Genomic DNA, 53272 nt, shown 5'->3' with positions numbered 1-53272 from the left:
GCCAGGGCTTCCCTCAATAGCGGGACCACAGTACGTGCTTTGCTCAGTCAGTGTGGGAGGGACCAGGTCCCGAGGAGGAGATGACGCTGTGCCGAGGAAGTGAAGGGAGAGGGCGTGACACTTCTCCGCGCTGCTCACTTCCTGGTCTCTCCCCCTCCCAGTAGGAATAGGGGGCAGCACGGGTAGCCACTGACGCCTCCTGCTGCAGTAGCAGCCCCGGGGCGTCGCACGCTTGGCGTCCCGGGCTCGCGAGGCGAATGGAACGTTGCGTTGGGCGACGGAACGTTGACCCGGGTGGCTGCGAGGTTCTGAGCTCGCGCTTGCTGAGCGGGGGTGGCGGCGGCAGCGGGCGGGCTGGACCAGCAGCAGCTGCGGGGACCAGCGGCGGCGGCTCCTTGTGCGGGTAGGTTGAGCCCCGCGGCTCGCGGTGGGTAGCGGGGCAGCGGGCGGACCTGCAGCGGCCGCACACACCTAGCCAGGGGCCGGCAGCAGCCGCACCCCCTCTGCAGGGAGATGCGGGCGGGCGACAGGCGGGTCAGGAAGCTCGAGGTGGAGCTTGGTATTGTCTCGTGCAAGGGTGAGCAGTGTGCTCCTGCAAGGTGAAGCCGGTGTCCCCAAGGGCAGGTGTGGCTCGTGCCGTGCAATGCCTGAGCTCCAGTGGGAACCCTGTCCGCTTGGCTTGGGAGATGTAGCTGCAAGGGGGTGGGGGGCTGAAGAAGTGAGTCAATGCACAGGCTGCTGGGGAGTGACAAATCTTGGGGAGCATATGGCTAAGGAGGATGCAAAACAAACAAGGTCTCCCCCAACTGCTCCATGCACATCGGGGGTCCCTTTCCACCCGTAATGATAGTCTTTTTGGCGTATGTTCAGGGCATATAAAGAACTCCCACAGGCGGCCAGGAGCCTATTTCCACACTCTTCGGGGTCCTCAAACGTCTACTGAAGTCCTTGGAAATGTGGGGAAGTTGGGGTGTGTTCAAACAGCGCAGGATCAGGCCCCAACATATCATTTACTAGAGCTGTTTCTGCCAAGGGAACATACATTTGGCATTTGGGTTCTGCACCAGTCTGATATTTTCACATTGGCACTGTTTAAAAGGTAAATCCCATGCAGCAGCCCTGGAAGATGTCTCTTTTTAAATAGACTTTTAACTATTTTTTAAAAGTTTATTTTACTTCATTTAGGCCTTCAGCATCCCAGCACTGTTTGTGTTACTGAACAATGCTATTCAAAACATTATATAAACACATCCTTTAATGAGGTGCCATGGGATTTAAATTCTGCAGCCTCCACAGTTGGACAGTGTCCTGGCAACCTAGAATTGAATTAAAATAAAGAAGTTTGAATGCTGGTGAGATCTTTAACAAGTATTTGAACAGTTAAACATGTGCACTCATCTGAAAAGTGCTTTGTACATCATTTGATGTTTAATTGGAGCTTATAACAATATACTACTGTATAAAAGCTATGATCTCCAGTTTTATGTTTAAGCCATTCTAAAACTATGATGCTATAAGACAGTGGCTCTCAACCTTTCCAGACTACTGTACCCCTTTTAGAGTGACCAGATGTCCCGATTTTATAGGGACAGTCCCAATTTTGGTTTTTTTTCCCTTATATAGGCTCCTATTACCTACCACCCCTGTCCCGATTTTTCACATTTGCTGTCTGGTCACCCTAACCCCTTTCAGGAGGTTTGTCTTGCGTACCCCAAGTTTCACCTCACTTAAAAACTACTTGCTTACAAAATCAGACATAAAAATACAAAAGTGTCATGGCACGCTATTACTGAAAAATTGCTTAATTTCTCATGTTTACAGTATAATTATAAAATAAATCAATTGGAATATAAATATTGTACTTACATTTCAGTGTAACGTATATAGAGTAGTATAAATAAGCCATTGTATGAAATTTTAGTTTGTACTCACTTCACTAATGCTTTTTATGTAGCCTGTTGTAAAACTAGGTAAATATTTAGGTGAGTTGATGTACCCTTTGGAAGACCTCTGTGTAGCCCCAGGAGTATTTGTACCCCTGGTTGAGAGCCACTGCTATAAGGGGTCTGATAAATTAAAAAGGATAACAGATTTTTTTGTATGTTAATGAAAAGTAATTCCTATTGATTTATTTTTAATACTTTTAAATATTTCTAGAGCTCTTTCAACATTATTATAGAATAATTTTTCCATAAATATATAAATTCAGTATTGTTCACTAGAACTCTTCAGCGTTTGAGAAAACCTAGGAATAGAAATCACAAATACTCATCTTTCACCTGCAGTCGCTTTGAATCTGTTCCCAGAGTGCAGATCAGAATTCTGTTAGATTTTTCTTGGCTCCCAATCCAAATAAGAGCAAGTATCTTTTCAGACACACAAATGAGACTACTGTGCTGGACTTTCAAGGTGATGAAGATGCAGATAAGCCAGGGAGAGAGAGGCTTTCACTCAAATTATGATGGCATATTGTTCCATTATGAGGGTAACATAGAAAGTGTGTTGATATTTTACAGCAAATGACTGCCGTCTACAACAGGGGTGGGAAAACTTTTTGGCCCGAGGGCCACATCGGGGTTGCGCAACTGTATGGAGGGCCGGGTAGGGAAGGCTGTGCTTCCCCAAACAGCCTGGCCCCCGCCCCCATCCGCCCCCTCCCACTTCCCGCCCCCTGACTGCCCCCCTCAGAACCCCCAACCCATCCAACCCCCCTGCTCCCTGTCCCCTGACTGCCCCAATCCCTATCCATACCCCTGCCCCCTGACAGCCCCCCAGGACTCCCACCCCCTATCCAACCTCCCTCTGCTCCTCGTCACCTGACCACCCCCTCCCAGGACCCTCCGCCCCAACTGCCCCCCGGGATCCCACCCCTTATCCAATCCTCCTTGCTCCCTGTCCCCGAGTGCCATCCCAACGCCTATCCACACACCCCACACCCTGACAGCCCCCCCGGGACTCCCACTCCCAACCCTCTCTGTTCCCCATCCCCTGACTGCCCCCCCAGAACCTCCGCCCCATCCAACTGCCCCCTGCTCCCTGACTGCCCCCCAGGACCCCTGCTCCCTTACCCCCCCCCCCCACTCCCTGCCCCCTTACCAGCAGCAGGAGCTCACAGCCGCGACACTCAGCCAGAGCCAGTTGCACTCCCCATGCTGCCCAGCGGGAGCGGTGGGCCAGAGCGCGGCCCACGTGGTGGCGTGGCTGCGGGGAAGGGGGGATAGCAGGGGAGGGGCCGGGCAGGACGGTCCCGCGGGCCATAGTTTGCCCACGTCTGGTCTACAACAAGACAATAGGATCTTGAGGCAGTTTCAGTGAAAGTTGTTTTTCAGTGTTTAATGAAAGCAACAAAAAAGGCTTATTTAAAATAAGATAATGACTGTCAAGGTTGAAACTTCTATGTAAAAGTGAAGCTACATGTTTGTTTCTGTCATTGCCTTTAAAAGTGCATTAAAGAGCCAGTCATACAAACACTAGTGCTGTTTGACTGTAGAATGTACTACCACGAGTAGTTCTCATTTCATCTATGGGACTGATCTAATAAGAAGCATTGCATTTGGACAAAATGTTCACAGAAATTTAGAGACAGGGACCCCAGAAGTTTGATGCAATTGCAGATCTTTTTTGTCATAAAATAAACTTGATTTTTCTAAACAAATCAAAGGTTTTCAGCATATTAATTCTTACTAGAAATATTTTGCATCATTTTTCATAATAAAGGTTCTATTTCAATTCTTAGTTTTTATTTAAATGCTGCAGTTATAGATAAACTACACATACCTATTTAAAAACTTGCTTAATAAGAGAAGTCCCTCACAGAGAAGTTTTCATGACAATATCTGTTTTATTAATCCAGCTGTAGGAATAGGGTTTAAGAGGGCAAATGCTTTTCACCAGATATAATAGTGCAGTGAATACAGAATTATTATGCTGCTCTCTCTTGGGTAGGAAGTTGTCAATTTCTCCCCTTTCCTATGGACTGTTCTCTTTACTCTGATTAGGTTAAGAGAAGAAACTGTGACTACAAATCTTAATAGGTTTCTGTACGAGAGATGTGGGAACTTGTCTTGTGATGACATTCTTGTTCCCTTGTTTGCATTTTTAATGACTAGTTTTTCTTATCTTAGGGCAGGTCTACGCTTAAAACGTTGCATTGGTGTAGCTGTGCCGCTGTAGCGCTTAAGTGAAGACACTCCTATGCCGATCAGCGTAGTTAATCCACCTCTCCGAGAGGCAATAGCTATGTCGATGGTAGAAGCTCTCCCGTTGACATAGCGCTGCCTACACAGGAGGTTAAGATCGGTATAACTACATGCTCATTGTCAGGGTGTAGTTATACCGACATAGGTCTGTAGTGTACACTTGGCCTTAGTGTAACAAGAATCTTAGTATAATATCTCGGAATGCTACTTTCCTGCCCTTAGTTGTGAAAGAGGTATAATAATACTAGATCACATCTTACCTGAAAAATGTGCTCTACAAGCTGACCAGGTAAAGTAGTCCAGATGTGACTAACAGTAGCTAGTGGATCCTCTTTGTTCTATGCTCTAGATCAGGCTAATCTCAAATTTAAGGTCATTTTAGAGAAGATTAGAAATTAAAACTATCCTAATTGTAGTTGAATATATTCCAGGGTGCATGAACTCAAGGAACAGAAGGTTGCTTGCAGTCTCATTGATATTGCAGTGCAGTAAGTTTTATCAGCGACCCCTTATATATCATCCACTAGGTCAGTGGTTCTCAACTAGGGGTACGCAGAGGTCTTCCAGGGGGTACTCAACTCATCTAGATATTTGCCTAGTTTTACAACATGCTACATAAAAATCACTAGCGAAGTCAGTACAAACTAAAATTTCATACTGACAATGACTTGTTTATACTGTTCTATATACTATACACTGAAATGTAAGTACAATGTTTATATTCCAGTTGGTTTATTGTATAATTATATGGTAGAAATGAGAATAAGCAATTTTTCAGTACTACTGTGCTGTGTCACTTTTGTATTTTTGTCTGATTTTGTAAGTAAGTAGTTTTTAAGTGAGGTGAAAGTTGGGGCTACACAAGACAGATTGGACTCCTGAAAGGGGTGCAGTTGTCTGGAAAGGTTGAGAACCACTGCAGTAGATAACTAGTCAGAATACTTGCTACCACAGGCTTTGGGATAGCCGAAGTCTCTAGAAAATCCTTAGCATATAGCTGTTTTGAGGAGTAGACTAGAGACACAAAAGATTGTGTTAATGCTCCATTCAGATGAATGGAGGAGTGTTGAATGGGGTGCTGTGGGGCACTTGTCAGTATTTTCATCAGTGACTGGGATGATGATGATATGCAGAGTATGATAGTCAGTCTTGCAGATAGTGCTAAGCTGAGGGGATGAGGTTTAAATGCAGTACAGTCTTCAGAAATAAAACAAATGGGCTGAAATCAGTACACTGAGATTCTGTAAAGGTAAGATAAAGAAGTGCACATAAAGAAGAGATATTCAAATGCGCAAATATAGAATGAAGAAATAATGGGAAGGTAGTAGTACAGTGCCAGAGAGAGGAAGATCAAGGTGTTATAATGTGTGATAAATCAAGAGAGCTAGCGATGTGACGCTTTTGCAAAAAAACCCACCCCGGCTGTGATAGTCATGTTGCTAAAGTGCAATATAACATGCAGAGTAACTACCCTGGTGTACTCCATATTGGTTAAACCTCACTTGGAGTACTGTGTTCACATTTGGGCACTATACTTTAAAGGATGATATTCAGAGGATAGCAACAAAAATTATTAAGCTATACAAATATGTAAAGGAACATTAAAATTAGCACAGGGATTAATTATTCTTGGGAGTTAGTCTCAGCAAACAAATACTAGGCTTAAACTGCAGTAAAGAAATTCTAGGTTAGAGATGATGTTTTAAAATTAATTTGGGTTAATCTGTAGAATTTACCTTACAACTTCAAGGATATCAGATTTTTCTATGCTTTCTAGTGGGAAAGTAGATTCTCACAGTCCAACTTGATATAATGAAACAGGCCCCCCTGCTGTGAAATAATAATTTTCACAGCAGCTTCATTCTTTGAATAGAATTGAAATAGTGAAAGGGTATTTCTAAAAACTGTTTAGAGATTATTTTTTTTAAATGTGCATGATGTGTCATGCTGTATCTATTTTAGGTACTTATATGGCTCCCATGACTTTAGTATATGAGTGTCTTTAATACATCCCGGTGAGGTAAATTTTATTCCCATTTTACAGATGGGGAAATTGAGGCCTGGAGACACTAAGTGACTTTTCCAACGTCACACAGGAAGTTTGTGGCAGACTAGGGAATTGAGCCCAGGTCTTCCAAGTCCCAGGTTAGAGCCCTAACTGCTGTATCATTTTCTCTCTGTTCCAGTCTTTTAACTGAGGCTACATCTACACTACGGGGGGGGTCGATTTAAGATACGCAAATTCAGCTACGCGAATAGCGTAGCTGAATTCGATGTATCCGATCCGACTTACCCTGTTGTGAGGACGGCGGCAAAATCGACTGCCGCGGCTCCCAGTCGACGGCGCTTACTCCCACCTCCGCTGGTGGAGTAAGCGCGTCGATTCGGGGATCGATTGTCGCGTCCTGACGAGACGCGATAAGTCGATCCCCAAGAGATCGATTTCTACCCGCCGATTCAGGCGGGTAGTGTAGACCTAGCCTCAGAGTGCCCTTTCTGCCTTAACACACCTTGTCTTGGACACTATTGGAAATTATAGTTGTAAGTTCCAGCTTCTTATTTACGATCAACACTAAACATTTACTACTGTGGTTCTCCGGGTAACACGCTCCTTACAGCAGTATGTTTCCCAAAATGGAGACTGAAAACCTTATTCATCACATAAGCAGGCTTTTTCATGATGACTGTACCTTTGGCGCTGCAGCGGAGTGGAGGATATTGTGAATTACACTGGTGTGAGGTCTGGAATTTGCTAGTTTAAGTCCTGGGCCAGCATCAAAATAGCAAAGCTGGTCTAAAAGACCAGTGATATTTATCCTGTCCAACATCTTGTAAAGCTTTATAGTTAGTAGCAGAAAGCATGATGTCCCCGTTCACTGTTTTGGTCATCAGCTCCTTTGTGTTTATATTTCCAGGATTTATACCTCTCTCTTTATGCAGCTTGAGTAGCTGATGTTTCTTTAGCCCTTTCTAAGCCCACAAGATCTTAAGAAACAAGAAAACTTCTGCCCTCCTTGTTCCGGTGGCAGTTAAAATGCGGTGTGTGTAGGATTTCTTTTTCTTAAATGCTACTGAACGTTCTGAAACTGCCGTAGATCTGTTCAGGTGCTTAATCAAATGCCTATTGACGTCAATGAGCTTTGGATCAGGCCCTTAGTTTTTTTTTATGTCCAGTCTCCTGCTACTAGACATGGTTCACCCTGATCCAATGCACCCTTACATTAGACAGGTAGCCCAGCACTGACTTCACCTTTCTTTGTTAGCTTCTTCCTGAACAAAGCAAGGTGGAAATGCCCTTAACAGACGGTGATGTGGTTAGTGCTTTAAACAATGCCAAATGCCATATATTGATTCTTTCTGCAAAATAACTTCTAATGCAAGGTAAACTCATACAGAAATTATATATATTTCAAACAAAAATTGTTACCATGTGCTCTGAGAAATAGTGTACCACAAACAAAGCTCTTTGTTACTTAGGACAGAAAATATTCATATCTCTATGTTTGAGAAACCACGGGCCTCATTCTCCTTTCACTTACGCTGATGTAACTCCATTGACTAATGGAGTTACTGCTTATTTACATTGTGTAAATGAGAGGAGAATCGGGCTCTGTGTCTCTTAAACAACCATATCTCCTCATTGCCTATTAGATACAGCCCTATCTGCTGCTGTCAGAACAGAGTCTCCAGACCTGATTTTCAGCCTCACAGACAAACCAGGCCTGCCTTTGAAGCTGGCTGATTTCTACCTCCCCCTACTCCTCAGGGAAAAGTTCCCTTTACATATTCATATCCTTGCTCAACTGCTTCCTTCAGAAATATACAACTCCAATTAAACCTCCACCCAAAACCAGACACTTCAAATCAAAGAAATGAAACTCTGGCCTCTGATGTATTGGCTAAGAAGAGTTGATTTTTCATAAAGCTGTTAGCTATAGCCCCATATAAACATAAACATAAACATAACCACATGAACACAGTTTTGTGAACCATGGGTATGACCCAGTGATGTTATATTGACTCCAAGAGCTGTAGCAGCTGTAAGAAGAATATCATGTGACTCGTGATAAAATCATGGGAGTTTGCAGCACGGTTGTTTGAACCTTGATAGGTACCTAAGCTAAATTAGTGTTCCTTAACATGGTTATAATGTTTTTCTGCCCAGAAAAATTGTTTTTATGACAGAATTTTTAAGAAAACCTCAAACTGTTGTCCTACCGTCGGTGCAGCTCCGCTAGTGCTAACAATGAAAGGAATGCTAGTGTAGCCAGAACAACTTTTTCCTATGTGTCATCTGATCTTGCTTCCAGCAAGTTGAAATCAAAGTGTTAAAAATACCTATGTCCAGTCTGTACTACTGCTTCCATGTTGCTGGCACTAGAGAAGCACCTAGGGGCTAGACCAAATGTGGCTGAACTGCTAAAAATTCTCAGTGTAAACTAGGGCAATGAGTTCCCCTCCTGTTGATCAACTAGAGCGCTTTAGTCTTAACAGAAGCAACTAGAAAACATTAAAGTTTTCTGTCTCTTTATAATTATCCAACAGATCCCTTGGTAGAATTCATTTGGGCAAATTTTGGCAGGCACATCTTAGATACGGAGAAGATTTATATTGCATAAAACTGGTGCAGCAAGATCACCCTTTCACAGTTACAGGTACGCAAATAAACCTCCTTACCAGTTTCTATCACAGTAGAGACCCTTATTTGAAAAGATTCATTTAGTTTTCATAGGTATAATCACTGAAGCTTTCAGTTGAAATGGTAAATTCAGATTCCTAAATAGTTATTGTTTCCAGTATATTTAAAAACATATATTTTTGCTCTTTTGTGACATTTTTATTGAGACTAAGTTATTTAAAGCCGTATACTTCCTGTCTAGAATACCTTTAGCTGCTGGGGATGTGAGATAAATGATAATGCATTTAATCCCTTTGGTTACTGAAAAAGTATTACTTCAGTACCACATCTGGCAGTTCTTTAAATAGTGTCAGTGAATTGGTATAGCTTCTATGAAACTCGCACAACCACAGTGTCTCTTAAATATTTTTAATTTAAAAAAAACGGAAGTGAAAGGAAATGATACAATTATACCTGAGATCATGTTTATATTTTTAAGTATAACCTAGATTTGCAAATCTTTCAAGAAGTCAGATTCTTTTTCTGTCTCTGTCTCTCTCTGGGTTATGTTATGCATGAGGTCAGATTAGGTGACCATAAATTCCAAGGCAAGATGGGAACGTTCTGATTCTCTAATTTCAGAAAGTGTATATGTACTTCAGAAAGCTAAATGTTGGCAGATTTCAAGTAGTGGCAGTGGTAATATTATCTAGCAATTAAGGCCCTGACCTTGCAGAATTTACTCACGTGTTTAACATTATTACCATGAGTAGTCCCACTGAAATCAATGGGATTAATACTTGGTAGTAAAATTAAGCATGGACCTATTTTGCAGAGTCAGGGTTTAAGGGAGTTCACAGCTATTCATAGGATCAGACCAAGTCAATGAGAACCCTTTCAGTTAAAATGCACATCCTGTGTAATGCAGGTTGATATTGGGATCCAGCATTGAGTTTTCAGATCAGCAGATGCATTAATTTCTCACCTAGACAATAAATGAAGTTTCTCTGACAACATGATTTGTTAAGTCCTAAATATTTCTGTATTTCTGACTACTTTTTCTTTAACACCCATCTCGAGTATCTGAGATGCTGGACAGGTTTTAACAATTAAACTGAAAACTAGGCACAGCATACATTCTGTCTCTAGAAACTCAGCAATTTGACTTTTGATGAACACACAGTCCCTCTCTCCTCTATATCAGGATGGAAAAATGCACTCTTCCATTATTTTTTTTGTTTTTTTGCAGTACCTTCCAAATAGACGAGTAATCCTAATATTTAGAAGTAGATGCAGAAAGTTAACCACTTGTAGAGGACTATTAAATGCAAGGTAGAAGGGACTGTTAAAATCTCTTTGCTGAAAGGTGGATTTTTATATTGAAGGATGGCAATGGCTCTTTAGGAGCACTTATGGTTTGTGTACATATGTATTTTGGCATCATGTAAAACTTTTTTGACTTGTCTCTGGATTTAAAAACACACCTGGCATGTTAGACTTTGAAAAGCAGCTACTGTACACATGCAATAACTTTTTGAAAATATTAAGTCATTAAACCAAATTGATTGCTCTCTTGCCAAGATTTTCTTATCTCAATTTTTAGCTAATATTAAAAAAAAAAAAAAAACTTGAGTCAATAAAACTATTCTCTTATTTTTTTAAAAATCACTGACTTTAAAATCTTAAAATTAGGGCTGTCAAGCAATTAAAAAAAATTAATCGCAATTAATCGCACTGTTAACCAGTAATAGAATACCATTTATTTAAATATTTATGGATGTTTTCTACATTTTCAAATATATTGATTTCAATTTCAATACAGAACATAAAGTGTACAGTGCTCACTTTATATTTATTTTTGATTACAACTATTTGCACTGTAAAAAAAACACACACAAAAGAAATAGTATTTTTCAGTTCACCTAATACAAGTACACCTCTACCCCGATATAACGCTGTTCTTGGGAGCCAAAAAATCTTACCACGTTATAGGTGAAACCGCGTTATAACGAACTTGCTTTGATCCGCCGGAGCACGCAGCCCCGCCCCCCCGGAGCGCTGCTTTACTGCGTTATATCCGAATTCGTGTTATATCGGGTCGTGTTATATCGGGGTAGAGGTGTACTGTAGTGCAATCTCTTTATCATGAAAGTTGAACTTACAAATGTAGGATTATGTACAAAAAACTGCATTCAAAAATAAAACAATGTAAAATTTTAGAGTCTGCAAGTGCACCCAGTCCTACTTCTTGTTCAGCCAATCGCTCAGACAAACAAGTTTGTTTACATTTACTGGGAGATAATGCTGCCTGCTTCTTGTTTACAATGTCACCTGAAAGTGAGAACAGGCATTCTCGTGGCACTATTATAGCCGACGTCACAAGATATTTAAGTGCCAGATGTGCTAAAGATTCATATATCCCTTCATGCTTCAACCACCATTCCAGGGGACGTGTGTCCAAGCTGATGACTGGTTCTGCTCGATAACAATTCACAGCAGTGTGGACCGATACATGTTCATTTTCATTATCTGAGTCAGATGCCACCAGCAGAAGGTTGATTTTCTTTTTTGGTGGTTTGGGTTCTGCAGTTTCCGCATCGGAGTGTTGCTCTTTTAAGACTTTTGAAAGCATGCTCCACACCTCATCCCTCTCAGATTTTGGAAGGCACTTCAGATTCTTAAGCCTTGAGTCCAGTCCTGTGGCTATCTTTAGAAATCTCACATTGGTACCTTCTTTGCATTTTGTGAAATCTGCAGTGTGTGGGTTTTTAAAATGAACATGTGCTGGGTCATCATCCGAGATGGCTATAACATGAAATATATGGCAGAATGTGGGTAAAACAGAGCAGGGGACATACAATTTTCCCCCAAGGAGTTCAGTCACAAATTTAATTAATGCATTATTTTTTTAACGAGCGTCATCAGCATGGAAGCATGTCCTCTGGAGTGGTGGCCAAAGCATGAAGGGGCAAAGGAATGTTTAGCATATCTAGCACATAAATACTTTACAAATCCAGCTACAAAAATGCCATGCAAATATGCCTGTTCTCACTTTCTGGTGACATTGTAAATAAGAAGAGGGCAGCATTATCTCCTGTAAATGTAAACAAACTTGTTTGTCTTAGCAATTGGCTAAACAACAAGTAGGACTGGGTGAACTTGTAGGCTCTGAAGTTTTACATTGTTTTGGTTTTGAGTACAGTTATGTAACAAACAAACAAAATCCACATTTGTAAATTGCACTTTCACGACAGAGATTGCACTACAGTACTTGTATGAGGTGAATTGAAAGATCCTATTTCTATTGTTTATCATTTTTACAGTGCAAATATTTGTAATAAAAAATAATATACACTGATTTAAATTACAACACAGAATACAATGTATATGAAAATGTAGAAGAGCATCCAAAATATTTAATAAATTTCAATTGGTATTCTATTGTTTAACAGTGCAATTAAAACTGCGATTAATCGTAATTAATTTTTTTTGAGTTAACTGCGATTAATCGACAACCCTACTTAAAATATATATTTCCAGACTAAGATATTGACTTTTAATGGGAAACTGTAATATAGATCCTTTTTAAAAGGGCGATAAAATCCTAGAAATAGTGGTTTATAATGGAAGCCAGATAAACGTGCTGTAGTTCAGAATCTACCAGATACCTTAGCAGTTGTTTTGATATTGTTTTATCTGCACTAGAATACATGTTCTTTATGGGGGAAAAAGGACTCCATTCTATTGGGGAATTTATTCCTACTCAAGGGTTTGTTAGTGACAATCATCCTCACCAGATGGTCGATGTTGTCAATATGCACCAAACATAGTAATCATGTATACAACGGACCTCGCTAAATTTTGGCAAAAGTGACCCATTTCAACAAAGTGTGAGAAAAATCATTTTCTTCTGAATGTTAGAAATCTCCCAATGTAGCTTTCTGTAGGAAGATTTTTCCAGTTTGATATTGAAGAAGAAGGTATAAATACAGAAAAGAAAAGATTCGGAAATTGTAACAAATGGTCTAGGGAAAAAATTGCCTACCACATAGGATGTATTTGTGTTGCTATGGCTGAATGTAGTTTGCTTGTTAATACCATGTGTTCAGTTACACGTAATTTATAGGGTAACGTATATGATCATCAGTCTTTTGGATGAGATGTGAAACTGGGGAGCTGTTCTCTTGTGGTAATTAAAAATCTCATGCATTTTTATGTAAGTGTTGTTAAAGCTGTTAACATTGGAACATGGTCAGATTTCAGTTTGAGTAAGAAAGTTCTACAGAGTTAAATTCCCCTGCTGTTTCAGTTGGATATGATCCTCACTTCCTATTTTATTATTATTAATCATGTTCATTATGGTAGTGCATAAAGACCAACTGCATTGGGCCCCATTGTGCTAGGTACTGTACAGACACGGAGTACTGTAGTAGACAGCCCCTGCCCTGAAGAGCTTACAATCTAAACAGACAAGACAGGCACCGCGTGAAGGAAATGGGTGTTAACATGAAAGCAGAGTGAACAATGTGATGGTAGCTAACATCTTTTGGGGAAATGTTTAATTTTTTTTTTTTTGGTGGGTTTAGTTAGGAGGGGATAACATAAATGGAAAGGAAAAAGGGGAGAGGGGACATCAAGGGGGTGAAGGGGATAAGAGGGGCAGGTGGTGGAGTAAAGCTTAAGGTGAAGAGACAGTGAAGGAGAGGGCTGGAGCAAACAGCCAATCAACACAGGGCAGAGAAAGAAAGTCCCGTCAGAACTATACAAAGTTCTCTGAATGCCCAAACATTTGGCTGCTGCTCCAGCTGGAGTCTCTGGCTGCTTTTTCTCTGCAGGTTTTCCCCAAGACCTGGTGTGGAGGGGAGGCACCACCTGGGCAGTAGTTTCCTCAGAGTGTGGCGGAATCTCACAGTTGTGCATCTGAGGGGATGCCGGGGGAGGAGCGGCCCTGGCTGGCCCATTTAACCCACTTCTCTCCCAGTGCTGCAGTCCCTGGTTTGGCTGCTTCTGCAGCTGCTCCTACCAGCTCCTACCTAACTGCTGTGCTGTGTTTTGTTAAATAGTTGAAGCATTTCTCCCCAGCAGTGGATGCATTGCAGTGGTGGGTTAAGGGATTCCTATGTATAATTTATAAGTCTTCTGATAAAGTTTGAAAAGCCCTTGGGCTCCTTCTGGACAAGAAGTTCTCTATAAACGTTAGATTATCTCTAAAACACAGTTTTATATTTATTGACTTTCTTTTTGGTTTTCAGCTCTCTTTCTGCAGCCTGGAATCTTCTACATGCTTCTCATACCGTTATGTAGAAGGAGCTTTCTGAGTTTCATTTGTAAAGCAGAAGACGACTATTTTTGATTCTTTTTCACATGCAAGTATGGACATTATAATCTATGATGATTACTCCAATCCACCGCTTCAGAGATATTGAGAGGAAACCTGAATACCTCCAGCCAGACAAGTGTGTTCCACCTCCTAGCCATAGTTCCTTGGGAACAATGTGGTTTATTCGAGATGGCTGTGGTATTGCATGTGCTGTTGTTACCTGGATGCTTGTCTTCTATGCAGACTTTGTAGTCCTTCTTGTTATGTTAGTTCCATCAAGAGACTATATTTATAGTGTGATCAATGGGATATTGTTCAACATGTTGGCTTTCCTGGCTTTGGCTTCACATTTTCGAGCTATGCTATCAGATCCGGTAAGTATACTGTTACGTTTTTCTTGCCTGCCAGATATAGGGTAACTTGGGCCCTTGGTGAATAGCAGATTTAAATAACTTGTCTGTGTCATCGTGATCAGTAAGCTTGGTGTTGTGGTATGCTAATATATCATTCTGTTGTGTCAGATTAACTCACCAAATGTAAAGGACCGAATCTCAGATTCTCTTGAGCCTGGTATGAACAGCTTCCTATTAGTGTGAAAAGGGGAAGAGAGAGAGAGACTACCACCCTTTTACTCACCAGTACTAGATATAATGTTTGTGGCTTGTCATGACCTGACAAGCCGGAAAGCTAGAAAAACTTGTTTCAATTGTCTGTCTCATCAAATGTCACTACAGCGGAATGGGGTAGGGAAAAAATTACGATGACTTCTGTAATAAAAATGTTATGATTCTTTTTCATATTAATGATTTAGCTGAAATTATTGGATTATACCTACTAATTTGTTTGTCTGTTTTAGCATTAAATCCCCCTAATAATATCAGCCCATATCTCTGTGGCTTCAAAAATGTATCAGACTCTTCGTAACTGGAAGGCTAAACATTCTAAGGTTAGATTTGAAACACAAGATGGATAGTGCAGTATCCAGGGACTTTGCCCTGGTCAGAAACGCAGTCCTACCCTCCTTTCTCCTCGCATCTCTGAACTTTTGGGAAGGGGATTTTTATCAGAGTGCTATCCCTAAATCTTCTTTGATGGCCCTGTCTTTCATATCTGTCTAGTAGATTAAATTTAAAATTATTGTTCTTCTAGCTGACGGAAAGGAGAGTAAGTTTTGTCTCTTCTGCCTTCAGAGTCTAGTGGCTGGTGTTGGGAATGTTGAAAGGGTCTCTGCCACACTGATCCCTCCCCCAAGCTCCATTTTGTGGATAAAACCCCCCACCATGAAAACTCGAATGGCTGTATTTATTGCTTAGCTTGCATCTTATTCAGGAACATCAGCAGGGAACTGACCTAGTTCTGGGCAGTTTCACTGTTGCTTACTGCAAAGTTGACTCTTGGTCACTTCATAATGCTGTTGCTTAGCAAAACTATGAGCGGGAGTGGAGGTGCTCAAGGTTTCTGTCGTCAGACTCAGGAATACAGCACTGCAGCAATTTACATACAGTTCATATTTTGAAGGATTTCTTTTTTTATTGTAAATTATTTGAAAGACAGTAGTGCCCCTAAGAACCAACAGGCAATGGGGTCCAATTGTGCTAGGCACTGTATAGACATAGAGTAAGAGACAGTTCTTGCCACAGAGAGTTTCCAATCTAAATAGAACAGGCAGACAAAGGGTAGGAGAAAAGGACATAATGCAGAAGTAGAGTGATAAGTAAATGTCATGTTAGTTCCACATTTATTTATATATGGTGGCTGGCGGAGGGGCTAATGGTTGTTGAGGTTTTTTGTCAATTCTTTGGTTGGGTTTTGTTATGAGCGCATCAGCTAAACAGAAAGACAAAAGAAGGGGCATAGAAGGGATATGATGAGGACAGGATAGGTGCAGCGAGGCAGAGGTGAGGAAACTGTGAAGCAGGGGGGCTAGAGCAAAGAGCCAATCACTACAGGGAAGAGCATGTCCAGTGTCAAAAATGTAGTTGAAAGCATTGTTGCTATAAAAACTCTTCCACCAAAAGTCAATTGTAATGTTACTTTCCTAACACAAGATTTATTTTAATGTAGGCTCCTGTTTATATATGTACCTCCACACTAGCAGTCATTCATGTGGTATGTTTCAGGCTTTTTTTAATTAAAATTTTTGCAGTGAAATTGTTAATATTAAGGTTAGAGATCTTTAATTTCTTGTCTTTTGAGAGTTAAGGTTCCTTCAGCAACATTAACTCAGCAATATTAAAGATGCATATTTAAGGGGAGAATTCAAAAACTGCACCATCATAGTGAATGCAAGAATGTTACCTAGTCTTATTTTTTTTCTGGGCCTTTTTTTTTTAAAGTGGTATTTGTATACTTAACATCTCTCTAAAAGTTCTCATTTAAAAAACCCTAAACAAATTGGACGTTTATGAACACATGCAAAATATATTTGTCCGCAACATTTAATGTAAGCAAAAACATTTCAGTTGTGTAACTTTTATGAGGACACATGCATATGTCCAGTTTGCTGTGACACAAGGTCAGATGATACGTCCAAGTAAACAGATAAGGATTACACCCTGCTTATTATTTATGTACTATACTATGGCCTTACAATAGTGTCCTTTCTGTATCTTTCTCTTGGTCAATCAAATTCTGAAATATTGTGGTTGATGTTAGGGAAACTTGCACCTCTCTTCCCTTCCAAGAGCTTGAACTGGGTCTCTTGATGTTATTGGCGAACACTGTGGGTACTGAAATCTTTGTTTTCATTTCCAGGGTGCTGTGCCCAAAGGTAACGCCACAAAAGAATTCATTGAGAGCTTACAGCTGAAGCCAGGACAGGTTGTTTATAAGTGTCCAAAATGCTGTAGCATCAAACCAGACAGAGCACATCACTGCAGGTACAGTCACTTGTGTGTTGTGGTTTTAATGATGTGATGCTGTGGTTCAGGATTAAAAGAAAGCACTTATGTGGTGGACCAGTGTACTGTTGTAGGATATAAAAAGCAACAGAGAGTCCTGTGGCACCTTAAAGACTAACAGATGTATTGGAGCATAAGCTTTCGTGGGTGAATGCACACTTCGTCAGATACATGTTGTAGGATGGGATTTCCAAGGGGGCTTAAAGGATTTATCCACCTAACTCCCATTGAACCCTAATTTGAGTTGGGTGCCTAACTCTCTTAAGCTCCTCTGAAAATCCCAGTGCTCAACGAAGACCATACAATGTAGCATGTCCCAGAATGCTTTGATATTGTGCCTTGTGACATTATGATGCTTTCTGATTGTGAGGCGCTTTCTGATTGTGAGGCACTTTGCTTGGGGTCAGCTCCTTGACCCTACTGGCAACACAAGCACTCCCCTCCAGGTCTTGTGCTCTCTTTACAGGTTAGCAATAGGGACACACCAATCCCTGAGTCCTGCGAGAATCCCCTTTAGTGTCCAGCCCCTGTTTCATTGGACACTCCCAGAATTACCAGGCCTGCTGTCCCAAAGGAACAGCACACCACAGCTTACTAATTCTTACTAATACTTAGAACATAGCTCCACTTCACACACAGCCAGAGTCAGGGGTGGGCCACGAGGGCGACTGCCCAGAGTGCCATGGTGGGAGGGGAAAGAGGGGTGCTGTGAGGCAGTGCAGAGGTGTGTGCTGCCAGCTGGCAGGGGAGCGCTGCAAACTCGCAGAGGTGACGCATGGGGGGTGTCCAGATTTCTCCCGGCAGCGGAATGTGGGGCGGGGGTGTGAGCGGTGATGCACAGATACTACTCGTCCCCTCCTCCCAACATTCCTCCGCACCCCCTTAGGAGGCTATGATCAGAGGAGTGAGGAGCAATGCCGGGACTCCCTGCATCCAGGTCACTTTCCCCACCTGGACTGTGCTGTGAGGCGAGCATCAGAAGCTGATACTCTCCTGCCCTCCCCTTACACAGCCCAAGTAAGTTCATAGAGGAGTTAGGTAAGTTCATGGAGGATAGGTCCATCAGTGGCTATTAGCTAAGATGGTCATGGATGCAACCCTATGCTCTGGGTGTCCCTAAAACTCTGGTGGGCGATGGTGGAAGGGTCCCTCGATAAATTGCCCTGTTCTGTTAACTTCTTCTGAAGCATCTAGCAACAGTCAGATTTTAAGCTGTCATAGGATAAGAGGAAAGGTCCTCTCGTGGATCGGTAACTGGTTAAAAGATAGGAAACAAAGGATAGGAATAAATGGTCAGTTCTCAGAATGGAAAGAGGTAAATAGTGGTGCCTCCCCAGGGGTCTGTACTGGGACCAGTCCTATTCAACATATTCATAAATGATCTGGATAAAGGGGTAAACAGTGAGGTGGCAAAATTTGCAGATGATACAAAACTACTCAAGGTAGTTAAGTCCCAGGCAGACTGCGAAGAGCTACAAAAGGATCTCTCAAAACTGGGTGATTGGGCAACAAAATGGCAGATGAAATTCAGTGTTGTTAAATGCAAAATAATGCACATTGGAAAACATAATCCCAACTATACATATAAAAGGATGGGGTCTAAATTAGCTGTTACCACTCAAGCAAGAGATCTTGGAGTCATTTTGGATGGTTCTCTGAAAACATCCACTCAATGTGCAGCGGCAGTCAAAAAAGCTAACAGAATGTTGGGATCATTAAGAAGGGATAGATAATAAGACAGAAAATATCATGTTGCCTCTGTATAAATCCATGGTATGCCCACATCTTGAAAACTGCATGCAGATGTGGTCGCCCCATCTCAAAAAAGGTAGATTGGAATTGGAAAAGGTTCAGAAAAGGGCAACAAAAATTATTAGGGGTATGGAATGGCTTCCGTATGAGGAAAGATTAATAAGACTGGGACTTTTCAGCTTGGAAAAGAGTCGACTAAGGGGGGATATGATAGAGGTCTATAAAATCATGACTGGTGTGGAGAAAGTAAATAAGGAAGTGTTATTTACTCCTTCTCATAACACAAGAACTAGGGGTCGCCAAATGAAATTAATAGGCAGCAGGTTTAAAACAAACAAAAGGAAGTATTTCTTCACACACGCACAGTCAACCTGTGGAAATCATTGCCAGGGGATTTTGTGAAGGCAAGAGGATCCCTCTAACCCTTATGTACTCCCATCTGGTACAAAGAGATCTCTGGGTCACAGTCACATTTGAACCAGAATTATTCACCAGTGGTTAAAAGCGATTGAAAATGACATGTGAGTCATGCACATTACTTTCTTTGTCATTGTTTATTTGTGGACCAAATTTCTTCAAGCATGTCAGTCACTTGTCCATGACAAGTGTGAAATTTTAAAAGGCATAAAAATATCTTAACTATTTTTAAATCACTTTTTCACAGTTATGAAATATATTATTATTTAAAAGAAAGTATTTTTTCTGGGAGAGTGGTGTATAAATACAGGGAAGGCTGTTGCACACAGCTCAACGGTGAGCACATTAAAGTTATAGTTGCAGTTATAAGCAGCAAGACTGCAGAAGGTTGATATAGCTCTGATTGTATTAAATCTTACTTTGCTAGTCTGTCACTGGGTCCTCTGTTGTCAAGATAATCAGTGATATACGGTATGGGTAAGTGGGAATGAAACAGGAAGAGAAATGGGTAAAAGAGTGAACTGAGAAAAGTCCATAAAAAGTGGTATGTCTCAAAGTACTAGTGTCTTCATTCACAGACCTGATGGCATTTGTGACTTTGGCTTTAATTAGCCCTTTTTATTACTACTAAATTAATTTAAAACTTGCTTTAAATACAGGTAATTTAATTTCAGATTTAGAATCATTTCCATATTTTGATTTACAAAGGACAAACCAAAATTATGGAACCTAAATTATAACTGTGGTGGAGAGTTGGGGCTCCCCCCCCCCTTACTTTGTTTCAGTAAGTAGTTAAAGGATCTGTATGAGCTTCATCATTCCCCTTCCCCCCAGTGTATTCCTAGAGGATTTCCCTGAAAGGACTGCAGTTACTTTCACTCTGGGGGGTTATGCTGCCTTGTGCCGCCATCTGTCTCTTTAGATTTGGGGGAGCTATAGCTACCACCACCAACAACCCTTTTCTGCTAACTAGGGATGTAAAATGTTAACCAGGGGTTAACGGTTAAGGTGGGTTAACCGGTAAGACTAATGCTTACTGGTTAACTGGTTAACATTTTACATCGCTAGTTCTCAGGCCATCTCCAATGCCCATTGAAGTCCATGGGAATCTTTTAAAATAAATAAATATTTCCCTGTTGTTCTGTGTGTGGGTGTCTCACAGCAGGATCATACGCATGCACAGCAGAGGGTGTTGGTTGCCATGTGCTTGAGAGTTCCTGCTGTTCACATGCTTGTATGAGGCAGTTGCACGCAACTAACTGCTCCTTCTGGCCGTGAGCTTCTGGCCCTGCTCCTGGGAAGGAAGGAGGGTGATCCCTACTAACCTTTTGGCCCTGTCTCTGCCATCTAGCCTGAAGCGTCTGAGGGTGGAGGGTCTTTGCTGCTTCCCACTCCCTGCCTTACCCTAGTCTCAGCTCTTGGAAGTTACTTCAGCCCCAGCTCTCACCCTGTCCCCCCATTGGCTCCTGCAGGTGATGTCATAGCTCCAGCCCCTTGCTGCCTCCCATCCCTACTCCTTAGGACTCCTGTGTGGGCTACTGTCTCTCTCCCCTCTTGGCCTGGCTGCTCCACATCATCCCTCCGGAGGGGACTCTTTCCCTCGCCTCTCAACCCAGTGTCTCATGGCTTCCCCCCGAGTGCTGCAGAGAGTAGGTGGTAAATACCTGCTTCCCAGCTAGTCATCTTGTCTATCTCCAAGATCTTGTGGAGCAGCCTGGGGAAAGGGCACCCGTTCCTCCTGTGGTATGCCCTCTGGCTCATAAACGGATCCAAGGGGTAATGAAGAGGACGACTTGCTCCCTCACTATGCCTCCCGGTACTCCCTAGCTGTGTGAATGAGTGTAGGGAAAGAAAGAGGCTTCCCTTACTCTCCTTGTGCTCTCTTGCACCCACATGGGAGTTCATTGATGAAGGTACTGCTGGGCATGCCCTGCTCCCTACCTCTTTCTGATAGTGCTCTCTTGCCCTCTGTAGAGGTTTGGGGAGTAAAAAATAGTCTTCCTTGGGCCTATAGCCAGCGGTCCAGGGAAGAGGAGAGCCTCTCTAGCCCTGCACTTATACACAGAACAGGCTCTACTGCTGTGTCATTCTTGCAGAGATGGGAAGAATGTGCATGTGAGCTACCAGCAGAATAGTGCATGAGACAGGACATGAAACTGACAAACAATAAGACAGTAAAACTGATTATACCCAAAGGTGCACATGCACACATCTAATAAACTGACGGAAAAACTAATTTTGTCTATCTTAGTCACCATAGGTGGTGTGTGTCATCAAAAGGACAATTTTAAAGCAACTAATTTTATTTTTAAGTTAGGGTGCCCTTTTAAATACACATATTTTTAAATCACAATAACTTTAAGCTACTTCCTGCAATACAAAGCTTCTTGTGTTAGTGATGACTAATCTGGGGGCAAATATTGACCTGAGTAACTTTGTCTGCTTGAGGAGAAAAAATCTTAGGGCCCAATCCTGCAAAGCCTGCTGGTCCTGAGCCTGCACAGTCTGACATCCAAGATCAAGATCTTAGTTGCTTATTTGCATCTTGGGAATTTTATTTCTTGCCTTTGGGGACTGCTTCCTTCCAAGATCTGTAATAAATACGTGACTATTTCAAAATAGGGATGTTAATATTTATTAACTTTTTTGTTGTTGTTTTATTGTCAGTGCATTCTTGTAATTAGTTTCTTTAAGCGTTTGAGTTTTTTCTTTAAGGTCAAAACAGTTTAACTTTATAATAAGAAAAATATAATAAGCAAAACCCTCCATTTCTCTGTTTAAATCCTGTGAGGGTTGTTGTGAAACCACATATTCCTGATTTTCAAATTCGGTTTTCATACTTTTTTGTGCATTTTAGCACCAGGGGACTGGCTTTCTTCACTGCTGTATCATATGATAGAAGAGCAAAAAGGCTTTTATGATGTTAGTTGGAGATTTAAAATGCCAGTGAAGCAGCAGTGACTAGTAAACGAAGAGAAACTAACATTACAATGAATTAATCGTCTTTGATTGTTTGACTCCTAAGCACAGTATGCATTTGCAGCTTTTATTTTTTAGAATTTGTAATTAGAATTGTTACTTTAGTGCTTCTGCCCACTTTTGCTGAGTGCTTAAAATCTAATTTTTTAATTGTGGTGATGGTGTCTCCGGGACTCCCACTGGTAAATTAATCCAGTGCATGATGGACTTCATTGTCAGGTATTTTTCTGAAAAAATAATTAGAATTTTCCATTTTTTTTTAATAAAGCTCCTGTCAGAGTAAATTTAATAAATAGGAACAATTTCAGTAATTTGCTACAAAGGTTATTCTGAGAAGTTTATCCATTGCTGTATCCTATGATTTTATTTTTTATTCTACTACTTTGAAACTCCCACAGAGGCCGGAGGTCAAACCCAGACTAGATTAAATCAATTTCATTTCATTTGCTTAAGTTTAATGTTCAATCTCTGTATATTAGTGGAACCATTAATCATAATGTTACTTTGTTGTGATTTGCCATTTACTTTTGGCACGACTGCAATTAGGGACAATAGGATGGTTGACAATTTTGAACAGAAGTAGCCAAATTTGTGTGTGTGTGTGTGTGTTTTCCAGGTGCCCAATATTTTCTTTGTACTCTTGCTGTATTTTCTGAAAACCACACACTATAAAGATTTTTGTTCTTTATTTCAGTGTTTGCAAGAGGTGTATTCGGAAAATGGATCATCACTGTCCATGGGTTAATAACTGTGTAGGAGAGAATAATCAGAAGTACTTTGTACTGTTTACAGTAAGTTGTTTATTGAGTAAATTTTTCTGTCCAACCAGAGACTATGAAATTCCATGACTGTTAAACGGCTGTGAAGATATATATTTTAAGTAGAACCACAACTGGGAAATATATTACAAATTAGCAAAATTAAATAATTAGGGAGCAAATGTAATAAAAGAACAGGAATAAGTCATCACCAAAGGTACTTTGCCATTTATTTTGTCAATTGTGTAGCATTAGTTGGTATAATACATAGCGTAGCAGTAAATATATCTCACAAAATACTCCACAGTAATAATAGTGAAGTCTCAATCAGCTTTTTGGGGTAGGGGCTGACTTTTTGTTCTGTATTAATATTTTATTTATACAGTACTTTGCACAATGGAGTTCAGGTCCATGACTAGGGTTCCAAGATGCTACAGTAATACAAATAATAATAAGATTGTGCCTCATTATTGCATCTGCTGTTACCTCTTTGCTGCCAGGGTGGAGAGAAACCTCATATTTTTGGCAGGGATTACAAGGGTTCTACTTGTAAGTAGCCAATGTTGGCACTCAAAAATCAGGCAGAAATGCTTCTGATTTTCTTACTGTGTACTGTATCTACTGTATATAGAGCAAAAGTATGGGAGTGCAAACTTAATTACCACGTAAACAGTGAAATCTGGGCTCCATTGAAGTCAATGACAAAAATCCCAGCATTTCACCCAAAAAATTGATGTCAAGAGAATATTACAGCTTGCACAATTGACTTTTAGTGTTGTTCCATTTTATCAGTAATCTTTTATGGTAAATCTCTAGGTAGAAGTTGGTCTGTTATGATATTAGGAAATAGGTGCAAGTCTTCAGTCAGACTTGAAGTAAGAATTGAAAATAAATGTATGAACCCTTTAATTTGCTTTTCACTGTATGGTGTATTCTGCTATTGCCAGAGGCACAGCTAGTCAACTTTCTTTTTGCGGCACAATACCTAGTTTAGTTGGGAAAACAGGAAAATATTTACACCAGGTACTTTTCCACTGGACTAGTCTCTCCTCCGTCTGATTAAGCCTGTACTAGCTTTAGAGGGAGGAATGGGAAATATAAATATATCTCTCTTTTCAATATCCAGATTGGAATACAATTCCTAGCTGGTTCATCCCGAATGTGGGATGTTGGATTTCAGTTTCAGCTAAATTTGACAAGTCTCTCTTTCAAAATGGACTATATTAATCACCTAATCTGTCTGAGGAAAAGATGAAACAAGTTTTTCTATTAATCTTTTTAAGGGCTCAGGAGGAGAAAGGATGGTAGCATATAAAAGCATCAAAAGAAAAATATTTTTCCATTGTCTTTCACTTGCACCTCATTTGGAAGATATTATGTTCCCATATTCGTTAGTATTTGTCTCATTCTATGCCACTACAATGAAAACCTTCCTACGTATATGTGTGTATGTTGCAAGTGGTGGGGGTAGAAATGCCTATAGGTAACAATTTAAAATTTTCCATGCTAAGTGTCTGCCTCATGTTTAAATTTATTTATTTATTTGTTCGTTTTATTTTTAAATTTCAATGAAAATGGTTTAGCTATTTTTCAGAATGAGATCAAGGAAAAACACATTTTGCCAATAGTAAAAATAAAACCAAAAACTTACAACTGTTACACTGAAAAGCCCTAGCACCTCCATGCTTTGGAACAGCGACTTGAAATTTGACAGTGTTGTCCTGGTATCAGGGACGTGCCGTTTGCTATCTCCCTGGAAATCCACCCAAATTTGGCCAAGCTATGAGCCTCTAAAAATCTCATTTTGCACATTATCAGTAGAGACTATATTGTGCAGTAGAGACTACAAATAGTATATGAAAGGCAACATGGCCTTGTGGGTAGATAGCTGAACTGGAATTCAGGAAACCTGGGTTCTGTTCCCAGCTCTGCTGTTGTCCTGCTGGGTGACCTTGGGCAAGTCACTGCATCTCTCTGCCACAGTTTCCCTATCTGTGAAATAGGAATGATGATACTGACCTCCTTTGTATGACCATCCTTTCATTGATGAAAAGTGCTATATAAGGGCTAGGTGTTATTATCATATAATAAGATTGTATCAGAATGCATACACACAAGGGGGCCAAATTAAGGCTGTCTGCCTGAGTTTTGGCATTTCCTAATTTTTGAGTGCTCGACTTTGCAGCCTTAACATTTTAAATGTAGTTTATTTGGACATATGTGTATAAGCAGCTTTTACAGCTATGCTTAAAAATATTTTAAATACATTGTGTTTCAGATGTATATAGCACTAATTTCCATGCATGCCCTAATCATGGTGGGATTTCACTTCCTGTATTGCTTTGAAGAAGACTGGACAAGTGAGTATTGACGAAGTATTCCTTTCAAATACCAAATTAACCTGTAGAGAAAGCATTGTGATATAGTTTAGGGGAAGGGCAGCTTTTTTTACTGCTAGTTGCCAGAGAATGCTGTTAATATTATGAGCTACTTTTTATTTTTGTGACCATTCCTGGAATTTTAAAATTCCACCTATCCTGTTAGGAATTTTCTGTCATGAAGGGTTAAGTCCTACTTAAACACACACCATACATAACCTGGAGAACAGATAGACTCTTAAGGCTCCATGTCAGTACATAGGAAAAGATTAGTGTTTACATGAATGTGTCACTGATAATTCCTGCATGCTAAAGTGAGACGGGGAGAATGCATGTGCTCTTTTTAAATCAGGTAATGGAAACCATCCCTGCAAAACTGTTGAGAAAACTGATCAGCTCAGATGCAAAAATGCACTCTCACATGTTCAAACAACTTCCCCTGCCCTCCAAAAACAAAAAACACCTCATGCTGGAAAAGTCAATGAGTAGAATTTTACAAAGCTGCTTTAAACCATCAGGTTTAATCCACAGTAGTTAGGTAGATTGATTTATTTTTAAAAAGAGCCAGGGCTTGAGAAATCCACTTGCCAATACCAAGTAGAAAAGTTTATCTTGGAGGGGGGGTGGATGTGTGTGTGTGTGTGTGTGTGTGTGTGTGTGTGTGTGTGTGTTTGCGTGCAGGAGGATGTTTCAATTTTTGCAGGATTTAAGCTTTCACTTCAAAATAATTACAATTTTAGTCATTAGAACTGTGAAGAAAATCTTACAAATGGGAACTAATGCATTGCAAGCCTGCAGCTCATAACTTTGCCAGGCAGGCACAGAGTTAAACTGATAAAATTTGGAGCTGCCCAGTGTGGGCAGAAGGAGGCTGTGAAAGTGGTAAAATAAAGGAGGGTTCCTTTCCCTCTCCAAAATAATCACGCTCTAGAGAGCTCATAATGAGCGTGCTCCTTCTCTTCTTCAGGTGTGGAATCCCTGAGCAGGATTCAGGGATAGGACCCTGGTAGAAAGCAGCTGGGAGGTGCACCTGAGTTTCTGTTGTTACTGCTGGTCCTGGACCCTATTGATGGGGTCCTCATCTTTTGTATTGGCCTCTGGGTATTAGGTGTCTGGTAAAATTTAGAATCCTTGGTCAGGGCAATATCTGCAAGTGGCTTACTTGTGGGTAGAGAACTGTTTTTAAGCCGTTCTCATTATTGGATTTCACAGAACTTTGAGAGTATATTAGAATGAATTCATAAGCTAGTAATTAAATTTTGTTTGTTGTATCATTTTTCTTTTTCCCCCCCTCACTTTCCTAGACTCATAGAAATGCAGGGCTGGATGAGACCTCAGGAGGTCATCAGGTCCAGCCCCCTGCACTGAGGAAGGACCACATAAATCTAGACCATCCCTGACAGGTGTTTGTCCAACCTGTTACAGAGCTTAATTACACTTATAATTAGAAGGTTTTTCCTAATATCTAATCTAAATCTCCTTTGCTGAAGATTAAACCCATTTCTTCTTGTTCTACCTTCAGTGGACATGGAGAACAATTGATCACATTCCTCTTTATAGTGGCCCTAGCATATTTGAAGATTATCTGGTCCCCTCTTTGTCTTCTTTTCTCAAGACTAATAGATCAGGTTTTCTAAACCTTTTACCAATTTTGTTGCTTTTCTCTTGATTCTCTCCAGTTTATCAATATCTTTCCTACACTGTAATGCCCAGAATTGGATGCACTACTCCAGCTGAGGGCTCACCAGTGCCAAGTAGAGCAGGACAATGCTATTAGTCTTTTTTGCAACTGTATCACATTATTGATTCATTCAGTTTGTGATCTACTGTCACACTCAGAGCCTTTTCAGCAGTGCTACCACCTAGCCAGTTATTCCCGATTTTGTAATTGAGCATTTGATTTTTCCTCTTTAAGTTCTTTGCACTTATCTTTATTATATTTCATCTTGTTCAATTCAGAGCAATTCTCCAATTTGTGAAGGTTGTTTTGAATTCTAATCCAGTCCTACAAAGTGCTTGCAACCCCTCCCAGCGTGGTATCTTCCGCAAATGTTCTAAGCGTACGTTCCTCCGTTATCAAAACACTGAATAATACCAGATCCGGGACTGACCCTGCAGGACCCCACTAGATATGTCTTCCCAGTTTGATATCAAAGCATTGATAACTATTCTTTGAGTACGGTGTCTCACCCATCTTTATAGTAATTTAATCTAGACTGCATTTCCCTAGTTTGCTTATGAGAATGTCATATGGGACTATGTCAAGGACGTTTTGCTCCTAATGTATTTAAAGAACCTCCTCTTCTTTGCCTTTTATGTCCCTCACTACGGACTTATGCCTTAGACTTTCTGATTTTGTCCCTACATTCTTATGCTGTTCTTTTGTACTTCTCCTTAGCAATCGGTTCATGTTTCCTCTTTTTGTAGGATTCCTTTTTGATTTCCAGGTCATTAAACAACTTCTGATGGAGCCATATTGGCCTCTTACTATTCTTCCTGTCTTTCCTTTGGATCAGGATAGTTTGCAGTTGCACCTTTAATAATGTCTCCTTGAGAAACTTCCAGCTCTCCTGAACTACTTTTTCCCCTTAGATTTTTTTTTCCCCCATGGGACCTTATATACCACTTCTCTGAGTTTGTTAAAGTCTGCTTTTTTGAAGTCCATTTTCCTTATTTTGCTCCTCTGACTCCTTCCTTTCCTTAGAATTATAAAACTTATCATTTCATGATCACTTTTACCCAAATTGCCTTCCACCTTCAGATTCGTTACCAATTCCTTCCTGTTAGTCAGAATTAATCTAAAATGGTTGTCCCTCCCCCATCCTCCTCCCCCTCCGCGTCCCCCCCCCCCCCCCCCCCGGTTACTTCCTCCGCTATCTGAAACAAAAAGTTGTCCCTAGTACACTCCAAGAACTTTATAGGAAATTTTGTGTTTTGCTGTATTACTTTTCCAACAGGTGTCTGGGTAGTTAAAGTCCCCCATTACTACAAGGTCTTGTGTTTTGGATATTTCTGTTGTTTGTTCAGGAAATGCCTCATTGATATTTGTCTACCTGATTTGGAGGTCTATAGTAGACCCCCTACTGTGACATCACTCCTACTTTTTTACCCCTTTTATCTTTACCCAGAGACTTTCTGCCCCTCATCTCCTTGTGAACCTCAGAACAGGTTTATACATTCTTGATGTGTAATGCAACACCACCTCCCTGTTTCTCTTGCCGGTTCTTCCTGAACAAGCTATATCCCTCTATACCAATATTCCAGTCATAAGACTTTCACAGCTACCCTTTTAAACCCTGCTTAACCTTGCAGGGACATTGCAGTATAGATAAACCTTATGGGGGAAAGGGGATGGGTTTGAGAGAACCAAGAATATATAACCCTTCTCAGTCTTCAAAAGTCAGTTATGAAAGGAACATGCTGTGCTTTTTATAATGGACAATTGGTGCTACAGAAGTAATCTTCTCTGGTTTCCTCTGTGTCCTCACCATTAACTTGAGGTGCCTTTTCCTAATTGACTTCATCATAGAGAAAATTAGTAAAAGCTCTACAGATAGAATGTGCAAGTGGTAGGGTCCAGGTGAGAGCACTGGAGGGGGGCTTAGTTGGAAAAGAAAATTGCATGCCATACATATCACAGCACAAGTTTCTTTTTCTTCAAATTAACAGTACTAATTATCTCAGTATCCCACTTCCTTGGGAATCACATACCCTTTCTGTAGGCCTCTGATTATGGCGGTCATTGTCAGTTTCTTATTTTGATAGGAGAACTTTGTTTGACGAACTGTTGAGAACTTGAGATAATCTGATACGTAATATCAATGGCAGAATTTACTGCTTAGTAACACGTGTTTGTAGTTTTACGTGTGGGCTTTGTTCCTTAGTCCCTTATTTTTGAGTATTCATTGTTTTGTCATATGTTTTCACAGAATGCAGCTCCTTCTCTCCACCAACTACAGTGATCCTTCTTATCCTCTTGTGTTTTGAGGCTCTCTTGTTTCTCATCTTCACATCTGTAATGTTTGGGACCCAGGTACACTCCATCTGCACTGATGAAACGGTGAGTTCTCCGTGGTCTTGCGTTCCCCTGCTCACAGTGTAAGATCTGTGAAATGTCATGTGGTTCTGCTTCACTGCCCTAGCATGCATGGAGCCTTTGTGGCTGATATAAAGCAGACTAAGCCTGCACAGTGGCTGAGGTCACTCCTGGATGGCTAGCATAAGAAGTTGGGTAGTGTGGGGATGTTGCAACTACAGCAACAGTGAGTGATATTTTTATCTTAACAAGCATAAGTAACTGGGATTACTCTGCAGAGAGTTTCACCCCAGTGGAATGGGGAATCTTAGACAACAGACTCCCTGTGGAGTGTTTGCTGCTAAGGAATCATTAAAGATTCCAGTGGGTAGTACCTAATGTTACTATTTACAGCTTCAAGTGTTGAAAAGCAAAGATGAGACCAATGAGGTGGAAAAAAGAATTTTGTTTTGTAAATTTCCAGTTTAGGCTTTTCTATAATTTACTTAATCGGGAGCTCTCTGCAGCTACACAGAAATTCAGCACCCTTGCTGTGCTCCACAGCCATGAAAGCTATCCAGGATGCTAAGGCAACAATGTGGAGCTTACATAGAAACACTAGAGTCCCTTGTTCAGCACTGCATCCTGCCCTCTTCTTCAAAGGTGAAGTCCCTGACTGGTAATAGTATTTTTACCCTTGAGAATGATATCAGACTTCACCAATCATGCTCAGGGTATCTGTCATAACTTAACAGAAGTCTAAGCCCTTCCCTAATTGGGTAGGTTGGGGGAAGTGACAACCTTAAAGGGGCCACTGCTGAGTGTCTTAGTGCAGGGGTTTCCCAACTTTTTTCCCCTGAGGCCCACCTGGGCAGCTGCAGTGGGCACTGTGGCCCTCTGTTAACACGTGTCTGTCAGAGAGAGGGGCACCGCGGGGTCCCTCGCCTCAGCAGGGACCAGGGCCAGCAAGAGGCCAAAGGGGCCACTGCCAGCCCCTGCCAACGCCTTCTGCCTCAGCAGCCTGCTGAGTGCCTTGAGCTCATCACCTGGCAGCCCTGCCCCGTCACCCACCCAACACCCTGTCGTGCCTCACAGGCACCCCCTGCCGGGATCAAGGGAAGGGCTCGGGGGCCGCCTGTGTCGGGCAGAGGCAAGAGCTCAGGTTGGGCCCAGCCATTAACTGATGGTCCCAATCACAGCATTGTCCAAGTGGGAACAGAGCAGCACTGCCGAGCCCCAGTCCCGGGGGCAGAGGGGAGGGCGAAGGCCTGATTCTCCAGGGGGCCCGATAGTGACGGAGCCATCCAACTGCCCGGGGAGCCGGTCGCCTCTCAGAGCTGGCCCCTTCTCCTCACCCTCCGCCCATCGCCTGGCGGCTCTGCTTTGCCCTCTGCCACCCGCCAGCGGCACTGGGCTCTTCCAGCCCTGGGCAGGGGCCATCACCAGCCAGCACTCCACCAACGTATACAGTTTGCAGGGCAATGCCCTCCCAAGCTCCGCCCATGGCAGACTGCCCGGGACTGTCAATGGGCCGTAGCCGACAGTATGGGAACCCCTGTGTTTAGTGGGCAAGTCTAAGGAGAGTTTAAACAAAGTTAGAATCTGGCATTCAGGACCATGCAAGAGCAGTCTGCTTCTCTCAGCTCTTCATTCCCCAGCTAGCTTCATGACACTTGCATTCAGGTCTACTTTGTTCCAGGGAAAGTTGCAGATATTTTCTGCTGAGTAGGGTCCAGGAGAGTATATTGCTGATCAACTAGCTACTACCAAGATTAAAATTTATCAGTTTATATAAATTAATGGTGGTGTCTGTGAAGTCATTTCTGAATTTTCAACAAATACAGGCCAAAATTTTCAAACTTGGGTGCCTAAAGCTAGGCACTTAAATAAGTGCCCAGATTTTCATACATGCTGGGCATCTTTAGAAATAGTCACATATATCATTTTTGTACATATGGATATAGGTTCCTGAATATAGAGTCCTGAGTTTTTAAAGGTAGGGGCAGGGCTTTTATTCTTTTACAGCTTTCTTCTATGCCACCCGTGTTACACATCATTGTCAATTTGTTAGCATCAAGGTTGCGTTTATCTGGCATGTGATTCTTATGTTGAGGAACACTTAGATGAAATGCTATTAAATGTGGTCTTTTTTACTTCTTTCACCTTGCATCTTGTTGGGGTGGAGCAGGTTTCCTCCAATACAGACTCGAGCTCTGAGAATCTCCTCTCCTCACCCCACCCTCTCATATATACCCCACAGTGGTGATTCTCCTCTGCTAGAAAAGGACTAGATCAGTTTCTGACAGAACCTGAAATTTTGCTCCTTGTGTTACCTATGGAGATGGCATCACCTCTTTGGAGCTGCCCACACTCCTGCTTGCACGTAACTTCCAGGACTGGGAGTTCAAGACACACACTTGTTCTACAGTGCACTGAGCTGCAGTGCAGGGGATGCATGTATTGACAATACACGGGAAGAAGATGATTTTGCGAAAAGGCCCTAAATTAAAGACAGCCAGAATCAAGGATTATCATTCTCTACTGAAAGCAAAACCAAACAATGCATTTATAGCAACAAGAGCTGTATGTTTAAGACCTAATTTATTTTATGGATTGCAAATATAATAAGGATTTTTTTACGTGATTGATTCAGAACTGTTTCAACTGATTGCTTGAAAGCCTATTTTTGCTCTCCCTCTAATCTTTACTAAACCAATATCCATCTTTTCTCTCCGTTCAGTATACTTATTTAACTCTTTTGCCCTGCTGTCTGCCCATGCATGTTATGGCAGCAGTTTTAAGAGGCACTGGGTACGTTCAGCCATGCTGAACATAGGCCATTTCCTGAACTTGCATGATGAATCTGGGAACATTATAGGGATTATCTTGGTTTTTTTTTTTTGTCTGCAAACATATAAATGGGTTCATATAAAACTTTCCCTTATCCAACTTAGGCATATGTAATGCTTTCATCCAATAAAAGTACATGTTGTATTTCTGTTTTAAAATTGACATATGTGACAATTGTAGGGTATTTTTTAAAGGTTTGAGCATATTTTTAAATGTGATTTTAAAAAATGGCAATGATTTTGTTTTCCAAGGAATATTTCCTATCCTTTTTTAAAGGAAAGGCTCTCAATAGGTAAATTTGTATTTTCTTACTCCATCCATGTGATTAGGGGTAATTGAGAGATCCTTTTCCTGAAAGCAGAACCACAGCAATTAAGTGCTTGACTGAAAGTGTGATATTTCTGTTTTCAGGGAATAGAACAATTGAAAAAGGAAGAGAGAAGATGGGCTAAAAAAACAAAATGGATGAACATGAAAGCAGTATTTGGCCATCCGTTCTCTATAGCATGGCTTAGCCCATTTGCTACTCCAGACCAAGGAAAGGCAGACCCATACCAGTATGTGGTCTGAAGAATTTCCACTAAAATAAAACCACATTTCAGCACTACTGTTATATAATTTTTATATGAATGTTTAAAACAAAACATAAAACAGAAACTCTTTTTATGTCTATTAAAGGCTGTTCGTTGCAGAGAAGAAAAAAAAGCCCTGTATTCTGCAATTTTAGATAATACTATGTCTCTGGTGGCTGAAGTGTCTTCTTTTTTTCTGGTTTTTTTTTGTTTTTGTTTTGTTTAACTTGTTAACTTTACTGGCCTTTGTTTCTATCTGCTTCCTGTATGGCATAATTAATGTGAAGGAGACCCTCTTTCTCTGTTGTGCCTGTCTCTGCTAACCGAGTAGACTGTAATGCTGTCTCTAGACTGTGAGGGTATCTGTGTAAGTGCCAACAGTGCCATCTTCCTACACAGACATCTTTGGACCTCCTAATGGTGTGTACAGCTCTGACTGGGCAGTGAGTTTCTTTCATAAAAGAGGACGTTAGCTGAGAAATAGACACTTTGCTTACTGAACATTGAAAGGTGGAAGACGAGGGTGTGATGCTGTGCGAGAGCCAATTAATAATGTGGTCACATGCAGTTAAAGTATTTAAAACCAATGTTGCCAATACCACCTTTTTTGTTTCCAGAGACAAAATTGATTCCATCTTTCTGGCATTCTTTTGTCTGCTCCCTCCCTTGTAAGTAGGAAATGTTTCCCCTCTAGGGAAAATATGGCAACTTTGGTGGAAGACTCTCAATTAAATGCCTTACACTTAGAGGAAAAAAAATTTCATTTTAAAACTCTTAAGATCATCTTGTTTGTGTATGTCTGTCTTTGATAAATAAGCTGTTGAAGTGATGCCTACTCAACAGTGTGAACATGTAGAACATGACAACTTGCCATAAAAGCGTAGCACTGATGGTTTGTGTAGGTCTACCTGAGCAATTAATTTTCTGTTCTTAGGACCCTCCATCTTTACAACTTTGTAAATCTCTTCTTATGTTTATACATATAAATATTTTAAATTGGGAAATGTCAGTGTTAAGGAGTATGCATGCCTACTGTCATGATTGTGTGGATAGTAAACTATGTGCAGTAAATTGTTGACAGAGGGAGGGACAGAGGGCATTCCATCAAAAACAAAATCAGGCAAAACTAAATCTTATGTGACTGAAACTAATTTTTTTTTATATCTGGGCAGGAATTTTATTATATTCTGAATCATTTTGAAAAGGGGCAGTTAGCATAGTGCCAGTGGGACCCATCAATCAATCATAAACAAAGGAAAAATGTAAATAAGCTGTAGCCATGGATTCCGGTGTAACCTTTTCATTTTTTAAAAACACTTTTATTTTGGAAAATGACCTATTAGGCTGAATCGAAGCCATGGGGGAGGAGGGAGGGAAATACGGGGAGGAAAAGGCTAGTGGATCTGTCTCACTTTGAAAGTAATGTGAATGCTGCATCTTTTCAATTCTGTCAGTGCTTCCATATGGAAAACAAATGCAATAAAACTTTTCCAAAAATTGTTTCTGCCCCTTTCTTACTCTAAATGTTTGCACAATTTGTAGTGCCTCTTTAAATTTTCATCTTCAGCCAAGCTGGGAGAAGCATGAAGGTTAAGTAACTTTGGTGCTCAGTTTTAAAGTTTAAAAATTAGTTAATCAGTAATGCACTGTTAGCAATTTAACCACCTAAAAGTAGTTAAATAGCTATCATTGACTGCATCCAGAGGGTAAACAGTGCCCATATTTTCCTCTTGCATGCTGAGGAGTAAATCCACAATAGTGTTCATATCATCTCAATTTGTTGCTATAGGAATGCACACAGGATTATATGATCTCCTTGTATGCTTCAATAGGAGACATTGGTGGAAGAAAGATGCCTTTAGCATGCACACAGTTCTTAAAAAAAGTCTTTCTACTCCTGTAACTGTCCCTTATTTTTCTTTATGATGGATCTCTACTGGGAAAGCCATTGTCATGTGTGTGTCTGAAACCCCCAGAATATGTTTACTACTTTAATTCTAATTTGTGGTATGATAGGGGATTTGATTAGTGCTGCTGTCTAGTTAAAAATCATGGGCCAGATCCTCAGCTGGTATAAATTGGCTTAGCCAGTGGGAGCATGGAGGTTTGTTGATTTACACCTGCTGAGACTCTGGCCCTGTAACATTTTAAAAACACAATCAAGTACATTAATCCAGATTATTAAAACTGAAAATTAAAACACGTATTTTTGCTAAATTAGTTTACCTTTTAACATTTCTCTGACTGGCAAGTTCCAGTTTGAATTCATTTCTGCCTTTCTCATGCATTATAGAAATTATATTTACATGCCACAGCATTGTTTACATGAGTAGCTAAAATGCCAGAACATTTTATTGGACTTAAATTTGGTAAACTTTTTTTCTCCCAAATTCAAATGTTGTCAGACAATGGTTATTTTGAGGATAACTGTTGTAATTACATCTAATAATTTAAATATTACATTGTATATTTTTTCTAATATAGTATACTTTTCTTTTAAGTGAAATTTCAAAACACCTTTTAGAAATACCCATGGTTTTCTCTATTTCCAGAACTGTATATATATATATATCTGACAGTGACCAATGGTCTGTCATTTTACTGGAAACCACTGCTTTAGAGCATCCTGACAGCAGCACAGGTGACACCATATTAGACCAGGACACAGAGTTTTAATAGTCCAGTGATCTCCATGTCTTGAATACACATGTTAAATGGATTGCTGGGCACTGCACAATATGATTATCTGATTAACTGCACTCTAATTAGCACAACCTCTTGTTGACCTTGTGTACTGTATGACAGCCTAAATTACTAGATAATGCATGGGATCTAAAATGTAAAAAAAAAAAAATGCTACCGAAAAGTTATAGGGCTGTTACTCCAGTTCACCATAGAAACTGTGAAAAGGAATTAACACAATGGTGAATCAGGCCTATAGGCTCTGCTGTTTGGGAATCAGTTTAAGCAGTAGAAAAAGAGCTTGGTTTCCCATCTCTTCCCTTCCTCTTACACACACTTGCACTAGTTCTTAAAAATAAATGCCATAAACAGCAGTGAGGATAGTAATGGTTTGGTTCTAACTCTGCAGATAGCTTCCGGGTTTGTTAGCAAACTGCAGAGAACCTAAACCTGCTTCTGTGCTTTAAGCTGAAAAGTGCTTCAAGCTCACCACCCTAATAGCGCAATTGCAGGACGCCGAAGCACACTTGCTTAGTTTCTCACGGGGACACGAACAATAGTTTTAAATGGGGTAGAAAGGCATTGCTTTTCTGTGTGACTATTGCCTGTCTCCAGTACTGCTTGACAGAAGAACAGAAGCTGAGCACCATATTCACCAAGCAGCAATAATAGTAATGGTGCCTACGTTTGCAAGGGCTTCACGTTGGAATGTATAATATGTTGTCAAAGCCACACATTTCCTCATCCCTTCTGCAAGCTGTTTAGGCCACGGGCATTCTCAAAAGTCTTTTTTTAAAATTCTGGCTTATGGACTTGTGTCAACAAATGGAAAACTTCTCTAAATGAACTCTGAAAAAGGTTCCACTTTAATGCACAGAATTGCATAGTGCTCTTCCTCTCCTGCCTGCCTATACCAAATCTCTATTTTGAAACTACAACTGCCGCTATCTGAAAACCTAGACAGTAACTCCTCACTTAGCGTTGTAGTTATGTTCCTAAAAAATCCGACTTTAAGTGAAACAATGTTAAGAGAATCCAATTTCCCCATAAGAATGAATGTAAATGGGGGGGTTAGGTTCCAGGGAATTTTTTTTTTTTGCCGTACAGTACTATAATTGGGAGGTGTCCCCGCCTTACCCCACACAGGCACAGCCCACTGGCATGGAGATGAGGCAGGCAAGGAGGCTGAAGGTGCCGTAGGCTAGGAAAAGCACGTTGTGCAGCAGCGGCAGCTTCCCCTACTATGCAAGCACGGGGGGGAGCGGGGGGAGCTCAACCCTCAGCCTGCCCACACCACCCCTTCCCCCAAGCCCCCACCCTTAACTCACCTCTTCTCCCCCTCCTCCTCCCCCTTTACTCCACACGCCGCATCCTCGCTCTTCCCCCCTCCCTCTCCTGCCCGTGGCAATCAGCTAGCTTGCAGCGTTCAGGAGGCAGGAGCGAGGACTCGGCGCGCAGGCTCCCCCTCCCTCCCGAACGCCGCAAGCCAGCTGATTGCCGCAGGCAGGAGGCAGGGGAGGGAGGGGGGAGGTGCGCCGTGTCCTCGCTCCTCCCCCATCGCTCCTGCCTGCGGCAATCAGCTGGCTTGCGACATTCAGGGGTCCGGAGAAGCAAGGATGCGGCGCACCTCCCCCCCCTTCCCCTGCCTCCTGCTGGCGGCAATCAGCTGGTTTGTGGCATTTGGGAGGCAAGGGAGGGAGGGGGAGCCTGCGTGCCGAGTCCTCGCTCCTCCCCCCTGAACGCCACAAGCCAGCTGATTGCCACAGGTAGGAGGAGGGGGAAGGCGCTGATCTGCAGGGTCTGTCGGTGGGCGGGAGGCACTGTTGGGGGGGGGTGTAGGGGAGCTAATAGGAGGGCTGCCAGCTGTGGACAAAGCAGGCAGCCAAATGACGTTATAGCGAAGCATTGCACAACTTTCAATGGAGCATATTCTGTAATTGAGCAGGGATGTAAGATCAAAACATTAAGTGGGGAGTTACTGTATCACATTATTTATCAGGCCTACTACTTGTAAAGTGGTGGTTACACTCTGACGATATAAAAGCAAAGCCTGAGATGATTTTTCGGCCAAGTTCTCCTGAAAGAATCTATGGATAATTAGAGAACCAGTGGAATTATAACATCACAATAATGAGAAGAAAGTATTTAGCAGAGTTCTGAGAGAAGATCTTTAATAAAGACCCAATATCTTTAATTAAGGATGGGGGCAGTTCTTACTCTAGATTTATTATTTGTTTCAGTAAACCTAGCCTACCCATTTATGGACCAGAGCCCTGTTGTGATAGGCACTAAACAAACACACCACAAAAAGACAGTTTGTGGCCCAAAGAACTCACAATTTAAGGCTCTGTCTACACTAGAGAGCTTACAGCGGTACAGCACTACTGCTGCAGCTGCGCCACTGTAAAGTCTCCTGTGTAGCCACCGCATGCCGACGGGAGAGTGCTCAAAAAATTAAGCATCTTTGACTGCAAGAATGGCATAGACAATTGTTCTCCTCTGAAGATTTGTGTGTACGTGCGCCAAACTTGGAAACTAAATTCAATCAGTAAAATATAAAACAAAACATTTTGCCCTGCCTTAAACGGAGATTGCAACACAGTCAGTAGTATGGCTATAGATATGATGTATGCATATGCATGCGCCCCCCCTATAGTAATGGGTGCTGATAATTGCCAGTAATAAATTATAAAAATCTCTTCTTTTTCGTCTACAGGGTATCGAGCGCCTTAAGAATCAGACGCCTACTTGGGAAAAAGTCAGAAGCTGGGAAGGGATGAAACTGGCTTTTGGTGGCGATTTCTCCCTGAGCTGGTTCAATCCTTTTTCAGGCCTGAGTTGCAAAAAGGCTCCACCCTCTGGGGTGGCAGCAGTTCCTCCACCTGAAATAGTGACTGAAGAGGCTCTTGAGCAATTCTTGGAACAAGAGGCTGCTGTCCAAGTGTTAAATGAATAAGCAAAATCCTCTCCAAAATGTCAACAAGCTCTCCGTTTTAATTAAATGTTTGCAGCCCAGATTTAGCTTTAAGGGGCCATGGTGCAGAAAACATCTGGACATATTTGTCCAGAAGTCAGGTGCAGTCCTAGTAGAAGTAATGCAAATCTCTATTGAATGCCCAACCAATGATGAAACGTATAAGCTCTATTTCTACCATTGGAAAGGTTTTATTAAGCAAAGAGCAACTGCCCAGCTTTGCACAGTTCCCAATAGTTTGTTCAAGGAGTGACTCCTTTTTTGGCTCAACAGGCACTGATGCTGCCTTTGACTCATGAGGTTCCCAGTTCAGGTTTCAGCTGTCTTAAAGTTCAGGGCAGATACAACAGATGGGCAAATTCTTCCTGGTGTAACTCCACTGACATCACTGGAATTGTGCTGGGGATAAATTTAGCCCAGTGTAACTCCAGCTACTGCCTGAGATTCTTCTATTTGAGGGCCTGATCCAATGCCCATTCAAGTCAATGGGGGCCATTCCACTGACTTCTATGGGCTTTGAATCAGGCCCTAAGTCCGCAACGGTGGCAGACACAATAGGTGAATCTGGTATATCGCTACTGTTTGGTAAATACAACCAATGAATATGTGAATCTTGGTAGCACAGTAAATCTGCCAGATCAAGTCTTCATCAGTGTGTCATGAAATTGTACTCTACTGTTAATAGCAGGATTACTTTTAAGAAGGAAACCTGCTTTGTTACAATAACTTCCATTAAAGAGTGTATCTGATATGCTGTAATATTGCCTTAAATGTCAATATCTTAAATATTCAGCTGTCAATTCTTGGTAGAAGTTGACTTTTTAAAGGTGACCACTATGGAATACTTTAGATAGTTACACATTTGTAGTTAGTAAATGTTTACATGAGAATACATGCTAGATATAAAAGTTTTATTACCATGAGTTGAAATGGTTAAACAGCTCATGAGTGGCAAAGTCATAAATGAGTTGTATGAGCCATCCTAAAAGGAGGCCAATAAAATCTTTTATATCAAACTACATTGTCCTACATAGATTCTATATTGCAAATGAATATGAATGAAGAAAAGTTTATTTTAGGAATATTTTAGCCTTTTTTTTTTAAATGGTCTTTTTCTGTCATCTTTTCCTTGTAAAAACAGATACTTTAGTTACTGTCAATCTAATTCTATAGAACCTTGGGAAGCCATATTTTGGCCCTGCCACTGGCCTGTCAGGTGACCTTGGGCAAGTTGCTTCCCCTCTCAGTGCCTCAGTTTTTCTCTCTAAAACAGGAATAATGAAACATACCTCCTCTCTAAAGTGCATAGAAATCTATGGATGAAAGGCATTATGATGTAAGAGGTAGGTGATATTTGTATTTATTAAAGAGATACCAGATGGAACCTGTACCAACCAACCTGATTTGAAAAATGTTCAGAATTTAAAATAAAATAAAACAAAACCCCACGGCCTTAGTGTGTAATGACTTGACACACTAAGGAGTACTGAAAAGAGACTGTCTTTGTTCCAGTCCTCTGCCGTGGGTGAGGGTCACAATAAATTAATCCCCTTATTATCTGATGTGGGTTAGTATGCCCGGACTCTGGCAGCTGCTACAAGCAGTTTGTTGAAAAACAGGAAAACTTTTTGAGCAAATATTTCAGAAAAGTTGTCCCTCCCCCCTCTTTTTTTTTTTTTTTAAATTGAGAAAATCTGAAACTTTTCTAGGTGCTCTAGTCAACAGGAATTAAGAATCAGGTTTGTTCCTCAATCTACAGCTTAGTTTAAAAGAAAATCTGCCCGTCTGTATACTAAGCTGTTGTTTTGTCATCAGAAACAAACAGAATGTCTCTTCTGTAAACTGATCAGGATGTAGTTGTAGCTGACTATAGTAAAGTGAGCAACTGTCACTCTTCTGCACCCAAAGTGCACTTGTATCTAGCAGTGCTTCAAAGCAAGAGGGCAAATAGCGACACTTAAGAAGCTACATGGGGAGTTAGTATGGGGGGGGGAAGGGAATATTTAAGGAGGGAAAATAGGACTGGACCTTTTAACTCGTGTATTGTAGTTCTGGCTTGGTGTTTGGCCTGAGGTAAATCATTTAACCTCTCTGTCTTAGGCCATGTCCACACTTACAAGCTTACAGCGGCACAGCTGTACCGATACAGCTGTGCTGCTGTAAGAGTGCTCATGTAGCCGCTCTATGCTGACGGAAGAGAGCTCTCCTGTCAACATAATAAAACCAGCTCCACGAGCAGCGATAGCTATGTCGATGGGAGAGTGTCTCCCGTGACATAGTGCTGTTCATACCAGCACTTATGTTGGCAACATTTATGTCACTCGGGGGTGTTTTTTTCACACTCTTGAGTGACAAAAGTTTTGCCGACATAAGTGCTAGTGTAGACATGGCCTTAGTTGCCCTAGCTGTAAAAAGGCCATGGCAACACTGGGTTATCTGAGGACTAATTAATGTTTGCAATGTAAATTACTTTGAAATGTTAAATCAGGGCTAATGAGGATTATTAGAATGGGAAATAGTATCTGTTTTGCTTGGGGAAAAATAGGAACAACTGGCACACGTGTGTTACGTATTTGCTGAAATAAAATGATTGCAGGGACTGTACATTAATTATTTGTTAATAAATAAATAAAAAATTTTGGATAAGCCTCTGACTATGCTGATACAAGCCATTCAGCTTTTTGAAGTCAGAGTGGTCATCATATAAAAACAGGCTTTAGTATGAGATTTCAGCTACTGTTTCTGACCTGCCTGAGAATACCAGGGGAAAGTAAAACGTGCATTGACTTCAATGGTGCTAGGACTTCACCATGTGAGACAGACTTATTACTTGTTGCATTTCGAAGGTGCTGCTGCTTCTTGGACATGAGCACAATCACAGCTTCTTTGGGAGTGGTGACCGTTTGAAGGGGATATATTTCTTCCCGCCTTTTTTTTTTTTTAAACTGTTCCTGCTCAATATGAATACAGGACTCTTGTATTTTACTAGGGCTGTCAAGCAATTAAAAAAATTAATCGCTATTAATTGCACAATTAAAAAAATTAATCACGATTAATCACACTTAATAATATAATACCATTTATTTAAATATTTTTGATGTTTTCTACATTTTCAAATATTTATTTCAATTACAACACAGAATACAAATACACTTTATATTTATTTTTATTACAAATATTTGCACTGTAAAAAACAAAAGAAATAGTATTTTTCAATTCACCTAATACAAGTACTGTAGTGCAATCTCTTTATCATGAAAGTTGAACTTACAAATGTAGAATTATGTACAAAAAAACCCAGCATTCAAAAATAAAACAGTGTAAAACTTTAGAGCCTACAAGTCCAATCAGTCCTACTTCTTCTTCAGCCAGTCGCTCAGACAAACAACTTCGTTTACATTTCATAAAATCATAGGGTTGGAAGGGACCTCAGGAGGTCATCTAATCCAACCCCCTGCTCAAAGCAGGACCAATCCCCAGACAGATTTTTGTGCCAGATCCCTAAATGGCCCCCTCAAGGATTGAACTCTCAACCCTGGGTTTAGCAGGCCAATGCTCAAGCCACTGAGCTATCACTCCCCCCAAAACAATAGTAGAGCCAGGAATAGAACCAAGGTTTCCAAACTCCGGGTACAGTGCTTTAGCCACTAGACCGTGCTGCATCAAGCCAAGGAGATAATGCTGCCTGCTTGTTATTTACAACATCACCTGAAAGTGAGAACAGGCGTTCGCATGGCACTGTTGTAGCCAGTGTCGCAAGGTATTTGTGTGCCAGATGCGCTAAAGATTCATAAGTCCCTTCATGCTTCAACCACAATTCCAGGGGACATGCGTCCATATTGATGACGGGTTCTGCTCGATAACAATCCAAAGCAGAGCGGACCACTGACACGTTCATTTTCATTATCTGAGTCAGATGCCACCAGCAGAAGGTTGATTTTCTTTTTTGGTGGTTCGGGTTCTGCAGTTTCCGCATCGGAGTGTTGCTCTTTTAAGACTTTTGAAAGCATGCTCCGCCACATCTCATCCCTCTCAGATTTTGGAAGGCACTTCAGATTCTTAAGCCTTGGATCCAGTGCTGTGGCTATCTTTAGAAATCTCACATTGGTACCTTCTTTGTGTTTTGTCAAATCTGCAGTGAAAGTGTTCTTCGAGTGCTTGTTCATGTCGATTCCAATCAGGTGTGTGTGCGCGCACATGCACGATGGCTGGAAGATTTTTCCCCTAGCAGCATCCGTCGGGTCGGCCTGGGCGCCTCCTGGAGTTGCACCCTCATGGCGCCTAATATATAGCCCTGCCGACCCGCCACCCCTTCAGTTCCTTCTTACCGCCAGTGACGGTGGCTGGAACTTCCCGTGGCTCTTGCTTAGCAAGTTTTCTATTCCGTGTATATAGTTAGTTAGTTCCTAGTAGTACTCCAGTTAATAGTTTGGTATAGTATAGTAGTTGGGGTTTCCCCCCCCCCCACTCTGGCCCCGGCACCGTGGTATGCCACGGTTCCCGGGCTTTAAGAACTGCATGGCTTGTGCCAAGCGCATGCCAAAGAGTGACCCGCACTCGTCGTGTCTTTGGTGCCTGGGGGAAACCCATCAGAAAGATCATTGTAAAATCTGCCACAAGTTCCACCCAAGAACACTTAAAGAAAGGGAACAGCGGCTGAAGGTGATCCTCATGGAGGCAGCCTTACGCCCCCATTCCGACCTGGTCTCGAGAGACCTGACACCTACGGTGGCGTCCTCGACGCGGAGCGCCCTGGCGCTGAGGAAGGACTCCTCCAGGGACACTCGGCACCGCCATGGCTCCTCACAGGGCCCATCTGATAGTGGGCACCGCTCCCACTCGCCGGTGCCTCAAAAGAAGAAAAAGCCAGACAACTGTTCTCCTCCAGCTAAGCCTTGAGACGTGCAACCCCAGGTGGGCCACTCCTCGGCGTCTCCTTCGGGGGCTGTGTCGACTCCTGTCCAGGTGAGGCAGTCGACTCTGGCCCCACCTCGATCACTGGCGCCTACGCAAAAGCTCCACTTCCCGTCCACGCCGGAAGCATACCAGGCCGCCAGAGATCTCCTCCACCTGACGGCACCGTTCTCGCCTGCCAGGGAGGAACCCTCAGCGCTGACAGAGCCCCGTCCTCTGGTGCACTCTAAGGGAAAGCTGGCTATGATGTAGAGGCACTCCCCTTCGCCTTGTCCATCAGCGCCTACACGCTCCGACAGAGAGCCTACCTGCTCCCCGAGCTCTCGACATTCGAGGCACCGAGGATCAGCTCCTCCATGGTCTTCAGTGTCTGAGACCTCTGAGTGAGAGCCCGACTCCTACCGCTCAAGTAGGAGCAGAAGCCGTAGAGCGAGGTCAGGCAGAGACAGAAGGGAGCATCAGGCGTGGCCTCTGCAGTGGCAGAACCCGCCTCATTGGCCCTTCTGGACTCCCTGGGCTTATCACCAGGGCCAGGGAGGAACCCAGGACCCATGCTCATAGACATCTTCAGTCGCTTCTGCCACTTCCCTGCCACCTTCCGCTGTGAATCCATCCCTCGGTGCCTACGGTCCCGACGCGTTTGCCTCCGGCCCCGTCGTCGACTCCAGCACCATGCTCGGCTCCAACTTCGGCAAAGGCCTTCACGATGTCGATGCACTCATCTCCCATGCCTGCACCATTGTCGACGTCGACCTTGATGCAGGCACCTATAGCCCCGGTGCCAATGTCTGCACAGGGCCCCCCGACTCCGGTGGCTCCTGTGAGCATGCCGACGCAGCTGCCTCTGGTGAGACTGATGCTGACGCCGAAGTTTGCTACGACGCCTACGGGCCCAGCACCAGATGCACTAACAAACCTCCTCCAATGCTGCCCTGGGAGTCACCTCCAGGGCAGACGGTAGGGAGCTTCCACTACCGGTACACGCTTCCTCCTCCTTGTCGCCGGACGAAGTGTTGGCAGGGACGACCATAGCTCCTGCGTTAGAGGATAACAGAGTCCTACAGCAGTTGCTCTGCAGGGCTTCCCAAGGTCTGGGCATCAAGGCCAAGGAGGTGGTAGAGGACACAAATCCCATGGTGGACATCCTAGCACCCTCGGGGCCTTCACAGGTAGCATTACCCCTCATAAAGATGGTGGTGGACACCACTAAGACCCTGTGGCAGACGCTGGCATCCCTGCCACCCACTGCCAAATGCAATGAGCGCCGGTATTTCGTCCCCTCCAGAGGCTTTGAGCATCTCTACTCCCATCCGCCTCCAGACTTGCTAGTGGTCGATGCAGCTAACCAGCGGGAGAGCCAGGGTTTCCAAGGTCCTTCCCCAAAGAATAGGGACGCTAAATGGCTGGACCTCATGGGTAGAAAGGTCTACTCCACTGGTGGTTTGCAACTCCGTATTGCTAACCAGCAGGCCATTGTGAGCTGGTACTCTTATAACACCTGTGCTTCAATGGCAAAGTTCACGGAGCTCGTCCCTTCGGACTCTCGGTCAGAGTTCACCCCCTTGGTGGAAGAAGGGAAATTGGTCTCCTGCGCTTCATTGCAGGCAGCTTTAGACCCTGCAGACGCTGCCACAAGAGTCATGGCAACAGGGGTGACATGGTGCGGCGGGGGGCCTGGTTGCAATTCTCAGGGTTACCCTATGAAGTCCAACAAACAATTCAGGACCTCCCATTTGAGGGTGAGACTCTGTTTTCAGAGAAGACGGACAAACGGCTCCACAGCCTAAAAAATTCCTGAGCCACCCTCAGATCCTTGGGCTTCCATACCCCCGCCACACAGCAGAAACACTTCCCCCCCAACCTCCTCAAAGGTTCCAGCAGTAGTAGGAGGAGGAACCAGAGCGGTAGGAGAAGGCAACATCCCTCCGTTAATCAAGGCCAGCCCAAACTGCCCTCTGGCCCTAAACCGGCCTTTTGAAGGTGCGGTCGAGGACAGCGCACCAGACCAGAGACTGGATTCACCCTGCCTTACCTTTTCCTCCCGACTATCCCCTTTCTACCATGCATGGCCCCATATAACTTCGGACCACTGGGTGCTTCGCACGGTAGAGAGGGGATACTCCATCCAATTCTGTTCCCTCCCCTTCTCTTCCACCCCCCTTCCTCTTCAGGGATCCTTCTCACGAGCAACTTCTCATTCAGGAGGTGCAGTCGCTCCTAGCACTGGGGGCGGTGGAGGAGGGTCCACTGGAGCACAGAGGCGAGGGTTTTTATTCCCGTTATTTCCTAATACCGAAGGCCAAAGGTGGCCTCAGGCTTATCCTAGACCTGCGCAACCTTGACAAGTTTATGAGGAAACTCAGGTTCCACATGGTCTCCCTGACCTCCATTATCCCTTCACTGGATCCAGCAGACTGGTATGCCGCCCTCAACTTGAAGGTCACGTATTTTCACATAGCAATCGCGCACAACCACAGAAAGTTCCTCCGGTTTGTGGTCAATGGTTCCCATTACCAATTTACTGTCCTCCCTTTTGGCCTGTCAGCAGCACCTCGAGTCTTCACCAAGTGCATGGCAGTCGTCGTCGCCTTTCTGCAGAGACATCAGGTACAGGTGTTCCCATACCTCGACGACTGGCTGATCAAAGGCTGATCCAGGACTCAGGTGGAAGCTCAGGCGGCATTCATCAGAGCCACCTTCGAGAATCTGGGCGTACTACTGAACGAGGCGAAATCGACTCTGTCCCCAGTCCAGAGGTTAGAGTTCATAGGGGCTGTTCTGGACTCAACCTAAGCCAGAGCATTCCTCCTGCAGGCGAGATTCCAGGCCCTCAACGCCATGATCCAGGGACTCAGGCAGTTCCCCACCACCACCGCGAGAAATTGTCTCAAACTTCTCAGCCACATGGCGGCTTGTATGTACGTGGTTCGGCATGCCAGACTCAGGCTTTGGCTGCTTCACTCATGGCTTGCGTCAGTGTACAGACCTGCCAGGGACAGCTTGGACAGGATCGTGACCCTGCCTCGCCCTATCCTCAACTCGCTCCTGTGGTGGACGGACACTCAGCAGGTGTGCTCAGGAGTGCCCTTCGCCGCCCCACAGTCGTCCCTGACGCTAGTGACGGACGAGTCAGACTTGGGGTGGGGAGTTCATCTGGGGGACCACAAGACGCAGGGCCTCTGGTCACAGACAGATCTCCGTCTTCATATCAATGTCAGGGAGCTCAGGGCGGTACGCCTAGCGTGTCAGTCATTCCGCCCGTATCTAGTAGGTCGCTGTGTATCGGTCATGACGGACAATACGACTGCGATGTTCTATATCAACAAACGGGGGTGCACGCTCCTCTCCTCTGTGCCAGGAAGCCCTCAAGTTATGGGACTTTTGTATAGAGCACTCAGTCGATCTACAGGCATCGTACCTTCCAGGAGTCCAGAATGAGCTGGCGGACTGCCTCAGCAGGTCTTTTCACAGCCACGACTGGTCCTTTGCCCAGACATCGCACCTCGCTCTTCCAGAGGTGGGGTTGTCCCCTGATCGACCTCTTCAACACACGATGCAACAGGAAGTGTCAGCACTTCTGCTCCTTCCAGAATCACAGTCCGGGCTCCACAGCGGACGTGTTCCTCCTCCATTGGGGGGGGGACCGCTTCTATACGCCTTCCCATCCATACCGCTCGTCTACAAGGCCGTGCTCAAGATCCACAGAGTCCAGGCTCGGGTCATTCTCATAGCACCAGCCTGGCCCCGCCAGCATTGGTACACGTCTCTCCTAGACATGTCAGTGGGAGCCCCAATTATCCTGCTGCTCTTCCGGGACCTTCTCACGCAGGATCACGGGCAGCTCCAGCACCCAAACCGGCAGTCACTGCATTTCACAGCCTGGAGGCTCCACGGCTGACTACATTCGAGCTTTCTTGTTCAGAACAAGTCAGACAGGTTCTCTTGGGCAGTAGGAAACCCTCCACTAGGGCCACATACCTGGCCAAGTGGAAGAGATTTTCAATCTGGTCAGCTCAGCATGACTTTCCCCCGGTGCTAGCCTCAGTGCCCCAGATTTTGGATTATCTCTTCCACCTAAAGCAGGAAAGTCTCTCCCTGTCTTCTATAAAAGAGTACACCTGGCTGACATCTTGGCTTTCCATCCGGGGGTATAGGGCCGCTCGGTTTTCGCTAACCCCCTCGTCAGTCGCTTCCTGAAGGGCCTCGACAGGTTGTACCCGCATGTCTGCCAACCGGTTCCTGCTTGGGACCTTAACTTGGTCCTCTCTAAGCTCATGGGGCATCCCTTTGAGCCTCTAGCAACATGCTCCCTGCTCTACCTCTCCTACAAGGTCGCGTTCCTGGTGGCAATAACTTCAGCCCGGAGGGTGTCTGAGCTCAGGGCTCTAATGTCCGAGCTGCCCTACACTGTGTTTTTTAAGGACAAGATTCAGCTCAGGCCCCATCTGGCCTTTCTCCCGAAGGTGGTATCGCAGTTCCACATCAACCAGGACATTTTCCTCATGGTTTTCTACCCCAAGCCTCATGCAAGTAGCAGGGAGCAGAGACTCCACACTCTCGACGTCCGCAGTGCGCTGGCCTTTTACATCAAGAGGATGAAACCGTTCAGGAAGTCGGTACAGCTCTTTGTCGCAGTAGCGGACAGGATGAAGGGCCAGCCTGTTTTGACACAGCGCATTTCATCATGGATTGTGGCCTGCATTACCGAGTGCTACAATCTAGCAGGAATCCCAGCGCCCCCGATAACGGTGCACTCTACAAAGGCGCAAACTTCATTAACAGCTTTCCTGGCTCAAGTCCCCACCCAGGAAATCTGCAGGGCAGCGACGTGGTCATCGATACACACTTTTGCCGCACACTATGCAATTACTAGGCAGGCCAGAGATGATGCGGCCTTTGATAGAGCAGTACTCCAGTCAGTGGACAGCTCCGACCTCACCTCCTAATTTTGCTTGGGAGTCACCTGATTGGAATCGACATGAACAAGCACTCGAAGAAGAAAAAATGGTTACTCACCTTCTCATAACTGTTGTTCTTCGAGATGTGTTCATGTCCATTTCAATACCCACCCTCCTACCCCTCTGTCGGAGTAGACGGCAAGAAGGAACTGAAGGGGTGGCGGGTCGGGCTATATATTAGGCGCCATGAAGGCGCAACTCCAGGGGTGCCCAGGCCCAGGCCGACCCGACGGATGCTGCTAAGGGAAAAATCTTCCAGCCATCGCGCACACACCTGATTGGAATGGACATGAACAACACATTTCGAAGAACAACAGTTACTAGAAGGTGAGTAACCGTTTTTTCTTAAAACAAACAACATATGCTGGGTCATCATCCAAGACTGCTATTACATGAAATATATGGCAGAATGCAGGTAAAATCAAGAAGGAGACATACAGTTCTTCCCCAAGGAGTTTAGTCACAAATTTAATTAACACTTTTTTTTTTAACGAGCATCATCAGCATGGAAGCATGTCCTCTGGAATGGTGGCTGAAGCATGAAGCATACGAATGTTTAGCATATCTGGCACATAAATACCTTGCAATACCGGCTACAAAAGTGCCATGCGAACGTCTGTTCTCACTTTCAGGTGACATTGTAAATAAGAAGTGGGCAGCATTACCTCCCAGTAAATGTAAACAAACTTGTTTGTCTTAGTCATTGGCGGAACAAAAAGTAGGACTGCGTGGGCTTGTAGGCGCTTAAGTTTTACATTGTTTTGTTTTTGAGTGCAGTTGTGTAACAACAAAAAATCTACATTTGTAAGTTGCACTTTCACAATAAAGAGATTGCACTATAGTACTTGTATGCAGTTAATTGAAAAATACTATTTCTTTTGTTTATCATTTTTACAGTGCAAATATTTGTAATAAAAATAATATAAAGTGAGCAGTGTACACTTTGTATTCTGTGTTGTAAGTGAAATCAATATATATGAAAATGTAGAAGAACATCCAAAAATTCAATTGGACTTCTGTTGTTTAACAGTGCGATTAAAACTGCAATTAATTTTTTTAATCGCATTAATAATTCATGAGTTAACTGCGATTAATCGACAGCCCTAATTTTTACTTCTGTTTCCTCCTCCCCTTATTATTTTTATGTGGTTGTGTCTGTTTCTGGGCCTACCTGAAACTAAAAAGCAAAACGAAGAGGTGCACGAAAGCAAATACAGTAACTCCTCTCTTAAAGTCGTCCTGGTTAACGTTGTTTCGTTGTTACGTTGCTGATCAATTAGGGAGCATGCTCGTTTAAAGTTGCGCAATGCTCCCTTATAACATTGTTTGGCAGCCACCTGCTTTGTCCACTGCTGGCAGGAAGAGCAGCCCATTGGAGCTAGCTGGTGGGGGCTTGGAACCAGGATGGACCAGTAGCCCCCCTATCAGCTCTCTGCTTCCCTAAGTTGCCTGTGCGGCAGCCGCCCAACAGGCTACCAATTGCCGGCAGTTCAGCTGTCCCTCCCCCCACTGCCGTGTGCTGCTCCTGCCCTGTGCTTTGGAGCTGCTCCCGGGAGCCTCCTGCTTGCTGTGCAGGGGAGGGAGGTAGCGGGGGGCTAATGTCAGGGTGTCTCCCTCCCCCCTCCTCCTGTCCCCCGCTTACCCCTTCTCCATATAGAGCAGAGTGGGGACATGACAGGGCTCAGGACAGAGAGAGCTTGCTGGCCCCAGCTGCTGTCTCAACTTCCTGATCTTTTTAAAGGCAATGTACTTAGAGTGGGGTCAGCGTACGTAAAGGGGCAATGCACATCTCTCTCTCTCTCCGACACACAGGGTGTGTGTCTCTGACTGCCATGCTGTCTCCCCTCCCTCCATTCGTGCTGCCTTGTAGAGTGTGAGGCTACATTAACAACGTGTTAACCTTTGAGGGCTCAGCCGAATGCTAGTTCATCATTTAGCAGTAAGGCATTCCCTTGGAAATATCCCACCCTCTAACTTCACCATCTCAACCAAGCTTCACAATCATCATTGCAGTGTACAGTATTAAATTGTTTGTTTAAAACTTATACTCTGTGTGTGTATATATATATAATATAGTTTTTTGTCTGGTGAAAAATATTTCCCTGGAACCTAACCCGCCTTATTTACATTAATTCTTATGGGGAAATTGGATTCGCTTATATCGTTTCGCTTAAAGTCACATTTTTAGGAACATAACTACAACGGTAAGCGAGGAGTTACTGTAACCCAAATGGAAGGTGATGTAAGTGTTTTCAAAGCCAGCTGAGATTCTGTTGAAGAAGACAGCTAGTGATAGAATATCTTCACGGTATCAGTCTCCTACAATCAATAGGAAAGTCTTGTTTTGTCTCAGCCTGTACTTTCATTATTATCTGGCAATCTGAGACAATTTTTTGTTGTTGTTTTTACCAAACTGTCCAGACACACTCACGGTTAACCAAAAAAACCACAGGCTCTTATCATTGTAACCCTTTTTTTACTTCCCCTTCCAATGTGTATTACCATCCCTTGTCAAGTTGTGTCTTAACTTGGTGTCTGATCCTTCAAACCCTACTGAGCGTATTGACTGCTACTGAGAGTAGTCCCCTTATAATCAACAGGTCTACTCTCCACAAGAAAGCACTATGTCCAGTGGCATGTGCAGGATCTGTCCCTTAAATTGTAAGGTCTTTGGAGTAGGGATGTTGTCTTTTTTCTGAAAAGCCCTACTGTATGTTTACAGTGTTATAAAAATACTGATTAGCCTATGGTAGTGATCTATTACTGATTAGCCTATGGTAGTGATCTATTCCACCAACAATGTGTTTTTAAATGAATGAGTTATACAGCTTTCTGGGTACATGATACAGTGAAAAATGTTAGATCTTTCAGCACAAATGTTTAATATATCAGGGATAGGGATAAGACAGCTGGGTAAAGTACTCCTTTATTTCATATACATCTGTGGGTCTTGTTAAGCAGCTGTTCTATGCAGTTAAGGAATGTATGCATTTAAAAATGTTCTGTTTTGCTATTTGTAACTCCATTTTGTGCCTTCAATAGATGTTATACTTATTAAAGAATTAAATATTTCCATCCACCTCAGATTTGTGTTTTCAAATATTCTAAACCATTCAGATGCTGCCTAGATAACCTACCTGCTCTCTGTGTCTGGGGAGGCATCTCCTAGGCAATAGTTTGGATTGCAGAAGTAGGAAGTGATCTTTCATCTTGAGCTCTCAGTTCACAATACAGAACTGATTTGCAAAAAAAAAAAATTTCTTTTCAAAATTGACAATTTTTCCCATGAAAACTACTCAGCATTTTTCACCCATTTCTATACACAATTTAGATTCAGTGTATCATTCCTTCAGCAAGGCTGAACAGACAAACACAGATGCCAACCTTGCTCTGAGACTTCTAGGGACAGGGGCGTGTGCGGAAATTTAAATTTTACTGCTTTTCAGTGGGCACATTAAACACACACATTTTATACACATTACACCCTGTCAACACATGCACATACATCATATGCAAATAAATAAACAGCAGTATATTCACCATTTCAATGAACTGTACCTTTAATGCACCTGGAATACAGGTTCCTTAACCTTATGGGGAAAACATATGCAAACCACGTAGGCACATGTGCATCCGTAACCTCATGTTATGGGATTACATGTATGACCTCACTGAGTTTGCGCACTGCATGTTAGGAGAAAAAAACATAGTAGAAAATGGGGTGGGGGCAGAGAGCTCCTCCAGACATAGGGCCCAGGTGCGGAGCCCAGAACTCCTCCCACCCTGGGGCTGCAGCGGGGAGAGTGAGCTTGGCACCAGGGCCCGGTGGAGAATGCAGAAATTCTCCACCCCCGGGGTCCCGGCTAGGGGCGCAGAACTCCTCAGCCCCAGGGCTGCGGTGGGCAGAGCTCTCTCGCTCTCCCTGCCACAGCCCCGGGCAGGAGGAGTTCTGCATCCACTGCCGATTATTGGTGGGGCCGTGCCCCTGCTTGCCTTCCCCTTGCGCATGCCCCCGTCTAGGGATGTTTATGAAGAAAATTAGGGAGGTTGCATGGACCTCTCTCAACCCATCTCCCCTCCTGCTGGAGAAACGGGGACCTCTTGCTCCTCCCCTCCCCAACTATGGCCAAGGGGGGACCTACCCCCTCCTCACTGCACCCCTGATCCCTCCCACCCTCAAACAGGGACACGGGGATGAGCAGCCCTGGGAAAGCTGCCCTTCTATGCTACTGAGGGCCCTTAATTACCATGGCCGGGCCTGGGCCCTCCTTCCTGGGATGATCCATCTCTTCTCCCTCCTCTATTTCGTTCCTGCTCTTCGCCACCGCCGCTCCTCCTGCCCCTCCAGCTTCTTCTCCTCCTCTGCAGTCTGTGCAGTGTGAGCTGAGCCAGAGGCAAACTGGTGAGTGTCAGCAGGGGTTGGGGCACTTGGTACCTACAGCCTGTTAACATAGTCCAGCAGGGTCCACCTGGGGCAGTTAGAGCGCAACACACAGCCTGTGATTTGGGTGGCGAATCCAGCGGTGCCCCAACCCATTCAAGATTGCCATGGCTTGCCTCCTATCAGACCCTCTCTGTGCATGTACCACAGTGGCAGTGGAGAAGGCAGCCTCCTGTGGCACTATTTGCTGTTGGACCCAAGGGGTGACGATTGACACACATTTTATTTATATATATTTTATGTATATAAAATGTGTGTGCCCTTGCAAAATTAATAGATCTGAGACTCAATTAGTAATTTCATAACTACATGTAGAAACTGGGAGAATTATGGGACATTAGGGAGGGCTGGCATCTCTGTTACAGAATCTTCTCATGGAGGTTCCCCCAAACTATGGCTCCAACTCATTCTGGGGGTGGCAAGGTTTACCTACCTGTGCTCTTCAGCTGAATGAGTTGTGGTTCCACTGCAGAACTCAGCAGATCCTCTGGAGTCTGCAGGAGGTGAGGACCAGCTGGGTGAAGACCTTCTGCACTCATACACCT

At 43.1% G+C, this 53272-nt stretch overlaps 1 protein-coding gene across 2 annotated transcripts; it reads left to right on the top strand.

The window, feature by feature from the left end:
• The first annotated feature begins 14205 nt into the window (after positions 1-14205).
• ZDHHC3 (zinc finger DHHC-type palmitoyltransferase 3) lies at positions 14206-38396 on the top strand. Of its 2 annotated transcripts, none has more exons than XM_065398909.1 (6): positions 14206-14511; positions 16892-17016; positions 22880-22976; positions 25222-25303; positions 29251-29381; positions 38157-38396. In XM_065398909.1, exons 1-6 carry the CDS (start codon positions 14206-14208, stop codon positions 38394-38396), a joined length of 981 nt encoding a protein of 326 aa, XP_065254981.1. The 2 variants fall into 2 exon arrangements, with proteins under 2 accessions (XP_065254981.1, XP_065254982.1); XM_065398910.1 differs by lacking the exon at positions 38157-38396 and adding an exon at positions 32598-32974.
• Positions 38397-53272: the final 14876 nt, after the last annotated feature.

This window comes from Emys orbicularis, chromosome 2 (assembly GCF_028017835.1).
Source record: "Emys orbicularis isolate rEmyOrb1 chromosome 2, rEmyOrb1.hap1, whole genome shotgun sequence".
Lineage (NCBI taxonomy): Eukaryota > Metazoa > Chordata > Testudines > Emydidae > Emys > Emys orbicularis.
The sequence above is the reverse complement of the archived record's forward strand: the minus strand, read 5'-3'. Positions and strand labels throughout refer to the sequence as shown.

What these genes read in the sequence shown, in the direction of transcription:
- ZDHHC3 (XM_065398909.1), top strand. Translation starts at nt 14,206, where the DNA reads ATGATGATTACTCCAATCCACCGCTTCAGAGATATTGAGAGGAAACCT. An exon ending in GAGCTATGCTATCAGATCCG is followed by an intron (nt 14,512 to 16,891) that starts GTAAGTATACTG and finishes TTTCATTTCCAG; the next exon opens with GGTGCTGTGCCCAAAGGTAA. An exon ending in CTTTGAAGAAGACTGGACAA is followed by an intron (nt 25,304 to 29,250) that starts GTGAGTATTGAC and finishes ATGTTTTCACAG; the next exon opens with AATGCAGCTCCTTCTCTCCA.